This window comes from Mastigoproctus giganteus, chromosome 1, assembly GCF_048544385.1.
Source record: "Mastigoproctus giganteus isolate SK-2022 chromosome 1, ASM4854438v1, whole genome shotgun sequence".
NCBI classification, from domain to species: Eukaryota; Metazoa; Arthropoda; class Arachnida; order Uropygi; family Thelyphonidae; genus Mastigoproctus; species Mastigoproctus giganteus.
Genome location: NC_143575.1, coordinates 240,072,128 through 240,144,216, shown reverse-complemented (window position 1 = coordinate 240,144,216; position 72,089 = coordinate 240,072,128). Strand labels below are relative to the sequence as shown.

General features: G+C 39.3%; 2 protein-coding genes across 2 annotated transcripts in view; both read left to right on the top strand.

Annotated features, from left to right (window-relative positions):
• Positions 1-7,844, top strand: part of LOC150091690 (very long chain fatty acid elongase 7-like) — a 15,199-nt gene extending 7,355 nt beyond the window's left edge. Inside the window, exons 5-8 of the mRNA XM_090376417.1 lie at positions 1,249-1,305; positions 2,495-2,600; positions 5,880-6,016; positions 7,390-7,844. Of these exons, the coding sequence (XP_090232543.1) occupies positions 1,249-1,305; positions 2,495-2,600; positions 5,880-6,016; positions 7,390-7,674 (585 nt within the window). The 3' untranslated portion in view covers positions 7,675-7,844. The remainder of the gene's footprint in view (positions 1-1,248; positions 1,306-2,494; positions 2,601-5,879; positions 6,017-7,389) is intronic.
• A 30,489-nt stretch (positions 7,845-38,333) lies between these two features.
• Positions 38,334-60,025, top strand: LOC150091689 (very long chain fatty acid elongase 7-like). Its single transcript, XM_090385213.1, has 8 exons — positions 38,334-38,409; positions 42,802-42,857; positions 49,485-49,675; positions 50,154-50,234; positions 53,563-53,619; positions 53,783-53,888; positions 59,264-59,400; positions 59,711-60,025. Coding segments are annotated over exons 1-8 (924 nt in total). The 5' UTR covers positions 38,334-38,407; the 3' UTR covers positions 60,005-60,025.
• The last annotated feature ends 12,064 nt before the right edge of the window (positions 60,026-72,089 follow it).

The window sequence follows — 72,089 nt, the reverse complement described above, 5'->3', positions numbered from 1 at the left end:
TACTGCATCTGAGAATTAATAATTCCAGAACAATGCACCATTTGTGTAGTGGAGAATGAAAAATATCCAAGGTCAAGATAGAGAGAATCAAAAAGCTTAAGGGATAATTATTCTGGCATGAAGTTTATTGAGTCTGACATGAATTCTGAGATGACGTTCTCTCATGCCGAAATGAATTTCGACATGAAATTATCTCAGTAATGCAGAGAACGTAATGTCAAACTCTGGGAGAGTTCATTGGATTCTGTTAATGGTATGCAGAAATTTTTCGAGCAGAGGCAAAGAGGTGATTATCTCGTTGTATAAGGCAAATGTTAGGAAGCATCTTGAGTACTGTGTAGGGGTCTGGAAGCCTCGTTTTTGGAAACATATAGATATGTTGGAAACGTGTGTAGAGAAGAGTAGGAACTTAGTTAGCGGCATGAAAGGATAATCTTACCAAGAAACCCGCGTGGGTATCACATTGATGTAATTACCGTTCTCCCCACACCGGCTGGAAAAAGATCAGAGCTCGAATCCAATTAATGACGTGAGGAAGTTTCATGGGCCGTTTCACAACATGGCCGAGTTAGCCGGTCTTAGGGGAGGGTTGTATTTCGCCCAACAAACACAGAATGTAGTCGAATTCTTGTTTGCAGACATAAAATATATGGTCTGTTTCGTTGCCTAAAGCGCAGCAACAGCAATTAACCATTCTTAGCAAGAAAGACTTGTGTTCTGTAAATGGCAACATCAGGAACTAGGCACCTGTGCGGTAACCTTATTGAAGTTTTTCTATGAGGAATGAAAAATGGATTGAGTAACCTCAACGTTGATGACATCCTTACTCTTTCTAGGGCAACGGACACAAGGAACATAAATTTCAATCGGAAAATGATAGCTGCAAGACAGATGCTGGGAAATTTGATTTCAGTCAGATAGTGTTTGATTGTTGGTACAGCCTTCCATGCGATGCTTTGGAACTGGTAGATTAAATAAGGATTGAACAGAGGAGCTGATTATTTTTTAGGGCTTAGTCTCTATAAACTTGCTTTCTAGCATCATTCTGCCACTGCTATTACTAATACTAAATCCGATTAAGCTGGGTTGCTTTAAGGAACTATTAGATTGTTAGATAAGAGAGTACTTTTGAGAGTATAATGTGTTTCTTAAATATATCGGAAGCCCCACTATCTGCTGAGTAATATGAATTTTCTTCCTTTTTTATATGAATAATTATTGCATTTATTGCATGTTTGTTTCTCTTAGGGAAATATCATTGCCTGGACCTTTATGTTTTCGAAGCTATTGGAATTTAGCGATACAGTAAGTATTCCTTATTTAATATTACACAATTGTTTTGAAATCGTATATTTTTAGAGCAAGCGTTCTCAACCCGGTTCGCTCAAATTATTGAGTTCGTAGTCTACCGTACAAAAGATTACTTCATATCAACTGATTGATGCTCATTGGGTGCATATCGCTGAATTCAGCTGAATCTTGTGAAGCCAATAATGAAATTAGTTAAAGTCCAGAGGTGAAATTTAATACAATACAGTGTATTCTCGATATCTGCTGATTGCTGATTTGAAATTCTGATTAGTAAGTTAACAAAGTTGATTTTATTCTCTTTTTTTTATCTCAATTTCCACTTGCGATCAAATGGAAATGGGGAGTCGTTTATCACCAAGAATGACTGCAGTTTCCCCATGGGCAACGGTTTCGAAGGAAAACAAACAAAAAAAAAAAAAACCTTGGGTTACTAAGGTTTTATTCCGAGAGTGGTTTTTGCAATTTTTTTTTTTTTCCTGCAATAAATATTTATCTCAACAAGAACTGATAAAGCCACCATGGATCACTGAAAATTCTCCACGTCATTTAGTTAACATGATAAGTTGAACTAGTGATGGAGTAGTGAAGCTGGACTCCATCGCCACCATTTCATCAATAATTCATCTCACAGCCCATGGACAACAAAGCGATTGCTAGTTTCAAGTGATACTACCATATTTTCGGCTACCATAATCTTCTGTAATGAAATTAGTTTGTACTCTATGAATGCTACTGAGCTAGATACCGATTTGACCATGATGTTGAAGAACTGTTAGTGGCACATGCTGAAGAGCTATTTAATAAAGAAATGGAAAACAGAGGACCAAGAACTTCGACACTACACTGATGGATCTCTCCAAGAAGCGGGAGGCAAGAGGATGTCCGGAGTGTAGAGATAGCTTCTTTGTAGTAACAAAGATTGGTTTCGACAGGGTTTCCTTGCTGTTTAGAACAATGAACCAGGAGGCAGTCAACTCTAAGTTCCATTTTAAAGAAGGATGACACTTCCAAGAATCCACAGCCCTCGGTAAGGGTGATTCACCTTTGGTATTTTATCTAACTACTGTTATTTTGTATTGCCGTGTCTTTCTTCACTTCTTCCATTATTTAGCTTATTAGAAACTGCTTTAAGTAATGGCAATATATTTTTAATTTTTTCTAATTTTCTCTTCACGTTTTCCAGGTATTCTTTGTTTTGAGGAAGAAATTTTCTCACGTGAGCCGTTTACACGTTATTCATCACAGTGGGACTTTTGCAGCCTCTTGGGTGATTATTAAGTACGCACCAGGTAAGGATTTCGTATTAAATTTACACTTTTCTTCCAACTGTTATTAAAAATTGGAAAACAAGTGGAGAACAAATTTTTTCTACACCTTTCTGGAATATTCTCGAATATTCCAGAAAGATGCAGAATGTAATAGAACGCTGTAGAAGATTCCTAAATGTGGTAGAACGTTGAAGATGATTCCAGACTACTATAGAAATTGGAGGTAATTTTTCAATATTACAGAAGATTTTACATGATTCTAGATTGTTTTGCAATAATAAAAATTGAAGGGAAAGAGTTGTAACATATTAAATCGAAAACCCGTCATTCAGAAAGAGCGTTTTTTTGTGTTTTGTCATAAACATCCCAAGAAATAAAGTGAGAAATAAAGGATACTGGTAGTTTAAAAGAAAAACCATAATCAGAACGATCGCGAGCAACAACCAAAGCAAACGATAAGACCATAACACTGATTTCTAATGGCAATCGACGACTTCTGCACCCCGAATCCGAGCTGAAGTCAATAGGAACAGAGAAACTCCCGTGTCTACATCCACTGCATAACTTCGTCTTAAACAAATAGGACTTCATGGTTGTGTAGCGGTCCGAAAACCTTTATTGAAACCGGAAAATCGAAAAAAAACAGTTAGCTTGGAGGCTAAGAGCCATCAACATTGGATAATTGAAGTGTAGTAAAATCTCGATAGATAAATCCAAATTTGAAACTTTTGGATCCAAGCGTACAGTTTATGTAAGACGATTAACTGAATTAAAAATGTCAACAATTCTAGTGCCCACAGTTGAGCACAGTAGCGGTTCCATCGTGATCTGGGGCTGCTTCTGTGTTTCTGGAGTGGGTGACATCGTTAGAATGGAAGGAATTTTAAGAACAAAAGCTATTATAAAAACATTCTTGAACATAATGCAATATCCTCTGGACTTCGATTACGTGGAAGAAATTTTATGTTACAACAAGACGATGACCCGAAGCAGAGCTGTACCCCGACTTTCTAGTAACTAAAATTAGATGTGGAGGTATCACAAATTATGGTCTGGCTATCCTAATCATCTGACTTAAACTCAATGGCGCTTTTATAGGATCACCTAAACCGTGAAGTCCATGGAGTCTGCCCATCTTCACAAAAGTTACGGAAATTTTGAACATCGCTTGGAATAATGTTAATCAAGACACTATTATAAAATTAATCGCCATGAATGTCATTATCTCTCTCTAAACAGGGAGATGGTTAGACCGCATTTGAAAAACTGTATAAACAAACCGCAAAACTTCTGGAGGGTGTTCGAAGCCAAGCAATCAGATTACTGATGATTACAAATTGGTGCCCATATGAAGAATTGCTTAGTTGGGTGGGGAATTGACTGCAAGGTTTAACAATTATACATCTATGGAACGCTAACTGAGTTGTTTTAATTGTTGAAGTTGAAGGAGTTAAGTAACAAGGATAAGAAAGATCTAATCTCCATTGTAGATAAGAAATGAACACAGAGCACAACTGTATAGAATTTTAGGGATTAACAGAAGACTAGATCTTATGAAGCTCACTTTTTGGGCAGCGAATTGTCGAAGACTGGAATACGTTGCTTCCAATGTGGTAGAGGTCTCTGGGCAAGTTCAAAGCAGAATTGGATTGTTGCTTTGTGGGATGGGAATAATATTAACATATCTGTTTTATTTTATTACACTGGCCAACATTATTTTTACCGTCACTAAATATATCAGCTGTTTGCAGTTAATTTTATGCGCACATTTAGAAATGAATTCTTAAAATTGTGCACAGAAAAGCGCAGCTACATTGACGGTTTCCATTTTTGTACCATGACTTTGCTTGGAATGATTGCGGGAATCATAAGATAATTGAATTAATCGCCGGTCTACAGGAAGGATTCGCGAAATGCTGGTTGAACAAAATAAAGGCTCTTCTTTCACATTTTCATATAAATCTTGGATTAATGAAGACTTTTTTTAAGGCTCTGAATAAAGTAGTGTGTGTGTTCTGCTACCTAAGGGAAAAGTTCCCAATTTACTGACGCAAAACTGAAAGAAGGAATTCACGGGAATTGAAACAAAGAAACTCCTCTTTGAGGATGACGTATGCGAACAAAGCTACAGGATGCTGAACTAGCAGCTTGGTGATCAGCTGTGCATGGATTCCTTGGAAGAAGAAAATATGATGTTTAGGAATCACTCAGGCGTCAGCTTTACTACAACGCTATAAAGATGCGCACTGCCGAATGAAGTTTGGTATTTTTTGAATAATCAATTTTCTTTAGAATGTGCAAGTTTTGCTCTGGAAGTTCGAATTTATTTTTATTATTATTTTATTTTATTTGTGTTTTTTTTGGCTGGTACAGAAATGAACTGCGTCGTTGTATCATTTAGCCTTGCTAACATGAGAAAAGAATTTCCTTTTCCATTATCAGCGACAATCGTTAATTTTCACTAAAAAAACAGCAGAAAATCCAGTTTTACAGCTGCATATTATCGCAAAAAGGAAGTAAAATAACCATGGGTTTTTCTAATATGATCGATAACTTATTTACCACATGCCGTTAAAATTTAGGAAAATTTATCCACATCAAACATGACGTACTATGCAGATAAACATTTTCATTAACAAACAAGTCAAATGATATATCTATCAGATATCTTGTTCATAAGTCGTTAATTTGTTTACGATTTTAATGGACAATGATTATAACGATTGTTCAAAATTTCAAATATTGATGTCTTTAAAATACAACGCAAATTGTTTTTGAAAAGCACTCAGGAGGTTGATAGCAGCTCTTTAAAAACTTTGCTATACCTTTAAGTGTTGCTTGAGAATCACAAGTTTAATCTCCATGATATATGGTTGGTCGATAATTGACTAATTAGTTATTGTTGTTGCAGAATTTTAGGCGCATCAGCAACTTAGACCATATTTATCGGTATATAATATGATTATGAACTGTATTGTGTTCTGTGGTTGATTTGACGTTTGCTGAACAAAAGAAACAAATTTCAAGGAGAATAAACCATGCATTCTCGCTTGAAACCGACTAACATGGCCACGTTGTGAAAAAGAAAACCCGTAAAATTCCTAGCATCATTATCAGGATTTGAACTGAGGTCTTTTCCAACCGTTGAGGGGATGATACTGATAACACCAACTTTGCTCCCCTCGAAGGAGAATTTAATTAGAAAATTTTACTTAAATATACAATTTTCAATTTTTAAATTTCCCAAATGTATAATTTTTTTTCTGAATGCTAATATTTAACCGAAGTATTTTTCTATAGGTGGCAGTGGAGCTATAACTGTATTTCTGAATAGTTTGGTTCATGCATTAATGTACTTCTACTACTTTCTGTCCGCATTTGGCCCACACGTAAAAAAGTACTTATGGTGGAAAAAATATGTTACCCAGTTCCAAATGGTAAGTAGAACAGTTCGTTAAAAACTTAAGTGATTTCTCCAAAATTTATTATATAAGTACACCTTAATTTTATTATGAAAATCCCAAACACGAAAGGCATTACAAATTATAGTACTTATTACCGGTTGAAGAATGAAATCATTGAATGCTTGTTGACGTTAATTTCTGTAGATTGCAGTTTTCAGGAAATATACGCGAAGAAAGATTGTTCCAGGAAAGAAAAGTTGAAAGGATAATTAAGGAAGAAGAATAAAAGTTGGATTTGGATGTTGTTTGATTAGTTGCGGCTCATGTTCAGACTGGTTTGGAAGATAATATGCCGGTTTAGAAGAACAGTGAACAGGGAAATATCTATAGATAAGACATGAGGCAGAAACAGTGGGTCTGTGAGACAGAGTGGAGAGACTTTATAAGAGATAAGTCATTAATTAACCTGAGTTCTCTGTTTTTAATGGCGTCTAGAAGCCTGAGAGAGGTTTAGGGACACCCCCCCCCCCAGATGTGGCAGCAATATTCCATAGTAGGGCGGATTGCAAATTTCTACAGACTGTTTAGAAGAAAAGTAAGTCGAGAGATAAAGCTAAAACCCAGTTTTTTTAAATGCGGAGGAACCAATATTTGTGATGTACTTATGCCAAGCGAGACCAGAAGTCAGGGTAAACCCTAATAGAAATATATGATCTTGTCTTGAAACCGGCTGTCATTGAAGATAATCATAGGATTAGTAGACACATTTTGCGAGATATAATACAGGATTGAGTTTCATATGGATTGAAATTAACTAAGTAATCTTTGTCCTGTTGGAAAACTACTTGGAGATCAGATTTAAGGAATTGGTCATGGATATTCCAGAAGTTGAAGCTGTTTGTGTAGGGCTAGGTTTCACAAACTGAAGGCCAAATGCAGTGTGCTGTCATCAGCAAAACTGTGGATAGGATTCTGACTCAGTGGAAGAAGATCGTTAATATACAAGAGAAAAGGAGTGGGAGAAAGAAATGTAATTGGAGAATATCAGCATTAATAGAGAAATTGAAAGCCAGAAACCATTAAACATCACCCGCAGAGAGCAGTCAGACAGAAAACTGGATACCAAATTGCAAAAAGTAGTCAGCATTCATTAGAATACCTTTTATCCTAACGCGATCAAAAGACTTAGGAGTGTTAAGATTATTAGTGTAGAAACTGAATCTGGAGACAACGATGAATATAATGATTTTCTGTTTCTGAGTGCATGCGTACGATGGATTTCAGTTTTGCTTGGAGATAACAATTATTGATTTAATTTTCATCATTACATATGTATCTATTTTTAAACACAACGAATTCTGTTAGCAAGGTACAGCAATTAACAAATTATTTTTCATATTTTTCAGGCTCAACTGTTATTCTTGACTGTCTACTTTCTTCAGATTCTCTTGATCCAGAAGTGTGACTATCCACGAATATTCTCTGTGATGCAAAGCTTCTTATGCGGACTGTATTTTTTTATGTTCGTGAACTTTTATTTTCACACCTACGTTAAATCTCCTAAAGGAAGCTCACCTGAACTGACGTCAGAGACTGAAGATCTTCAGAAAGAGAAACAAATCAAGGTTACCTCCAGTAATTATCAAAACGGTTCTTCAGTATCTAAAAGAACTAGTACTCGATGCAATTAACTGTAAAACATCTTAATAAGAAGTTTTAGTTGAAATATTTATCACCTTGATCTGAAGTACCCTTTGTTTACTGTTATCACAGGATACACTTATCTAAAATTAGTAAATAATGGTCTGTTTGTGTACAGCCCAGAAAAACAAGCTATTTTTTACGTTATTCAAATAAATATGTATGTTCTGTGTATTGATTTATCGAGTTTCCTATAATCACGATATGTAAGAACACAGTGCATAATTTGTTTTCTGTAAAATAAATGTATATAATTTGTTTTCTGCAAAATACCTGGTGTATTTCTTTCACCAGGCTAATACACAATTGATTTATGATTAAATCACTTGTGTATTAGCCAAGATCAGAAGGGTTTAATAAGATCCCAATGATACATAAATAATAACAAACGAGTCTTATTTGCATCAGGAATCATATATAAAACACATACACACATGCAGAGTCCTACAATTTAGAACAAGGGACAGAATGAATGATTTCCTTACGGTTTTGGGGGTCTCATCATCACCATCAGCCATTTTCAATCCACTGCTGGATGAAGGCATCTCCAGTAACTTTCCAGTAACTTCTGTTTTGTACAATGGCCATCCATCTACTACCCACAAACTCGTGAATTTCATCAGTCCATCTCCGCTGTTGTCATCCAGGTTTTTTTAGCTCCTCTTGGATACCATTCTGTTATTTTCTTAGTCCATCCATCATCATGTCTTAGAGCTATGTGTCCTGCTATAGTTCATTTCAGTTCTTTGGTTTTGATAAGAATTTCCTTTATTTACCTAATCCATGTGTTTCTCTTCTTATCTAACAGTCTCACTCCTGATTTACTTCGTTCCATTCATCGCTTTGCAGTTTTCAACTTCTCTTCCATTCTTCTGGTGAGTGCCCAAGTTTCACTTCCATAAGTCATGGTGGATGGTACACATTGGTTCATTATTTTACGTTTCAGACAAATTGGGATATTGCTCCTCAATATGTGACTACATTTCCCAAATGATATCCATCCGAAATTTATTCTTCGCTTGAATTCCAGCCATTTATCTTTATTAAGTGTATGAATCCACCTTTTATTACTACTCCTTTAATAATTATATCCCTTTCTGTGGCATACTTGTTCATCCTTACTTTCGTTTTAGCCAGATTAATATTTAGACCGAAATCCTTACTAACTCTGCATAACTGATTAAGATTTTCCTCTAATTCTTTGGGATCGTAGCTTATGACCACAGTGAAAAAGTCTTGTCAGTTTCAGTGTCATGTCTCTTCCTCCCAATTTTAACAACTCTATATTGACTTAGTCTTCCTCCGGGGCTTTCTGATTTTTCAATTTCTTCAACGCATGTTCTATCTCATCAGAAAGGATATCCGGTTATATCCTATGCGTTGTTAATTTGCGATCCATCTTTCCCAATGCTGGCGTCATTCCCTCTCTCACTATATAATTCCTTATAGCAGTCTTCTGCTATTTGAATTATGCCTTCTCTGCTATTTATAAGTACATCATCAGTATTCCTCAGTTTCAGTATCATTTTTCTTTTTGTATTACTGCTCATGACTGCTGATTTAAGTTCTTTCTTTTCTCTCAATGATCGTGCTACTTTTCTTGTGTTAAATAATCTTATATCCTCTGTGAATCTCATTGTAATGGCTTTGAATAACAAAGTATACTCAATTTTGTCCTTGTCAGTGCTGTTCATTTGTCGTCTTCGGTTCATCATGACAAGTGTTTCTTGTCTAATTTTTCTTCTCTGGATTTCTTTTTACCTATGGGTGTCTCGAGCTTTATGACTTTCAGAAAGTTGTTGTATTCCTCGCCGATATCTTGGTACTGGAAGGTCTGCAGAAGCTCAAACTTGTTATGTTCCAGTACATACTACTTTTTCTCCTCTTCTGTTATCTCAAAGACCTTATTTACTCGGGTAAGTTTTTTCCTTTCCTTTCTTTTCTTACATCTATATAAAGTGTGCATCTTACCATTCTGTGATCACTTCCAACATTTACCTCGTTCATCATGGTAACATCATTTACAATATATATCTTCTGCTAGTGAGGATGAACTCGATTTCATTAGTTGTTAATCCATTTGGACTCTTCCATGTCCACTTTCTGTTCACCCTTTTCTTGAAAAAAAGTGTTCATTACTGACATTCCTCGAGATTCTGCAAATTCCACAAGTCTTTCTCCTCTTTCATTTCTTTCACCAATTACAAAATTTCCTACAGTTCCCTTTCTTTGTTTTTTTTTTCTCTTTCCAACCTTAGCGTTGGAAAGTCCCCCATATCTGTCAAGTTATCATTTGTCGACACCTTGTCTAAGTTAATGATACATGCTAACGTATCCTCGATTACTACCCCTATGATTATATTTCTTTATTAATTCCTTTATACTATTTCTCTCTTTTTATTACCCCTGTACCACCCTTACGTTATTTCATAATCATTAACATTCATAACAAATTATCTCAACCTTAGTAACTAACTTGCCTATTTCAAATTGAATTTTCTTTAGAAAGAACTATCAGTCAATTTCTTACAGAGTTTAGATTATGAGTCCATGCGTTGGGGGTTCAATAAAACAGAAACAGAATACGTTCCGATATTGCCACTACTTTCAATTCTCTTGCGACCAGGCTTCCTTCGTGGCGAACAGACTTTCTTTCTCTTCTTGGCTCGCATATCTGCACAACTGGCCATTTCTCAACGGGCCGATCCCTATACACGAGTGTAGTCTCTTAAAAGACAAACCTCCGGAGGTACAACTTGCGATTACGTTGCCAGGGACGCCGATCACTCTATCACTGCCTTCTGATGCCGGACTTGGCTTTCTTTCTTGCATGTTTTTATTTGCTTTTTCTTCTTCACCTTGCTACCACGAGATGTGAACTCCGACCACCAAAAAATCTACTTCCACTTCAACCCACATCCTCACGACATTTCTTAGACCACAGAGAAGTCAAATACAGGGTGGACACTTGCTCCATTTCTCCCCCAGAAATTTTCTTTTTCCCTCAAATTTGGAACGCCTCTCCCAAGGACTCGTAACTAATCCCCATACACTGTTTAATTTTTCATTCTTTACTATTTGCTAAAACATCTCACCACAGCCGTCTCCCTAGCGCACAAAGCAACCCTTCTCTAGAAATTTCTTATTTTTTTCACACGACAGTATGACCTTTTCATGTTTGCCGGTCACCTCCAAAACACTCATTTTCGTATTCACACCTTCTCTGCTAAATATATCGAACGTACCCAAATATCACTCACCCTGACGCCATTTTCTTTTTATGCGAACTCTGGAAGTCCACTCATTTCCTGTTTACTTCCTAACGGTGGCTTAGATTAGCATTAGCATTCGCAGAGGCATTTGATGCAAGAAAGCAAGCTTATGCAGCATCAGCCAAAAAAAAAAAAAAAAAAAAACCCACTTCCACTTCAACCCTCTGTTCGTTCAAAATACCTGTCCAGCTGAGCCTTAAACTTATTTAGGCTATCAACCTCCACCACAAGGGATGGAAGTCTGTTCCACCAACCAACCACCCACTGGCTAAAGGCAAATTTCTGCACATCTGTCCTACATCTGTCTTTCCTCAATTTGAATTTATGCCCTCTCAGGTGATTTTTCTGAGCTAGAGGAAGAATCCCATCAGCATTGAGCATGCTTAAACCATTCAAGGCTTTATACACCTCTATCAGATCACCTCGCTGGTGCCTAGTCTCCAGACACTGTAATTTGCAAAACTTAAGCCTTTCTTCGTAAGAGCACCCCTTTGTTCCATTCACTAATCTTGTTGCCCTTCTCTGTACTCGTTCCAGCAGCTCTACATCCTTCTTGAAATGAGGCCTCCAGACCTGTATACAGTACTCTAGGTGTGGCCTGACCATCGCCTTATACAATGGAATAATCACCTCCTTATCCCTGCTGGAAAAATTCCTGTATATCATTGACAATACTCCATGAGCTACTCTTGCAGCCCGTCTGCACTGCTCAGAAAACTTCATATCTGCCTGCACAATCACCCCCAAGTCCCTTTCATTCTCTACCACTGTCAGTGTAGTACCACAGAGTTGATACGTTGCCCTGGGGTTGCTGTTTCCCATGTGTAGTACTTTACATTTGTCAATGTTAAACTTCATTTGCCACCTCTCAGCCCATCTGCTCAACCTTTCCAGATCCTGTTGCAGCAGTGTAGTGTCAGTAGTGTCCTTGACAACCCTGCCAACCTTTGTATCATCTGCAAACTTGGACATTAAGCTTGATATACCATCATCAATATCATTTATAAATACAGAAAACAATAATGGACCCAACACTGAGCCCTGAGGGACTCCACTAATAACATTAGTCCACGATGAGCAGTGTCCATTGATTACCACTCTCTGTCTTCTCCCACTCAACCACCCCTTTATCCATAGCAGCAATTTGCCTCCAATGTCACACTGCTCCAATTTGTGTAGCAGTCTTCCATGTGCAACAGTATCAAAAGCCTTTCTAAGATCCAAGTATATAATATCAAAGTTATTCCCTGCATCCAGTTCTTTTGTGACTGCATCATAGTATCCAATCAAGTTGGTCAGGCAAGACTTCCCCTTAACAAAACCATGCTGTGTCTGAGCTATAACTGAAGTCTTGTCTAAATGATCCTGCAGTGCGTCTTTAACCAGTGCCTCCATTAATTTTCCTAGAACAGTAGTTAAGCTCACAGGTCTATAATTACTTGTGTCAGCCTTTGATCCTCCTTTGTGAATTGGGGTCACATTTGCACATTTCTAGTCTATGGGTACCTCCCCTGAGTCCAAGGAAGCTCTCATAATTATGGCTAAGGGTTTGCTTACTTCCTTTGCTGCCTCCTTTAATATAACTGGATAGATCCCATCCACCCCGGGTGCCTTTCTTGTGTTTATCTTCAACAGTATCTCCTCCACTTTACTCCCAGTTATTTCAAAATTCTGTAGCTTACTGCTAGAGTTGAATACACCTCTGGCATTCCCCTTGCTGAATAACTCCTCATGTGTGAATGTCGATGCAAAATATTCATTTAGTTTGTTAGCTACCTGAGCAGGATCATCAACAGTTGACCCATCAATATCAAGTGGATCAATCTGATTCATCCCCTTCCTTCTAGAGTTTACATAAGTAAAGAACTCTTTGCTGATTTTCTTTGCATCCCTTGCCAAGGATTTCTCGTAATCTGCCTTCGCCTGCCTAACCTCCTTTGTAACTTGGTTGCATATCAACTTGTATCTATTATAGGCTTCTGTGTCATGTGTTAATTTGTAAGTATTCCATGCATTTTTCTTCTCTGCCATATGCCTCATTAGTTCATCTGACATCCATTTTGGCCTAAACCTTGAACAATATTTCTTAGTTGGTATGTAAAGCCTAGTAGCTTCCAAGATATGTTCTTTGAATGCTTCCCATTTTGAATTTGCTGTTGGTAACATCATCAGTTGGTCCCACTGTATAGAATTTAAATACTGTCTCAGTCCATCGTAGTCGCCTTTACGGAAGCAATAACCCTTCCCTTTACCCCTAATGGTAGTTACCTCTTTGAGTAAATCCCACTTCAGCACACTGTGATCACTGCCACCTAGTGGTTCATTTATCTGCAGATTCTTAATGCATGAAGAATCACTGCTGATAATCAAATCAAGAGTATTACTCCCTCTAGTTGCCTCCCGAACATGCTGATGTAGAAAATAATCATCCAATAAATCCACAAAAGCCCTGCTAGTGTGTGAGTAACCAGCCCCCAAATTCCAGTCAATATCTGGGAAATTAAAATCTCCCATTATAAGACTCTCTGATTTACTGGCCCACTCTATTTCCCTGTACAGTTCCTTATTATACTCATCAGAGTCATTAAGCCTATAGCACACTCCTACTCTCAATTTTGATCTCCCAATGCTTATGTCACACCAAACTGACTCAACACTGCACTGTCCAGCGATGTCGACTGGCTTCACTTCCTTGGTTTTTATGTGTTTCTTAACTAATAGCATAACCCCTCCCCCCTTCCTATCCTGTCTATCCTTTCTGTAGACGTTGTACTCCCCAAATTGCAGTTCTGCATCCCTTATATCTGTGTGACACCACGTCTCTGAAATCCCAACAATATCTGCCTTCGATGTTTTGAGCAATACCTCAAATTCATCAAATTTATTTACTAAACTCCTAGCATTGGTGTACACGCAAGTATACCTGCACCTGTTTCTATTCTTAGCTACCCTAACACAACCCATGTGTTTATTTGTACCGCAATGGCTCCCAGCAGTCTCTGAAATACCATGCATCTTGTTTTTCAGGCTTCTGCTCATTCTAATAGAAGCAGTGCAAGAATCTCTTTCACCTCTGCCAGTGGCTACTGTCAATCTATTGGTCTTTGTCTCCCCCCAAGCTAGCAGTTTTCCGACCCACCTAACACTGCCTCGATAGCATCAGCAAATATTCTTGCACCCTTTCTATTTAAGTGTATCCCATCCCTGTAGAAGCAATCTCTCCTGTTAACAAGTACAGTCCAGGCTGAAAAAAATTCTACCCCTTCAGCCTTGCACAATCTTTCCAGGGCCGAATTGATCGACAGACGCTTCGTAATCCAGTTTCATAGTCCTATTGTTCTTGCCCTCACAACCCTTTCACGCCTGTTTGCAAATGGCATCACTTTTGTAGTGCTGACCTCTGTCCCTGTTTGCTCTCTTATATTACTCGAAATTGCTTGTTTCCATTTAGCCGCTATTTAACATATTCGTCTATAACTTTCCCATTCCCAAATCCAGTGTTTCTTCAAACTTTAACCTTATTTACATTAAAACTAAATATTCAATCTTAATACTTACGCACGAATGCTAATTCTCCCTCTCCATTGTCCTTCCCGGATTTGTTTTAGCTAAATAGATATTTTTGTTATATTTGTAAGATCTACTCTTTCAACACTCTTGTTGATGTACTTTTGAATTCCAAAATTTTATTATTTTTTGTATCTTTATGGGCCAGAAAGCCAACTCATTCTTTGCATTTTTCACTGTCTCCATTAGCGTACAGCAGATTTCCACTTGATAAAATCGATAAGTGATTCTTTTCTTCTTATTATTTTTTCAGCCAAGCCGATGATATTCCAATTCACATTTTCTAATTCCTTTTCCAGCTCCAATATCCTCTCTTCACCGATGAGCGATCTTACATTGTAACAGGTCAAGTTCATTCCCGTGCCCGACAGACTGGTTGTACCCAGAGATTCTTAGCACCCTCTGCTTGCACTCTGATCCTCTCGCAGCCCTAAGAGGGGAAGTGAAAGCCTTGGGGACTGTGACTGAGGGCCATTTGTTTCGTGGTGTTGTCATGTGCCGGTGGGTTTGGCCTTTTCCTCCTCATGCTGACCAGGAGTCTTGAAGGGAACCACTCTACACGTTCGTTGCTACCAAAGTGACGTAACAGGGCTTACCATCGAGGCGTGCATGATTGGATTTTAGGGAGGCAGGCCAAGCGGATTGGACTTCTCCTAAATCTTCCGAAACAGAAAGATATTGGATCCGTCAGTGCTTTAGACTGTCTGCCCGGGTGGCACAGTGGTATAGTCACCGTCAACCCCACACCGAGGGGAAAAGGCCCCGGTTCGAATCCCGTCGATGACGCGAGGAACTTTAATGAGCTTTTTTTACTCAGAGGGTGAGTTAGTCGTTCTCAGGCGTAGATAGCAAGGTCCCCCCCCCAGAAACTAGGGGTTTTCGTCCAGCAAAACAGACAAATCGACCATAGAACCCACGCAATTAACAGACATAAGACATACAGCATGGCAGATGAATTTAATTATTCGGGTGGTCTAAATTAATTAGACTGTTGGTCTACACAGCTCAAAATATTCAATTGGAGAGAAGAATTTGAAGAAGATGCTTTTGCCTAGTATTCTTGAAGGAATGTTTCAGCCAACCCTGTCCTGCATAGAAGAGCCTGCCAAGAATGTTAGAAGAGGTTGGAAACTGCCTGTAAAGATTTAATGTGAAGAAACTTCTTGAGTGGAACCCAATTAAGGTTTCTCTCATTGTAAAGAGGGAGATGATTTTCTCGTGGCCAGTTTTTAAGTTAGACCATGTCGCAGCGGAGGTTCTGCAAAAGAGGACTCTTATTGTGGGAGGGTACAGGGACTGACCATATTTCATCAGCATATACCATACAAGAAAGAAATAGCTTTTTATATAGGGAAGAATCGTAACGGAGTTGGAGACATGAAGGAACTATTAATTTCAAAAGCCACATCTTATTTCTTATTCTCACATCGAGATGTTCTTCTCTGCTATCCCTTCCCACAGATTCACAATCCTTCCTAAATTGGGACTTCTAGGCCTGTTGGTATGTGCCGCTGATTCTCCCGAATTTGACTGGAGAGTTCCAAGATTTTAAAATATAATAATTTATATTAAATTATAATGTTTTTCATGTCTATCTTTTCTTATGTTTAAATAAAACGAATATATTTGAAGAATAAAAATAGCAATTTCTTTGTTCTTTGCTTACGAATGAACTCGAATTCCTTTTCCTTATATTGCTTAAACCCAGACATAATTGTGGAGATCTTCAAAAGCCTGAAGGTATTTTACAACTAATTTTTCCAGAGGAACGGCATGTTGGTTAACCCTTAAGCGTGGGTTACAATATAGGTTAGCCCTTAACGCTGGGATTTGCATATAGGTTAGCCCTTGAACGTTCTTTTGCAAAAACTGACACGTATTGTGTTACTCTCCCATCATGGTACACAAATTTCAATTGTAAACCAGCATGCAGGCTTAGAAGTTGCCTCTTACCCAGAACGTCACTTACCTAGACATTTTTGCTCCACTGGAGAATTACATGGATATCGGCATTTAAAGACTTGATGGTGGATATTCCAGAATTTGAAGCTGTTTGTGCAGGTCAAAGTTTCTCAAACTGGAAGGTGGATGCAATTTGCTATCATCAGAAAAACTATGGAGAGGATTTCCGGTCAATGGAAGAAGGTCATTAATATACAAGAGGAAAAGAGTGGGAGAAAGAAGTGAACCTTGGAGATGTCCAAATAAATTTACAGAAGAATGGCTCCCTCTGAAACTTTTCACAAATTATATCATTAATGGTCAATCAACGCTGAACTTAAATTTGTTCATCTGTCCAACTCAGACAGTTAGTTTTTCGGGGTTCTAGAAGATTCAAAGCATCTGCATTATTACTGCCCGAATTGTGGGGCTCTGAGACAACAACTGAATTCTGTCACACAAATATTTGATACAGCTCAGTAGCAGAATTTCATTGAGTATACCAGTATTTTCAAGATTACCCCAAAGCGTTATTTACTCAACCGAAGTCGCTCTTCAACGATTGAGGCAAATTCAGTGGTAATAACTAATTACGAAAAGCTGTTGAGGGGTTCTCCCAGTGTGCATAATCACATAGCTTGGCTGTAGGTGATTCTCCTTTAAGATATTGGATATTGCAACTAATAGTTACAGAAAGTTTATTGTGTATTCGGAAATATCAACACTTGGGCACTGCAAACCTTGTCTGCCGTTTATTTCATTTCTTTTGACATTTTAGCTGTAAATGAGCTGCTATCTAATGTTCTTCAATTAAAGGTTGTTCCTTGCCTTTGTCACTCTCCTTCCTTTCCCTCTGTTTATTTTATTCTCTATTTCATTTATTTTTATATTTGTAGAAGAATAAGAGAAATTTACCTCAATATGATACGTACAACACTTCCATATGCTACTCTCCAGAAATTAAAACGAATATAAAACGAAAAATGATTACAGCGAAAGAAATGAATTGAAAATAATAAAAAAAAGAATTGAAAAATAAATTCAACACAAAAAAAAATAATAAATTAAAAAATAAAAAGAAGTTTAACGCAAATTTTGAAAAAAAAGATTTTTCTTCTCGAAGCTGACACAGCTTTTCGACCGAATGTCGTGATCAGAGGAATGGGAATTACTGAGTATGTGTGAGCATGGTGATTAAATAGAGATTATTTCTCTTCGTGCATGCGCGTTAAAGACCACGAGATTAGATATGGACGGCGAACGTTAATAGAAATCTTATGTAATTTCATTTCGACGGTTTCTGCAATTAATAATCTCGTATAATTACTTTGAACACAGTATTTTGGCCTCGCGAATAAAAATGTATGTTTTTCATTAATGGCATTAAGGGCTAATTCTGAAGCTCCTGAACGAGAAGCATGAACTGAGGACGCGTTCTGTTTAACTCTAAAATTCAGCTGCAATCGTGTCGATCCTTGATAAGATGACTAGCAATCACTGAAACATAGTACAACATTATAACAGCTATCACCTGTTCACCAACAATAGGACTATTATCTTTGATCAATTTCTCAATGCCTATAAATATTCAACAACGGAAGCTGCTTTTAACTCAGAAATACAGATATTAACCAGCAGATTCTTAAACAGGGGTTACCCCTTTGCAACAATAAACCGAATTAGGGTAGAAGGTAAGGATATGATACAAAACACTACACCAACCAACAATACTAACATCAAAAAATACTTTATTTCTGTCCCATACTTTGAACAGTAGCACAAACAACGGAATCTGCATTTTGTAATGCTAATCTGAACAATCCCTCAGTCCTTTCCTCTTTTGAAACACGCATAACTGACCTGGTAAACAACATTTTTTGCGGTGATTGCGACTCGTCTTATCAAGGAAACCTAAAGATTTTAGCGATTATCGAATCAGCCAGACAAAAAAAAAAATAATAGAAGAAATCTTCATGTTAATGCAGAAAACCTGTATCCATGCGGACTGAAAAACTTGTTCCAAGACATAGATATAAGTAACGGACGGCCATATGACTACACCAGGTGAATAGCAAATATCTTCAGCAGGGAGAACATGTTAAGAAATGGACAGAACAAGGTGAAATGGAAAAATTTTTACCGCCTGTAAAACCAAAAATAGCCATTATTCCTAGATTTAGCCTCCAGCCACCCATAGGATTAAGTATATGCAATTGTAATGCGATAACTACACACTTAGTAACGACACAAAACTGTTACTGCAGCACGATCAGATACAAAAGGTTCATTAATACAGACCACGGACATATTATTACTAGAAATTATAGAAGATGAGTAACTGAGAAACCTTACAAAACATGGCTTTTAATTTAAGCCTAAATAAAAGAATAATTTTAAGAAAGTTTAGAAAAGAGATATACTGTGATCTGATGAAATTTAGTTACAAATTATCCCTGAAATATGACACACCAATCGAAGATTTTGTCGGCTGGATATACGAAAGCAGAGATATATATAAACATCTCTATAATTGGGGTCTCTATGAACTCCAAATTCTCAGTACTGGCACTAAACCTTTCCTACACCACTACGAAAAAGAATACAGTAAAAAGAACAGCAACCAAATAAAGACGTACAGGTAAATAGACGACATGATTTATTTTAACGCAACCTAGAAGAGATCAAACATGATATCTGTCCCAACGATTGGACATTAACATAATTATAAATGTATACAATAATGTTAAATAGAATTTTAATTTGGAGTATAATCGGTACTTACATGGACGGGAAATTGCGCTCCCGGATAATCCGAGCACCAGCTTTATATTCTTCAATCATATGCTGTTCTCAATCAATCTTTATATTCTTCACTCATACGCTTCAATCTGAGCTCAGGGCAGGAGTGTGGCTTTGAGTCACAATGGCATTTTTTTTTTTTTTTGTTTTCTTAATAATTTTTCTATTTTTTTTCCTTCTTTTCTTCTGGTATCGCTATAACTGGCGATTGGCTTCTTTTCTATGGATGCGGCATCTTTGGATTAGTATTTTTGGACTCTTCAGTACGTTCGCAGTTGCGGCCAGCCTCCTCGTGGCATGGACGGGTGCTAGGAAGCTGCTTTCCTTGCTATTTCCTGGCAGCAAAGTGGGCAGGAACAATGCACACACACATTGCACAAACCCAAGACTACTTTTTGGGTAGCACAGTTGGCAAAATTGTCGTCCTTTTCACACCGGGTGGAATAGACCTGGGTTCGAGTCTCGTAAAATGACACGAGCAGTTTTTATGGACCTTTTTCACAACGTTGCTGAGTTAGTCGGTCTCAGGCGAGTGTAGCATGGTTTTTTCTCCCGGAAATTCGGGATTTTCGCACAATAAACAGAAAATCGACTAGGGAACACACGCAATACACAGACAGTATACACGGAGCAATATGACCTTAGTCGCTGATGCTCTTAAAATCCTATTACAACAACAACTAGCCTTATTTCTAGTCATTTTACAGAGTTCGAAGGCAAGGTCCTCCGCGTTGTCCTTTTTAGAGGGTTATCTTACATGATTAAAGTGCTAATTTTCTTCATCATGTCCATCCGTCCGTCCACATCCAATAAATCGACTGTTAATGGATGGATTTTCATAAAATGTTTCAACAGAAATTTTAGAGAAATTTCTCGAGCCATCCCAAATTTCATTAACATCAGACCAACAGAAATCCGGCAATTATGACTTCATTGTCCGTCCGTTCGTCTGTCCTCATGTAATAACTCGAATTGCATTGCATGGATTTTCGTGAAACGTTAGATTCAGATCATTTGAAGAGACTTGTCGAGCTATTCAAAATTTCATTAAAATCAGCTAAATAACAATGCGGAAATTATTATTTATTTTTTCATACATATCACGTAGGCAATCCATATACCATAGATTGCAGCTGAAGCACTGGATATTATGTTAAAGGTAAGGTGGGTAACCTTGAATGACTGGGTAACGTGGCAGATGTGCATTTTCTTTTGATAAATTATTAATTTTAGCTAAAGAGTCTGAACCCCACATCAGATCGCCGCAGTAACTTGTTTGTTATCCATTTTTTTTATTTCTTTTGTCAGGTTACCACAGCACAAAAAAAGAAAAAAGAAAACATTATATCCTTAGAAACAATTATATCCTGAAAAAAGCAGGTTTATAAAGAATAAGCAATAATTTTCGTTATCATACGCTTAATTCCCAGAAACTTTCTCTGCCCTAGAGTTTTATCTGAGATTTCCTGTATAAATATGTAAAAGTGATAGGAAAAAAAAAAAAAAAGGACGAAAATCAGAGTGGAAAGCATCTTTGTTTATCAAGGAAACCGACCCACATCAGTGCAAAACACGACCCCAGCTGCCAATGACGCAAGAAGTAATGTCTTGGCACGTAGTCAGAACGATATCCTGAATGAATACTAATATCCTCCTGAGGAAATGTTCCTCCATACCTGCTTTAACTGCTGCCCCTCCCCTCTTCGTCTTTCAAACACGTGTGATAGGCAAGAAATCGTGGGATATAGCAAAATATTGCAGAACACTGTCTGATAACATTCGAAGTATGGGCCAATCATTTCCTTTGGGAAAAATCGTTCTAATTGTTAAAGAAATCATAAAAGAGAAGTCTATGTACAGTTTCCACACAACGTCCACCTTTGACATTACCTTGAACAAAAATCGTTGAGAAACCTATGTCATAAGCAATGACGCCTCACATCAGATCGCCGCAGTTCGGTTTTTGCACCATCATTGATTTCAAACAGAAATGTTCTTTCCCCAGGGCCTTCCCCAAGGCCCTGGGGAAAGAACCTGTTCCCCAAGCAAAACCTTAACCATAACTAAAGAAAATCTGTCAATATTCTCCATTCTAGATGAACATTTTTTATTAACTCTTTTGAAATGGTTCTCATGAGTGGTTATTGCAGAATCCTCGGTGGAAGCATACGAGAAACTACGTGGTGTGCGGACTGTGTATGGGCGCCATAATGATATAGTTCCTATCGAGATGATCCTGTATTGAATCCTTAACTATTTAATCCTTAAAAACTCGGGTTGCGACCTTATTACTTCATTTCCATTTTTTTTTTTTTTTTGGCTTGCTCTTTGGGACAGCTACCTCTCCAGTACTCGGGATGGCAAGTCATCGTCGTTTAAATGATTCTTTGTGGTGGCGGGACATTCGGCGACTTGAAGCCAGGCAGTCGCGGGCGGAAGGGGCACGTTGGCTTAAGGTGTCACAGAGCGTCATCTCGGCACTATGGAAGCAGTTTTTAGAAACCAATATGGCTTGCATTACGTCCGGACACGTTATTTCGCCCTCCTGAATTTGTGTGGAAATTTTGTGTGTGGAAAGCTTAATTAGTTTAAAAAAGTGTTCCACCTGAAAGAGCTTATCTAGAGGATTCCCTAAGTGAGATTAGTTTTATTTTCTACTGGGAATTTAGTAAATTAACAAAGTTTCTATCTGTGTCCTTTGTTGCCACTCTACAATGGTCACCGTGTGGGTGGCAGCACGACCATCGAGAAGCATTGATATAAAGCAGAAGCCACGTTGGTAGTTTACACTTGACCGGGGAGATGCCCAAACTTTGTTGAAAACTGAGGTGAAAGACCGCTCTAACAAACTGTGGCACAAACCGCCGAATCGTGTGCTATTTGAAAGAGGAACAATGACTGTTGTGCCCCCCTTTACCATAGACTTAAAATGGTGACGTGCAATCTTCTTCCCTGTACGCCTACCAAATTTTTCAATGTTACCACGTTTTCGCCGCCTTCATATGCCCCCTAAGGAAGTGATCGCGCTCGTCTAGGGAAATTCTAATAACAGGCTGTTCCCTCCCCCGAAACGACTGGGGGACCAGCCCAAAATTTAAACGGCTCAGTGGCAGCCACCAAATTGGCCTCCGAACTTGTGACTGGCATCTTCTGCCAGCAAATCTTAAGCCCTAGCAATAGCCATAAATGGGTTCCTGCAAATCCGGACGCTTCTCGCTTATCTGGACGGCATCGACATGGAAGGGAAACTAGAAAAAGGCAAAGACTCTCAGCAATCCAACCAGTATGGGGACACTCGACCGGGTGCCTCCCCAGACCAAGCGGAAAAACATCAAAAGGACGGTTCCCAAATCGGAACGGGAAACGTGATCCCAGACAGAGAAGAAAAAGCATCTGGACACAGCATGTCAACAGAAGGAAATGAGTGAAGACAAGCAGCAGGACCCACCGCTGGATTCTACCCTGTCAGAAGGCAAGGTTTATTAGAAGTCCCTTTTACAAAAGACTGCCCTTGAAAATCTGTTCAAGGAAAACGCAAGTACGGTATCCACTAGCTTTAGGGCCCAAATAGTCACAATCTTCCACAAAATGGAAACAATATTAGTGGACACGCAGTTGAATGCGAAAGAGCCATCACGCGTCTAGAAGCATACAAAGAATGTGGGGCAAACCAAATGCCACAGCGCGCTTCCACATATGCCCAAGCGCTGAGGACAAATACGCAGAAGCCACCAGCAGCGATAACCAAGCGCAAAACGCTATTACCAACTCCAAACTTGGTCATCCTCCGCCCAACATCCACAGAAAACCACGTCACAAGCGAGGCCTTTAAAATACCGTAATAACAAAACTGGCAGAAGATCTAAAAATAACAAGAATAAAATCTGCTCGCAAAATAAGAAACACTGAGGTCATAATAGAAACCCTGACCAAAGAAGATGCCCAGAAGATAATAAGAAACCCGAAAATACAGACTCTAGGCCTGTAAGCAGCGCCCCCTAGAAAATAAGGGCCTAGTTCATCATATATGATACGGACAAAGAACTAACACCAGCAACACTCCGGGAAGAACTCTACTTAAGAAACCTGCAACAGGATCATCCAGAAGCCGATCCAACGACGGTATAACACCACGGTACCAGACAAAATCCAAGTCAGAGACTGCCACAAATTGGGTGGTGGAACTGTAAGGACCCGTCCTTACATTAATTAATAAAAATTGTTAAATATTATGAGAATTTAACTGTAATACGAATAGTGGTTTTCTGATAAAAACAACATGGGTTAAGAAGCTCTGGAATTCAAAAATACCTTCCAGTCACTCCCTGTTTAGTTGTAGTTTGTTTGTATGGAAATTCTTTGACGAGTCAGTAAAAGTAAATAACCGTGACAAATCCCCATTAAGACAGAGGCAGATGCACCATAGTAAGGGCCAAGAGCACTTAAGTTGGCTCTCTTAGAAATTTCACGGTGGAACGCTAGTAGAGGTGGGCGACGTCACCAGGTGTGCGCGCGTGAAGTCACGGGAAGAGCTGTGACGTTTCTCAGTTAACCTGAACTTCCGCCTCTCGTTCTAGATGGTTCTCGTATATTCTAGGCCACGGAAGTTGGGAAGAAGACCCGCCCACGGAAGATGAGAGGAGACAAATGAGAGCACAGGTAAAGGGATGCGCAGATCTCCTATTGGCCAGGAAGAAAGTGGAGGGAATTTTGAGAGGGAGATTAGGAAGAAGTTTTCGTGGCATTCAGGGAGAAGCTTTCGTGGCATTCGGAAGAAGTTTCGTGGGATTCGGAAGAAGTTTTCGGAGGAGTCGGAAGAAGTTCTCGAAGCGGTCTGGAGAATGATTTGAATGAGTTGGAGAACGATACAAAGCAGAGCAGTAGTCTAATTTGGGTGATAGCTGCAGCCCTGAGGTAGATGGAAGCAATGATAGAAATTCTGCGTATCCCGACAGCCCGTAGGAATGTTCACCTGTAAGCATGGAAGCCGTAGCAAGGAAGAATCACATCCTGAAAATTATGTAGGCAAAGCCAGTCGAATGAGTGGTCGAACCATTGACCTACTAGACAACTCCTCTATCCACGGAAGAAGAAATGCTGACCGGTAAAGAATATACGACCCTGATTGATTCCAGCCGTGCAGTATCCGGTAGGGAGACACCATAAATCACCGAGATCCCCAAATGAGCGCCCCCGCATTCCAGTACCTGAATGACCGATATGAAAGGAAGCCGAGCAGAGAGGAAAGTTCCAGGCCAAACATGTAAGTGCTATAGAGTTTACCGAAATAGGTGTACCTAATTTATTAAGGAGAGGACTTTAGGAGAAATAAGTATATATATAGTTAAGGAGGGAGATTTAAGCAATGAATATATGTATAAAGGTGTAATGTATTTAAAACAGACGTAGCCTAAATTTGAAATGAAGCCCCTCATATAAATGCTTGATGGAAGGAGAGGGTTTAATAGATAACTGAGAATTGTTTAAAGTTGGGAAAGGTTTTTATATTATATATGAAGTTAAAGGTTGGAATTTTGATTTATAATGAGTTGATTTGTGGAGAGTATTTCTGATTTGAGTAGGGGCTAATTAAAAGTGATATATATAAAGGTATAGAGGATTAACGGTCCTGAAGGGTAATGTTAAATTGAATTGATTAATATTTCCTGTTAACCTGATTGCAGTAAAGGTGTCTAATTGAATAAATGAAATTTTCTTACAAATTGAGACACGAACTTTGAAGGTTTTTGTGAGCCAGTTCATTGGCTGGTAGTTGTTGGTGTATTATACAGACTGTTCATAAGAAGAGTGGGAAGAATCTATGTAAAGCGTATGACACGACCTATTGAAGTCCCTGTAAAGAACATGAAGAGACACCATGACATAATGAATAATAATGTGTATTAGAGTAGAATATCTGATGATGAAACAATTGAGTTTGAACAAGATATTTACACATATAAAGGTTAATGAATTAACAAGTCACCAGCCAAATATAGTTTGACCAAACACTATTGCTAATTTCTGTATGATATGTTAATAAACATTGTTTTATTTTACATTCATGTGTTGGAGTCTGTCATTCCGAAACTCAGCCAATCCTGTGGAGAAATACTTAAAGTAATTAAGGTCCCCTACGAGTCAGGTAATCTTCTGAGAACAAACAAGTCAGATGCTAAGTGGGAGGATTGGACTACGGGGATGTACATATATAAAGAGGGGATATATAAGTAAAAAAAAAAATTAAAATATTAATGCAAAAGGAAGATACAAGATACAAAAAAAAATAACCCCATAAGTAATAAACGTTACCCCGCCCCCCACAATTGGCGAGCGAAAGCCAGGATAATTCTGCACAATGGAAGGCTGAGTTCAGAACGACAGGAAAATATATATACACGTATATATACATGCAATCCAGTTGCTGAAACTGATAGAAAAAATTTAGCTGGCGAGCCAGAAAGCGTAAGTTAGAATTATATATGTATTACTGAGTTGATTATTGTTGAATGAATTTAGATTGAACAAGTAAATAATGGTGGATTTTAGAGGCAAGTATTGATTTAGTGTTGAACTGGAAATTATTATTTATGTACAATTGAATTAATTAGTGAGACCGAACAGGGAAACTTCAAGGATAGATAGGTAAAACTTAAGGAGTTTTATAATTATTGGGTGTTGAACTTTTACTAATTGATTATTGACCAATCAGGTAAATGTTAATGATAGATTGAATTGGATTATCTAATATAGTTAAAGAATTGTAGAAAGATTAATCGGCAGACATATTGATTAGTTAAAGTTGATAGCTAGAGATTAATAGATATAAAATAAAAAAATGCCAAGAAAGGGTAGGAAACGCGGCGAGGACTGCGAAAATTTTGGGAGAAGCGAAATCGAAGGGTTAGCTAAACATTTAAATAGCATCGAAAGAAAGATGGAGTGGATGATGGAAAGGCTCTCCTTAAGCAATGATGCTAGAGAAAATCAGCAACAAACGGAAGTGAAACAAAGATTGGGCACAGTTTCACGAACATACGAGGGGGGAGACAAGGACGGCGGTCGAAAATGGTGTTATAAGTGCCAGAACTCAGACCATTGGACCCGCTACTGCAAAGTGAAACAGGGTGCTAAAGAAAGCTGGAAAAGGGAAGAGTATTGGGAACGAAACAGGTACCCACACGTAAAAAACCCCAGAAACATGGACAAGCACAGGGAGGAAAGGCATTGCGCAAAACAAGGGGGGTATTGGAATGAACGAGAGCGCATTAACAATGCCGTAGTCAAGAGACATGGATCTTTTAGACATGCCCACTACGGAAGCCCATCATTACACTTAAACACCGCCAAAGAAAAAACCATATCTTTAGGTGCGGTAAGTGCTAATGGCAGTAGAAACGACCTATTATATGTGAGAGGCAGCTTAGGAGGGGTACCAGGTAAGTTTCTGGTGGACACAGGAGCCTCGAGGTCTATTTTAATGTGGGACTACCTCATTAAATACTGCAAAAGGCCGAGTAAGGGAGATATAAGATGTTGCCGCGATTTTCTTGTGGAGGGGGTAGGTGCTGATGAAATTCACACCGATTATATTGTCAGAGACAAGGTAAGAATACAGGGGTGTGATAACTTGGTGGCCCATTCATATTTTGTGGCAAACAGAATAAACAGTCGTCGACACGACGCAATACTAGGCACGGACCTACTAAGGAAATTAAGAGCCAAAATAGATGTGAGAAATGGCCGCATTACCTTCGGCAGTAATACCCAGGCGAGTCCAAAGGTAGACAGGAGGCGAAAGGCAGGCGGCAGAGCCCAGTATGAGCCAGAGAAAGGGGAAACTCCAAAGGAAGCTAGTGGGAAAGAATTAGAAGGGTGTAAGGCAAGCACAGATAATAAAGTTCTGGTTACACAAAACAAATGGGAATTAAATAAGAACACCAAAACAAATAGGAATAATGAGGGAAAGTGCCAAGAGAAGGGGAGGGTGTTACACGTAGGAATTTTGGAAACGAGAGAAAGGGTCGGTTTACATTCGGGAGAGAAAACACATGAAGGGGGAGAGAATGGCTGTGATGAGAAGGATCGCAAATCAAATGGAGCAACAGAAATTAAAGGAATCGAAGGATTGGGAAGTTACAGAGCTGAAGTTTACAGTGAGGAGAAGGCACACAAACTGAAGGAAATAAACAGGATGCAGCAAATGTATCTAGGAGCAGTATTCGACGAAAATATGGGATGGGAGTAGTTAATGAAGCTTAATATAAGTTTAAGTAATGTCTGGTATATAAGTGTAATTAGAAAATATAGAAAGGCAATTAGAGGAGATTGGCTGTCGATTAAGTGGATCTGGGATAAAGGAATATCCGTCTGAGGACAGAAAGAAAGAAAAAAATTTACATATGGAATATAAATTTTTTTGGGGGAAGAGGAATGCTATGTAAGGACCCGTCCTTACATTAATTAATAAAAATTGTTAAATATTATGAGAATTTAACTGTAATACGAATAGTGGTTTTCTGATAAAAACAACATGGGTTAAGAAGCTCTGGAATTCAAAAATACCTTCCAGTCACTCCCTGTTTAGTTGTAGTTTGTTTGTATGGAAATTCTTTGACGAGTCAGTAAAAGTAAATAACCGTGACAAATCCCCATTAAGACAGAGGCAGATGCACCATAGTAAGGGCCAAGAGCACTTAAGTTGGCTCTCTTAGAAATTTCACGGTGGAACGCTAGTAGAGGTGGGCGACGTCACCAGGTGTGCGCGCGTGAAGTCACGGGAAGAGCTGTGACGTTTCTCAGTTAACCTGAACTTCCGCCTCTCGTTCTAGATGGTTCTCGTATATTCTAGGCCACGGAAGTTGGGAAGAAGACCCGCCCACGGAAGATGAGAGGAGACAAATGAGAGCACAGGTAAAGGGATGCGCAGATCTCCTATTGGCCAGGAAGAAAGTGGAGGGAATTTTGAGAGGGAGATTAGGAAGAAGTTTTCGTGGCATTCAGGGAGAAGCTTTCGTGGCATTCGGAAGAAGTTTCGTGGGATTCGGAAGAAGTTTTCGGAGGAGTCGGAAGAAGTTCTCGAAGCGGTCTGGAGAATGATTTGAATGAGTTGGAGAACGATACAAAGCAGAGCAGTAGTCTAATTTGGGTGATAGCTGCAGCCCTGAGGTAGATGGAAGCAATGATAGAAATTCTGCGTATCCCGACAGCCCGTAGGAATGTTCACCTGTAAGCATGGAAGCCGTAGCAAGGAAGAATCACATCCTGAAAATTATGTAGGCAAAGCCAGTCGAATGAGTGGTCGAACCATTGACCTACTAGACAACTCCTCTATCCACGGAAGAAGAAATGCTGACCGGTAAAGAATATACGACCCTGATTGATTCCAGCCGTGCAGTATCCGGTAGGGAGACACCATAAATCACCGAGATCCCCAAATGAGCGCCCCCGCATTCCAGTACCTGAATGACCGATATGAAAGGAAGCCGAGCAGAGAGGAAAGTTCCAGGCCAAACATGTAAGTGCTATAGAGTTTACCGAAATAGGTGTACCTAATTTATTAAGGAGAGGACTTTAGGAGAAATAAGTATATATATAGTTAAGGAGGGAGATTTAAGCAATGAATATATGTATAAAGGTGTAATGTATTTAAAACAGACGTAGCCTAAATTTGAAATGAAGCCCCTCATATAAATGCTTGATGGAAGGAGAGGGTTTAATAGATAACTGAGAATTGTTTAAAGTTGGGAAAGGTTTTTATATTATATATGAAGTTAAAGGTTGGAATTTTGATTTATAATGAGTTGATTTGTGGAGAGTATTTCTGATTTGAGTAGGGGCTAATTAAAAGTGATATATATAAAGGTATAGAGGATTAACGGTCCTGAAGGGTAATGTTAAATTGAATTGATTAATATTTCCTGTTAACCTGATTGCAGTAAAGGTGTCTAATTGAATAAATGAAATTTTCTTACAAATTGAGACACGAACTTTGAAGGTTTTTGTGAGCCAGTTCATTGGCTGGTAGTTGTTGGTGTATTATACAGACTGTTCATAAGAAGAGTGGGAAGAATCTATGTAAAGCGTATGACACGACCTATTGAAGTCCCTGTAAAGAACATGAAGAGACACCATGACATAATGAATAATAATGTGTATTAGAGTAGAATATCTGATGATGAAACAATTGAGTTTGAACAAGATATTTACACATATAAAGGTTAATGAATTAACAAGTCACCAGCCAAATATAGTTTGACCAAACACTATTGCTAATTTCTGTATGATATGTTAATAAACATTGTTTTATTTTACATTCATGTGTTGGAGTCTGTCATTCCGAAACTCAGCCAATCCTGTGGAGAAATACTTAAAGTAATTAAGGTCCCCTACGAGTCAGGTAATCTTCTGAGAACAAACAAGTCAGATGCTAAGTGGGAGGATTGGACTACGGGGATGTACATATATAAAGAGGGGATATATAAGTAAAAAAAAAAATTAAAATATTAATGCAAAAGGAAGATACAAGATACAAAAAAAAATAACCCCATAAGTAATAAACGTTACCCCGCCCCCCACAGAACTCTCTCGCTGCCAGCATGGAAGACCATAAACCGACAAAGCAGGGTTTTTATAAACTGGAGCAGTCATCGTTACAATGAGCACGTGATCGTCCCCAAGTGCTTTAGGTGTGGCCGATTCGGACACACCACAGATATCTGCGCCCAAACCATTCCCGCATTTGGCCAATGCGCAGAAAAGGGCCAAGAATTCAAGGAATGACCTAAAAAAGCAGAACCGCCAACATGCGCAAACTGTAAGTCGCAACAAATACAGATCCTCTCAAGTCCTCAACACCTTGGAATGCTACCAAAAATACATGTACGTATATATGGCCCTAATTGCCTTACAAATAAAAGATGTTGGTTTCGGTAACACAATACTTTTCAGTCTTTTTATACTTATGAATGATACCTATACATATCTATATATTCTTAAACCTCCAATACTAGTGGTGACAAAATACTCACTCTCTCTAAAATTCTCTTTTTGAGATTCAGAATTACAAACTTTCGTCTTATCAATGCCTTTAACTCATAGAGGGCTTACACATTCTCTATTACTTCTCTTTGATATTAGTTCACTCCCTTGCCCTTATTCTATTAGTTATATTTAGCATATTACTTCACCCGATACAAATTCCAGGTGTGAATGGATCCCTCAGTCTTTCTCATATTTTAATCTTTCTATAATCAACAAAAACAGGACTTATATTCGCTGTCTTTGCTATCTCTTCTTTCCATTACCTCGATAAGGTTCTCTCCTTCAGGACTCCTATGACCCCTTGTCTTCTTTGTGGTTGCTGCGTAATACTGGTTTGGCCTTTTCCTTCCTCGAATTACCTCTCCTTGCATAAGAAAAATCGCTCGAGCTTTTCATTGCGTCATTCTATTTCTTATTTCGTCGCTTCCTCTCTGTTGCCTTCCTTACTCAGCTTCTCACTACTGCATTTATCGTTCACACTCCTTTCCCAAAATTAACCCCACTTTAGATAACTTCATTTTTAACCTTCCTGCACTTCCCCTCTGACCTCCGAACTTCTCCAGGACCACACTCTTTCTCTCCGCAAAAAAACTCACCTCCTCTTGCCTTAATTTCGCCCCTTTTCATCGTTCCTTTCAACTTTACTCTCTGGCCAATCACCTCCCTCCTACTACAGCATCCTCCTTCTGATTCGGTTGCTGGCTCTCTATTTTTCTGTACCCCTTTCTCATTGGACAATTTACGTTCGTCGATGAGGACAGTATAATGTTCTCTAGTTTTTACGGAGTAGAACATTCCTTAGCAGCGATTCCTCTCCACTTACTTCCTTTAGTCATGCCTATTGAACCGGCCATCCTTGAAATTCATACAGGTGCACTCAAACAACGGTTTTTATTCTACTCACTTCTAAAACCTTGTCTGCTTCTTTAACATCCATAACTGCTCATCCAATTCTGCTGTGGTCCCATTCTTCACGGATACTTTCTGTACCACTTTCATTCAGTTCATTTTCCCCCAAGAACAGCGATCCTTCTCGCCGTGTATGCCGTCTAGCCCCCCTGCATTTAGTCGTCTATTGTTTTCTCCCTCCCTCTTACGGTACTAAGGAATACTGGACTATGACAGCACGTCTTAAACACTATAACAACAACCGTGTCCATTTCGTCCAGCTAAATGCCCAAAGATCCAAGGCAGTCGTGGCGCAGCTAACCAAAAAAAGCTGATGAAGAGAACATAGACATCCTGCTTATACAGGAACCCTACAGCCACAGTAAAGAGATCAGTTGATACCGAGGTGTAAGGTGTAAGGTGTATTTAGGGTCAAACGGCACCAGGGGCTTCCCACATCTCCGCGTAGTTTTCATTGTGGGTGTACCAGTTCACTGGAAATGCCAGACATCTGGTCGTTTAGCCCCTGGACCCCTACTGAGGTCCAACGGTGCCCCACCTTTGCCCCGTGGAGGCAGACCAGGAACCCAGTAGGCTTAAGTTACTCTGGCAGGTCCTGCCACTTAATTTCCTGAGATTTCAGTGGCTAGTACCTAAAAAAAAAAAAAAAATTTATTGTATTTATATTGCATGCATACAAGCACATATATACACACATGAACATATGTACACACAACGTGCATACACATGCCAACGTCCATCGTGGGGTTGACATCGCTTGAGTTGGGTCAGAACGTGGGTGAAGATATTTTGGATGTGTTTAAATTTAGGTGTGTGGGCTTCGCTAGCGTGAAGATAGAGAGGGTGAAGATAGAAGACAGCCCCAAGTTTCAGTGTGGCATGCCCATGCCCCACCAGAGTATAGATGAGGGGGGCGACAAGAGAATCGTCTCCCGGGGGAGTAGGGTTTAAAGGTGAAGGGGGCTAGGGTGCCCTCTTCAGGCTGCCGTAAGGCTTTGGGAGCTAGGCTGCAGTTTGTTGTTTGTTGTCTCTATTCTTGTCCACTTGATTCAGATTGGGACACTCATGAGGCAGTCCCTGTCCTTTTTTTTTTTTTTTCGTTGATTCTCTTTTCTTCTTCTTTTCTTTATTCTTTTCTTTTCCGTTCATTTTCTTTTCTTCCACAGTTTTCTTTTCCAGGAGTTGTCTCTGTCTCATGCGATTATATTACTGTACTACAGTCTCGGTGTATGCAATTAACACCCTTCTCCTTGTGAAGAGGTCCTGTGCATACTGGGAGAGCGCGCGGTACTCCTCTTCCGTGTCAAAAATGAAGTGATGTTCAAATCCTTTGGGGAGGTAATGGATTTTCGTGATGAGGGTGCATCTGAGGTCTTCGTATTGCGGGCAGTCGTAAAGCAGGTGGTCCCAGCTTTCGACCTCCCCGCACGTGCAATTTGGGTCATCGACGAGGCCGAAGCCGAACAGTTTCTGGTTGAAGGGTCCATGTCCTGTGAGTAACGAGGTCAGGTGCAAGCCTGGGAAGAACCAGCCCGGTTGCCTTGGGTATATTTTGTTCAGTTCTGGATAGAACTTACGAGTGTTCTCGCCCTTTGTCGTCTCTGTCCATCTTTGCTGCCACTCCTGAAAGAGGTAGGTCTGTAGCCGTGCTATTTCCTGTTTTTGACTGCTTGCTGGGTTGATTGTGAAGTCCTGATGATTTGCGGCCACTCCCTTTGAGTGCAGGTAGAGCAACCCTGCTTTCACAGCTTCTAAATCTAGGGGTAGCGCTCCAGCAAGCACCTGCAGTGCAGGTGTGCTTACCGTGCGGCAAACTCGTATGGTTGTCAATAGGATGGTCCTATGTGTCATATCCAGGATTTTCTTGTTGGTTACCAGTGATGTTTTGGTGTACAATTTTGCAACTGCGTAGATTATTGCTGGGATGAGGGTTGACTTATAATATAGCATTAGGGTTCGTTTTTTCAGTCCCCAATCCTTCCTCGTAATCCTAACCACTAGGACTGAGTATCTTCTTATTTTCATTCTTATGTGTTTCAGGTGAGGTATGAAGGATAGGTTATTATCTAAGATAACTCCTAAGTACTTCATTTGCTTGGTGAGTTTGATGGTCAGGCCATTTATTTTTATTTGGGGCGGACGCTGTACCTGAAGAGTTCCTTTGAGCAAGATGGATATGGTTTTCGTCGGTGCAATTTTTAGCTGGTTTTTTGTGGCCCAGTATTGTAATTTCTGCATTGCCTGATTACCGATGTTTTCCAGTTGGACTCTGGAATCTGCCTCAATAGTAACAATGAGATCTTCCGCAAAGGCCTGGGCCTCAGCCAGCCCCAAGTCCTGGCACAGGAAATCGTCCAAGACCATGTTCCAAATGAGAGGACCCAAGACAGACCCCTGTGGACATCCCCTATGTATGTTTCTTGTGATTTTTTGATAATTTGTATTTATTTCCACTCTTCTGCCTGAAAGGTAGTCTTCCATTGCTTTGTATAAGTTGATGGGTACTGCAGCTTCTCTCAGTCTGTTCAGGACGCTCGGCTAGCAAAGTGAGTCGAACGCCCCGGCAAAATCGACTGAAATGACCAATAGATATTTTTTCCCGCACTCTTGTGCTTTCCTAAGCAGATCTCCAAGGGCATCCACCTTAGAGGATCCTGGCTTAAAGCCAAACTGATTTTTAGCTGCCAGGCCTGCCCTTTCGTAGTGGTTCTGGATCCGCATGTGGAGCAACCTCTCGTATGATTTACTGACTACTGAGAGCAGCGCGATGGGTCTGTATGATGATGGACATTCTGGGTTCTTAGTAGGGTTTTTCAGAATTAGCTTGGTGTTTGCAGTTTTCCACACCGCAGGGAATTTCCCTGTTTCCAAACATCTGTTGTAGAGGGTGAGTAGGATTTGCAGGGCAATTTCTATTATTTTTTTTCAGTATCTTCGGTTCGATCATATCAAGTCCCGGGCATTTGCGGTTTTTGATCCTGGTAGCAGCCGCGCCGAGTTCCTCATGGGTGAAGGGGGGGCTCGAGCGCAGGGGTGATATATTTTTCATTTTCTTCGCAGATCTTATGTTGTTCTTGCAGAGTTAGGGTCGCGGGTTCCTTGAAAATTGTGTCGAGTATATTACCCATTGATTGCTCCCAAGTGGTTGTGTAGTCCCCATGCGAGGTCCTGGTGGTGCTGATCACCTCCCCCTGTGCAGTTTGTTTGTAGTCATCTTGTAAACTACACCCCAGGGGTCAGTTCTTCCTGTTGTAGATACTAGATGCTCCCAGGAACGCTTCTTGCTTTTCTGTATCGTGTCCGTATAGTGATTTCTGGCTTCTCGATAGCGCTGTCTTAAAGCCTCCACTTCATGTGCGGGCCAAGTCCTACGGGCTCTCTGGAAATCTTTCCTAGCTTTTTGCATCTGGCGTCGAAGCATGGCTATTTCTGGGGTCCACCAAGGAACAGCACCAGGTTTTGGGTTTTTTCTTTTGATTGTTCGATCGCTAATGGTTTGCATTAGGTCTGTGGTCCCCCTCAGCAGGTCATCCGGGTCATTCTGTGGGTTTATACTGGCTGGGTTGCTTTCTATGGCTGTGATGAGCAGGTTTTTGAATGACATCCAGTCTGCTTTTGGCAACTGCATATCTGTTTTTCTGTTGGTTTGTTAGTGTTACTGTTGTCAGTTGTCTGATTATTTTAAAGGTGATTGCACGGTGGTCTGAGGTAGTCCATGCCTCCTCCACCTTTCAGTCAGTCACAAATCCCGCCAAGTTCCTAGTGGCTAGGGATACATCAATCGTAGCCTCCCAGAGGGTGTTTCAAAAGGTTGGCAAGTGGTGAGGTTGATTTAGCACTGTCAGCTGTGATCCTGCCAAGTAATCCTCAAGGAGTTGACCATTTTGGGTTCCACGCCTGCCAGGGGTAGTACTGTGCCATGTCGGGGATCGACAGTTCACATCAGCTCCTATGATGATTTTTTGGTTTGGTAGTGTCCTGCAGGCATTGAAGATAGTCGATTGCAAAATCTATCTGTTGTCCTGGTCTACAATAGAGTGCCAACAACGTACAGGTTCCCTAAAGCTATATTTAGCTGGGCACAGGCGGCCCACTCCGTGCAGAACTGCGTGATTTTAGTCACTGTGATATTGCTGTTCCTTACCAGGACAGCAGCCCATGGGGTGTCTCAACTATGTGTATCACTTTGTAGGTGAGTGGGTAACCTACAACCCGTTTCCCATGCGAGTATGGCTCCTGTAATATGATGACATCCGCGTTTTCCTCTTCAGCTTTAACCCGAATCTGGTCGGCCACTGCTCTAGCCCTCTGCGCATTTATTTGAATTATTTTAGTATATTTGTGTTGTAAGCTATCATTTTCGTCCCTATAGTTAATCTTACTTTGGTATAAACTCTTGGCTCGTTGGTATGTGGGACACATGGGGTCTCTCAGTGAATGCTTGTACTCTAACTTTATGTTTTTACAGTTTACGCAGGTAGGTCCCACATCTTTGTGGAGGCAGGCATTATATTCATGGCCCTTTTCTGAGCAGTGGTCGCATGTTGGGGTGGTTTGTGCACACGTATGCGTGGTGTGACCGAACTTGCAGCAGCGGTAGCACTTCGGAACGACCACACGTTCGCGATATCGGTAGCATCCCCATTCTATAAACACCCTTGTTTGGTTCTTCAGGGTTTGCCAGGCTTCCGGGGTTAGTTCTACTACCCAGTTTTTGTTTATTCCATCCCTCGCTTTAATGGAGGATTTGGGCATTGCTATCTCTTGTGGATTTTTGTTAGGGATTTTACCCTGTAGATTTCTATGGTAGAGTTCGTACGCTAATTGGTTCGGTGTGATGTCTTTATCTACGTCGTATATGATTATGGCTGGCCCTTTTCTTTTGGGTGGTTCAGCTGTTAGACCCAAAGTGGCTATTTTGGGGTTTTGTATTATTCCTAGCATCTCTTTCTTCGTCTCGGTTTCTATTACCAGTCCTATGCTCCTCATCTTCCGTATTCCTCTGATTTGGGTTTGTTTGAGGTCTTCCTTCATGGTGTTTATTAGTTTTGCTTTAATTTCTTCACTTGTTCTTATTTCCTCGGCATTTTTGGGCCTTAGTATTACCAGGTTTGGCGTTGGGAGGAGTGTCTTTTTCTTTGGCTGTTCATTTCTTGGCATCTGTGTCACAGTTGGTGGATTACTCAGTACACTTGTATAGGTAGGGATGCGCTGTTGCATTTGTTGTGTGACCCTACATTCCTGGTAGGCCTCCAGTTTGGCTGCATTTCTTTCTGCCTCACTGCGAACCTTGTGGAAGACCGTCTCCAGCTTGGTCCATATTCCTACAATATCAGCCCTAAGGGCGGCTGAGATTCTACTTGCGGAATCTTTCAGTTTGTTTTCAAGCTCCACCCGGAGGGCCAAAACCTGGTCCAGTACCGTTCCATCCGGCAATCTGGGGTCTATGGTAGGCTGGGGCTGCTTACTTAATTCTTCGCTGTTCTCTGGTTGGGGGTCCTCATTGTTTTGCTGGTCTTTCGATTCGCTTTGCGATCTTGTCTCCATTCCCGCACTCAGAGCGACATATTTCTTGTATTTCTTTTTTGAAGTTTGTTGTGGCTGTGCTCCATCGTCGTGATCATTCTTCTCTATAATTTGCAATTCATCATTTTGCTCTAGGATAGGTTGTTGCCTTCTTCGTTGGTGTTCATCTTCTGGCTGAAGTTCAGTCAATTTCTGACTATGGGTAATCATTTTGTCTCAGGTACGGTTTATCGAGACTACTCCGGATTATCGAGGTAGGACCCACACACTCAAGAACCGGCTAGGAATGTTTACAAATTTGCCGATTGTAAGTCCGTGGCACAATTTCGAGCCTAGCAGTGGTCAATCTAAACTTTTGATTCCCCACCAATGATTGAGAGGGAGGTTACACCTAAGTATAGTGGGAAAGTGGAAGCTGTGAAAAGCGGGTGGTCGTTGCAAGGCAATTACTGCCAGAGGCGTAGAGTGCGCCCAAGTAGCGCTGGCGTAACTGTAGTGGTAGTGAACTTCTTCCGTTCGATGACTAGAAGAGAAAGTATGCAGCAGTGGGTGGGAGTGGGGGAGAAACAATCACTAACCCTGTCGCCACTTGACCTTGTCAGGAGCTTAAGTGACGTGTTGTCTTAAGCAGAATATCACTGGGTTCGGCTGCGTTGAATGAACATTAAGCCCGCTGTTGGTTGAGCTCTCTTTCAGCCCGATGAAAACACTGTTGGGGCACCCTCCCCAGTCAAGTGCACCCCCACCAACGTGGCCTCCGCTGTATAATCGGTGCCTCTCTATGGCTGTGCTGCCAACCATATGGTGACCATTGCAGTCTGGCAAACAAAGGACACAGATAAAAACGCTGGTAATTTGCTAAATTCCCAAAAGTTTGCAAAATTGTCTCACCTAGGGAATCCTCAGATGAATGTCTTTCGACGGGAACACTTTTCTTGGCGAACTAAACACTTAAAACTCATGTTTTAACACAAAAATCAGGAGCTCGTAAAAACGTGTCTACTCGTAACGGCCGCCGCTGGGGTGTTCGATCAGTGGATACAGGGGGTATTACAAAATCGTCGTTCAAATAGATGGGGAAACCCCTTGGGCAGCGGTTCTAATAAGAAACTCTGATTAGCTGACGTCCAGAATCGCAGCTGAGACTGAATCTACTCTCATCAGTACAGAGTACCTTAAGTAAAGATTTTGTGGTTGCAACCTTTAGAAATAGTGCTGGTCCTTAAGTTTTGCACACCAGTGTAGTGGTATTCTCAAGGACTATTGATTTAAAATTTTCCTTTTACTTGTTCGTCGGATTAAATTTTTGGGGAAATTTATCAAGTTGATTTTGTTTTTAGGAATTTCTATTTCTCCATTTCAGTATAAAGTGGTTGTTGACTAAATCATACGCATATTTTTCCTTATATCTAATTATTTTACTACAGTTTTCCACAAACTGGAAATGAGTGACCTTGTTAAAACCTCTGTGATTATCATCATTAATCTCTAACTGCCGTCTCTTTCTTTGATCAGATAAGCCTATTTTTCTTTCAAACACCGGTATAGTGGCAATTTTAAACAGCTCATTCCAGTTTGTACGTTTACGTGGATCACACCTCCTTTAAATAAACGAAAACTGATATTGAAGGGTCTCTTGGAAGTGGTTCAGCTGATACCAGAAATCATGTAAGTAATGTGATCCATTCTGGAATTTATATTTCAATGTTTCTTGATTACTTTAATTAAATTTTCTTAAATTTAAACTTAAGCGTTTTCAAATTGTCAATGCTGCTCACGAAATAATGATAACAGGTAGCAATGCTTAATCATTGAAGCAAAACTGTGACGAGGTAAATCCTTCAAACAGTTGGACACATCCTTTGCAGGTGCCAAGATGAGGTTTTTCTTGCTCGCTTTTAAAATGTTTCCACATGAATGCCGAACACAGCATGAGTAATTCTAAAATGAATTTCCCTTTTTAAACAAGAATTCCTTTTGGGTATTGTTTTACCGTCTATGAGAGAAATTTGAAGAACACAGCACCGTCTTCGGCGCTCCAAGGAGTGGCACACCACGATTGATAAGAATAGGAGAACACATGAACGCTGTGGAGCAAGCAATGGTACAAAGTCCTAAAATCAACTTGGAGAGCATCTCTTGAATTGGGCATTGAACGCCATTCTTTGATACGCATTTTGAAGGAATGAAAGTTTAAATGTTACATCTCACGCCCAATTCACGGATTACTCTAAGACAATTATGACTGAAGACTGCAGATTCGCGAGATAGCGTTGAATCAACTGAAAGATGAATCCCCAAATACCCATAAAAATTGCATGGAATGATGAAGCAACATTCAAGCTATCGGGGAATGTTAACTGGAATAATTGAATGTACGGAAATATAGAAAATCCCATCTCACAATTCAAGAACAGTTGAATCAATGGGGAGTGTATGTATGGGAAGATATGTCTTCTTTCGGTGTAGTTGGTCCATACTTCTTCAAAGCCACCATTACTGAAATGTCCAATCTAGAAATGTTACAGAATTATCTTTCATCCCATTTACAGGCACGCGACAATTTCAACGAACTAAACTTTCGACATGATGGGGCACCAATCCATTACGCGGTTAACGATTTTAATTACTTGAATGGAGTTTTAGGAGGTTGTGCCATCGGTGAAACAGCAGTAGTGGAATAGTCACCTACGTCGCTGACCTTACAGCGATGGACTTCTTCTTTTGGGGAGCGGTCAAAGACAAAGTGTATGCACGCAAATCCAGAACAATTCAAAAGCTTCAAAGTCACATTCTTTTAAAGCATTTGACAATGATCACCACTAGCTCTCAGCTACCCAACTCAACCTCAGAGCTCACTCATGTGCATCAGGCAACACTGGGGCAATCTCCACAGCAAAATGCGCTGGTTCCACAGGAGTTAGTTATTGTCGATGACTCTATTGTCAGTGAAACGGGTAATATATTGTGTAAAAAGTATAGGTCAAATAGGACCAGGGTATGTCTGCCAGGGGCAAAAGTTGATGATGTTGTAGAACAGATATCATCTATTAAGGGTACAAAGAGTGATATTGTTGGACACATTGGGAATAATGACATTAAGAGTAGGAGATGTGCAGATTTACTTAATTAGTACAGGTCAATGCTGGAATTTACTTAAAGATATAATTACCATCTCTGGGTTAAAGGGAAGGTTTTTTCTTCCGTAAAAGTGACTACAGGGGTCACAGACAGTTTTTAAATTCTATACTGTGGGACCAACTAATGATGTCACCAACAACAAATGCTAAGTGGGAAGCATTCAAGGAACTAATCGTGGAAGCTACTAGGCTTTTCATACCAACTGAGAAATATTGTTCAAGGTTTAAGCCTAAACGGATGTCACATCAGATGAACTAATGAGACTCGTGGCAGAGAAGAAAAATGCATGGGAAGCATATAAATTATCAGGCGACACAGAAGCCTATAATACATGTAAGCTTGTCTGTAATCAGGTCACAAAGGAGGTTAGGCAGGCGAAGGCAGATTACGACAAATCTTTGGCAAAGGATGCTAAAAAAACAGCAAGGACTTCTTTACTTATATAAACTCTAAAAGGAAGGGGATGAATCTGATTGGTCCACTTGATATCGATGGTTCGACTGTTGATGATTCTGCTCAGATTATCAGCTACGTGAGCAGGTTCGACTGTTGATGATCCTGCTCACGTAGCTGATAATCTGAATGAGTATTTTGCATCTACATTCACACATTAGGAGTTATTAAGGTTTGAAAATGGCAGAAGTTTATCAAATTGTAGCAGGGTGCTTGATGATTTTGTAATAAATGAGAGCAAAGTGAAGGAAAAATTGTTAAAGTCAAACATAAGAAAAGCACCTGGGGTGGTTGTGATCTATCCAGCTATACTAAAGGAAGCAGCAAAGGAAGTAAGCAAACCCTTAGCCATAATTATGAGACCATCTTTGGACTCAGGGGAGGTTCCCACGGACTGGAGATGTGCAAATGTATCCCCAATTCACAAAGGGGTGTCGAAGGGTGACACGAGTAATTACAGACCAGTTAGTTTAACTTCTGTTCCGGGTAAAATAATGGAGTCACTGGTTAAAGATGCATTGCAGGATCATCTAGACAAGACTGCAGCAATAATTCAGACACAGCATGGGTTTGTTAAGGAAAAATCTTGTCTGACAAATTTGATAGGATATTATGATGTGGTTACAAAGGAACTGGATGGAAAAAATAATTTTGATATCATATATTTGGATTTCAGGAAAGCTTTTGACACTGTTGCGCATAGAGGACTACTGTACAAATTGGAGCAGAATGATATTAAGGGTACGTTGCTACAATGGATTAAAGCGTGGTTGAGTGGAAGAAGACACAGTGTGGTAATTAATGGACGGTTCTCTTCGTGGACTAATATTATTAGTGGAGTCTCCCAAGGTTCGGTGTTGGGTCCTCTGTTGTTTTGTATATTTATCAATGATATTGATGAAGATATATCAGGCTTAGTGTCGAAGTTTGCAGATGATTCAAAGGTTGGCAGGGTTGTAAATGACAGTAATGGCAGTGTGCTGCCGCAACAGGATCTAGAAAATTTGGGCAGATTGGCTGAGAAGTGGCAACTGAAGTTACACATTGAAACTTGCAGTCAGATATTAAATTTAATGAGCAATGTAGACAGGCTGCCAGAGCAGGTCATGGTGCATTGTCAATGATATATAGAAGAATTTTGCTAATAGGGAAAAGGAGGTGTTTATCCCTTTGTATAAGGCAATGGTCAGGCCATGCCTTGAGTACTGCGTACAGGTTTGGAAGCTTCATTTTAGGAAGGATGTAGAGTTGCTGGAGCGTGTACAGAGAAGGGCAACAAGTTTGGGGCAGGGAAAGAAAAGCTGGGACTAGTCACCTGTGAGGTGTATAACTAACGCCTTGAATGGGTTGAGTACTCTGAATTCTGATCGGATTCTTCCGCTTGCTTAGATTACGAATCTGATGGGACATAAATTCGATTTGAGGAAAGACAGTTGTAGAATAGATGCACGGAAATTTCCTTTAGCCAGCAGTTGTTAATTGTTGGAACAAACTTCACTCTGTTGTTGTGGAATGTGGATGTTGATAGCTTTAATAAATTCAAGGAGTAGTTGGAGGACAAACGTTTAGAGAGAATGGATCTGTGAAATTGTTTTTTTTTTTTTTTTTTTGCTGATGCTACATTAGCTCATAAGCTTGCTTTCTTGCACTACATGCCTCCATTACTACTACTACTACCTTCGTGATAAGGTAATTTGAAGGATCCATGTAGGTTGCAATACCGTATCAATGTGGGAATCAAGGAATTTTGTTGGGCATTTTTTTTTATAACATGGCTGAGTTAGTCCGTCTTAAGAGAGGATTGCATAGATATTTTCTTCAGAAATCTCCGATTTTTCTTCCAGAAAGTAGCAAGGACCAAATAACAGATGCAATTATAGAGGGTACGAGGCCTTAGTTGCTTTTCCGCTTAACACAAACACAGATAAATTCCGTAAATGAGATGCCTTCGAGCTGTCACGATTTTGCTGGTTGCTGAGTCGCAACAGTGAAGTCGGCGTTGGAATTTTCATCTTGATTGAGTCGCTCAAGGTCGGCTATAAAACACGGTCCTACATTTGTTTTTCACGTTCATCTGATGATAAAACTAAGCCTAGCCAGTTGTTTACCTTGTGTATTCGTTTTTTAAATGGATTCCCAGTTGTAAACGTTGTTTAGAATTTTAATTCTGAGGAGGAGACCCTGCAGCTTTAATGTCACACGAGATAAATCAAACTTTTTTGATGGCTGCATTGGCGGAATGTAAATAACAGCGTATCTGAGAGAATTCTGCTACATTTCATGTTAAGGTCGCGTTCATTCAAAAGGGGAAGATGAGTTTTGATGGTGTCGGTCACAATCCTTTCTGATGAATTGCAGAGCAGTCTGATTTAATTTCCTATTGTAACTCTTATTGAAAAGTTAAAACCCTATAATAATTAATAATCAGTTATAAAGTAGCGAGGTTAACTCCCTTTTTATTTTCAGGGTCAATATGGAGAAATCTCTCAATTCCTCTTTCGATTTCATATTTGGAGAACCAAGTAAGTTTGAAATTATAGTTTAAAATGACATTCAATTATTTTGAAACACAAATTACAATAAAGAAAAACACCCCTGGAAAATCCCAAAGCTTTGATTTCATTTGATTTTAAATGCGCACGCTATAACGCAATCATTTAACAGATGACTTAGTGATAAAGAAAATCAGGTTTTCGAAGTGTGCGTTCAATAAGGAAAAATGCAAAATCTGAAAAACCACAAGGGGGTTGTTTCCTGAAGGACATTGGAATCTAAATGCGAAAAAAATAACTAAATTATTCAACAGCTAACTTAGAGAAGAAAGGTAGCTGAAAAAAAAACTCCTAAAAGGACTTTTTTTAAAATATCCGCAGAAACCAACTAAAACGATTTGGGGCATAATAAAATGCATTGTCAGAAGACGCTCGGGGAGTTCCCCAGAAAAGAATTTCCCCTAGTACCAGATTGTCAGCCTCTACCACCTACGTGGGTGGTAGAAGCTGACAGTCTGGGGAAATTCAAAGTTCAGCTGGATAATTATCTGGTCGAGGTCCGTTGCCTTCCTTCTCTTCTTGTCAGATTTTCCTGTAGAAGGCTCTGTGGTGATCATAAATTATCCGGTTGCCTATTTTCCTCTGGGCACTCCCCCTCTAGCGGCAAAGTCTTTCTTGCTGAGTGCAAGGAAGTTTTGCTTGAGGGCATTCAGTTATTCTTCGATCCTTTGATTATAGGTCTCGTGTTTGCTGTGAATGTTGTCTTTCTTGAGGACGGTCTTCAATTTTGTCATCAGCTTCTTCTCACTTCTGTTACCCCATTGGTACTAGGTCATTTAGGCTTTTTTCACTCAGCTCTTCTATCTTCTTCTTCAGCTGTTCTTTCCAAGTGGGTGGTTACTTCTCTTTCCATTTTGTTTTTGTTGGTGTCTGGTTTTTCTTCCTTTCTTGCTGAAAAGAAACCAGTGGCTGATACAGCAGCACAGTAAATAATTGTCCGGATGGCATTTAATTATTATTATTATAGTTATCTCTTTCTTCTCCTAATCGGTTTTTTTTTTAAATGCAAAGATGAGAAGGACAAACCAGATCGGACCCTTATGTAATGGACTTGGGACAGTATTAGATACCCCAGATGGAGATGGAGATAAACTCAAGTTACTTTTCATTGATATTTACAGAATAAAAACCCTTCACGTCAATGAGAAATTCTGGAAGTGTAGTTGAAAAAATGTAATTAATGATGTCGAAATTCATTAAATCACATTAATTAAATTTTTATTTAAGGAAAAAACTTTCGAGCCAACAGGCCATTAAGGCTCCTTGGGTTGATAGCATTTACCCTATAATCTTAAAGGAAGCGGCAAGTGGGTACATTGAACCATTGACGCTAATTATGAGAGCATCACTCGACTCGGGAGTGATTCCGTTAGATTGGAAACGTGCCAATGTGTCTCTAATACATAAGGGCGGTTCTAAGAGTGCAGTGGGAAATTACCGGCCAGTTAGTCTAACTTCAGTAGCAGAGAAAATCATGGACACTGTCACCAAGGGTAGAATTCAGGATCACTTAGATAGAAATGGAATTCTGAAGGATACTCAGCATGGTTTTGTAAAGGGAAAAAATCATGTTTAACAAATCTGGTTTGCTATTTTGACTCAGGAATTGGACTTAGGGAATAATTTCGAAGTTGTTTATTTGGATTTCAGCAAAGCATTTGACCAAGTCTCACGTGAGCGGTTACTTTATAAGCTGGAACAGGTTGGAATCACAGAAAAAATCCTTAGATGGATAGCTGGATGGCTTCAGGGCACGAGGCAGAGATTTGTGATAAATGGCTGTTCCTCAGATTGGGTTGATGTGAGAAGTGTGGTTCCTCAAGGATCAGTATTAGGAGCACTGTTGTTTTTGATTTTCATAAATGACATCGATGAAGGGATAGAGGGCGCGATGTCTAAATTTGCAGATGATGTAAAGATTGGTAGAGTAGTTAATGATTGCCGCCAAGCAGAGCCAAGCAGTCTATCTATGTCATGACCTAGATAGACTTCAGAGATGGTCAGAAAAATGGCAGCTATGCTTTAATCCAGCAAAGTGTAACGTATTGCACCTGGGGAACAGTAACCCCCAAAATAACCTATGCTCTTGGCGGAGTTGAACTAAAGCCGGTAGTGGAGGAAACTGACTTGGGTATTACGATACGGTCAGATATGAAGGGCTCTGATCATTGGAGACTGGTTTCAAGGAGAGCCCATGGTGTCCTATCGATGATTTATCGAACAATTGCTAGTAGAGATAAGGACTTCATAATCCCATTATATAAGGCTATTGTTTGACCACACTTGGAATACTGTGTTTTCGAGCTCCTTGAAAGAGTGCAAAGACGGGTAACTCGCCTGGTGAGATCGCCAAAAGGGCGTCCATATGAGTAAAGACTTCGAGGACGTGAATTCTAGACCTTGGAAACGAGGCACCTTAAAGGAGATTTGATTGAGGTGTTTAAGGCTCTGAGAGGCATAAGCAAAATGGATAAGAACGAAATTTTCATGGTTATAAATGATAGGGGCCATAATTTCTAGTTACGGGGAGAGTTGTTTAGACTGGATTACATGAAGTTTTATTTTAGCCAGCGAGTTATTTTTTATTTTTATTTATTTTTGGTAGTTGTTGGCGCATCAGCTTCTGTGGCCATAATGCACCTCCCAAGGTTTTTGCAGTACTTTGATCCAAGCCCGAGGCGGGATTCGAACTCGCGACTTTTATCAAAGTACTTTTTTTTTTTTTTTTTTTTTTGAATCAATCAAAAAAAAGTACTTTGATCCAAGCCCGAGGCGGGATTCGAACTCGCGACTTTTAGGTTGCCAGGCAGGCACTTTACCCACCCGGCTAGCCCGATCAACCAGCGAGTTATAAAGTAATGGAATAAGTTACCTGAATGGGTGGTAGAGGCTGACAGTCTGGGGTAATTCAAAGTTCAGCTGGATAATGGAGGAGGGAAATGCATAAGTTGTCCATTTCCTTTTCTCTTATTAATTATTATTATTTCTTAAATTTCTTCTTATAATTTAATTTTCTGTATTTTTTGTTATTTTAGTTTATTATTTTTATTATTATTATTATTATTAATTTTTGGTTGGTGCAGCATAAGCCATAGGCTTCTTTGAACCACGTGGCCATTACTAATACTGTACTAATACTAATACTAATAGTGCTTTGGATGGTTGGTTATGTACGGTTGATATTATTATTATTACTGTCTTGCAATCCTACATGTGTTCAGGATCGCTTTCTGAAGTTCCATGTAAATGTTCTCTCCTCTGGGAGATCTAATGCTGCTAGGTTCTTTGGAGGCTGTTTTTCACCATGCCGGTGGTTGACACGTGGTAATCGAGATTACTTGTTCCACATACTATAGTTATTTAACTTCCACTTTTAGGTCTGTGTAGTTTCTGACCTTTTCCTTGTAGATTTTCTGGAGGTTGTTGGTGTTGGATCCCGCTATGTTGATTAGGTAGGTAGTCCTTTCCTTCTTGTCGATGAAGGTTATTTCTGTGATGTTGTGCGGGATGTCTTGTCCATTATAATGGAGCGGTTCCTGTGTAGTTTGTGAATACGGATCTCTAGTATGACGTAGGTTCATACTTGCAATATGGTACACATTCTTTGGTCAACTAATATTTTTGGTATTTTGTGATGTATTATGTTGGCGTCCTGGTCGCATCTATGACTGTACTCCCTCTGGGTGATATCCCTGTATCCCGTGCTGGATTGTTTCTGGAGCCAGGTGGCATCGTTGACATGTGTCGTCTGTCACTACTGGGTCCTTGGCAATGCATTTCCTATAATTGATTACGTTGTCCTGGCTGGGGAACCATAAATCCTTCAATCTCGAATTAGTGCTTCCCGCTTATTATTATTATTATTATTATTAATAGTAGTAGTAGTAGGAGGAGGAGGAGGAGGAGTTGTAGTAGTATTAGCCTGAGGAAGCAAGTAGCTTTCTCTGCATCGGACAAAAGAAAAAAGAATAATCAATGATTGACTGGCTAAAAAAAACGTCCTACAATCTAACCTAATCCTCTTCCCCTGTAATTTTAATTTATGGCCCACTAGTTCTGAAATTCTTTATAACAGTCAAAATTCCACCTTCATACATTTTTACAACTCCTCTTAGAGCCTTAAACCTCAATCGGGTCTCCTCTTATGTACTTGGTTTCCAAGCTCTGTATCCCACATAATCCAATTCTTTCATTATGTCAGATTAGTTCTCGTAACCGGAAATTCACATTCACCCATTTTATTGACAACACTCTTGATATTACTGTAGACTCAGTTAAGACTTTTAATTCTCCTTCAACCAGAGCTGAACTTGACTGGGTCCCGAAATAAGGGTAAAATTCTGGGTCCCGAACAGAGGGTTCATCACTTGGCAGGTCACGAGATACTTGAGTCCCTGACGAGCTCCCAGTTACATTTATTTCTAGGAGAAACACCCGGTTTCTTCAGTGGCTCAATTCTTCTAGTAATGCACCAAATTGAAATTTGAGATCGGGTGCAAAGAAAACAATCGACATTTGAGCTTTGTTTCTCTACTAGACTGGCCTTAGAATACATGTCACAGGCTATATAAGCAAAAACTCATGATTAACACTGGAAATGCCCGCTGGTATTTTCTCCCGAGTCAGTCATGATCTGCTAGAACGATGTATTGAAAGTGAATCTTATGACAACCATTATTAGGCGAAATATGAACTTAAGAAAATGTACAATATATTACAGAATTTAAATTAACCAAGTATTACAGAAATTAAACCTGTGTTGCCTAAACTTTATCCACTAGAGAAGATAAAATTAAGCTGCTCAGTTATCGGAAAGAATTCAAATTGCCAAAATTATTTCAGAAAAGTTAAGAATTAAATTTATAAAAGTGTCAAAATTAATTTCATAAAATTACTGAAATAAAATTTATAAAATTTAAAATTACGAATATTAAACAAAAATTTTATTTAAAAATTACAGTAGAATGAATAACAGCAGAAGTAATATATCAATATAGCAATGAAGTATCAGTATAATATCAAAAGAAACAACTCCACAGAATTCATGGAATCGACCTAATAACAAACAGCAGCAACCAAGAAGAGTTCTCAGTAAGCTAACTGATAAGTGGCAATGCAAATGGTAAGAGACCTTGAGAGGACTACCAGAAGAAAATTCTTTCCAAAAATCGCTACAACCACAAGGTACAGTCATAGTTTGTTCTATGATCACCCCTTCCTTCCTGACTAGCCACAGATATTTCACCCCGAATGTCTTAAGCATGGAATCATTAATTATTATTAGTGATCTTCAATCAAACTGACCTGTGTGTGTGTGTATACGTCATGATTGAGTACTGACATATGTATAATGCTTTTCAACCCAACAATGGACCATAGGATTACAACAACTCATAAGATATCAACTGGAGATTATTCATCAAATGCGTTAAATGTGTGTATTCTGTGTACTTACTGATATTATATTTTACACTTAATTCTCTTCAAATTAAGTATATATTCTAGATATAAAATCATTCTGCTAAACAGCTTAATAAAATTGAATTTAATTACAGTGACTAATTTATGGATATCCTCCCCAAATTTCTGTTATCAAATCTTATAAAATTCTCCAAGGGAAACAAAAAAGCATACAACAGCATGGAAAAAGAGCAAAGAAATATATTTTCTATTATAGATAACCCAAACCCACAAATAAAATATCTACATTGTCTGTTCAAAACATTACGACCATCTACCCGATACTAGGTGTCCCATCCTCTTGCCCGCGGCCACAGAATGAGGCATGAACTCTATAAGGTCTCTGAACGTTGCAGGAGTCATATTGTGCCATGTCGCTTTGGATTGCGTCTGTAGATCTGCCATATCCTTGGTGGAGGATCCAAATGCTGGATCTCTTTTGATCTACGTAATTCCAAAGATGTTTTATAGGATTTATATCGGGGGAATTCGTAGCCACCGTAGCAGATGGAAGTCGCTTTCCTGTTTGGCGAATCCATTTTCGAACATTATGGGAAAGGAGGCAGGGTGCATTATCCTAATGGAACATACCTGTGCCATTTGGGAAAACAGTCACCATGAAGGGATGCATCTCGTCAGCCACAATGGATAGGTAGCTTTTAGCATTCAGACTGCGGTCTAGGGGCATGAGTTCTCAAAGAGATTCCCTGGCTGACTTCCCTCATACCAAAACACATCGGCTACTCGTCTGTTTCTGTTGGAACACTCTGTAAACACCTTGACAACAGCACCAATTCGCAGTTTCCGTAATACTTCCACCCTTGAACCTGTACCCGATAATTACCCCTTTATCGAAGCCCGTCATATCATGCCTTGTCCGTCCATGTCGCTCAAGTGCTTCATGTGTCTCAAACCTGCAGTATCATATTTTACAGTTCCCACCGCGGGAAGTAACAGTGATTGCAAACACACCCAGTTTGGTCATAACATTTTGACTGGACAGTGCATACTTTTATGAAAAAGAGAAAGATTTAATTAATGCCTACATATTCGACGAACCTTTTAATGAAAACATTGTGCAATGTATATGCCCTGATAGATATCATCATAATAATCTCGTCTTTATTCTTTCAATAGATACGACAATCCATGAATATCCTTTGTTGAGGAGTCCCTATACGATAATCATCATTGCCAGTTGCTATGTGTTGTTTTCGAAAATAGTGGGTCCGGCCTTAATGAAGAGAAGAGAAGCCTTCGATATTTTCGTTCCGATGGTTGTGTACAACATCTTCATGATAATACTAAGTACAGGAATGTGCCTTGATGTAAGTGCTGGTTTTTCAATTTATTCCTTTATACATGAAACGTCTTGGGAGTTTTAATAAGCGGTACCTATACGTATTATATTCAGTTGTTCCCGCTAAAGAAATTGCACTTAATTTGTATACATCAACAAATTTTATCTCTATTAAAACGAAGCTCTAAACTTAATGAACAATGGTGTGACACTCTGTTTTGTCTCTGAATCGACATGTGGACAGTGTCAACAAGTCAAAGCCAATTTCACTTAATGGGATGCATCCGATTTGTCAAATAGAAATTTGACCGTTCTTCGAGAAGCCTCAAAATAATTGTACCATTAGACAAATCTCGTAATAACAACAATTCTTAGTACTCACATATCACTCTTGTTTCTGTCCCTATCGTTATTTCCTACGTTTGTTTCTTACAGTTGCTCTCATTTAGTTACTAATTAAATTAAAACTGACGATGCTAATGCTACGCCTTGATCTATTTTTACAGGCTTTTCGTTCAGTCTTAACCATGAAGAATATATTGACCTGTGAATCAGCAAGGACTACACATCCATTGGGAACTAGGAGGGTGAGTAAATCGCTTATTATAATAACAAAAATAAAATGGAACTTCAAAAAATTCTTTCTGTAAATGAGTTCAAGTAGTAAACAGAAATGCCGTTGAATTTTAATAATAATACTCCTTTGCCTATTCCAGAAGTTAAATAATACAGTGTTAACGGTATTTTTCTTCTTACGAAATCAACCAGACATTCAATTTTTGCTGTTTCTATACATATTTCCAGAAGTACCTTTCTTCCGGATTAGAATCTGTGTTTAGACAGTCCGAACAGGACCTTAACTGGTGTCAAAATCCATTTATATCCAATGTCCATTCCAGATATTGACTGGAACTTGCTCACTTATGCATTAAGAATATCCAGATAAAGGAGCCGCTTTGTGGCAGTGATCCTAACATATTGATAGGGGAACACTTATAGATATTACTAGCGTGGGATAAGATGAAGGGATTCTGGTCTTTTAAAGGCGAATAGAGTCTTAGACAGTTGATAAATTGATTTCAGTGGGACCAACTGATGATGTTACCAACTGTAAATTCTAAATGGGAGACATTCAAGCGAGTAATGCTGGAAGATGGCAAACTTTTAATACCAACTAAGAGACACTGCTCAAGATTTAGACCTAAACGAATGGCAAATGAACTGATGCGACTTGTGGGAGTAGGAAAATACGTGAGTTGATTATTCGCAGTGGTCATGAAATCCAACAGTAAGTGCAAACTAGATCTATCTCAATCAAACTAGACTCAATCAGGTCACTAAAGGGGTTGAGCAATCTAAGGAAGATTATGAGAAGTACTTGGATAAGACCAAAATGCTTTGCTATTTTATTCTTATTTCAACACCAGAAGGAACAATCAGTGGCCCATTATTGACAATCCTCTTCAGGTTGCTGACAAACTTAATAAATATTTCTGCATCTACATTGACGCATGAAGCATGAATAATTTCGAATCTAAAAGTACAAGGCACATGGTGAAGATGGAATCTGCCAATTATATTAAAAGAAGTAGCAAAAGAGTTAAGTAAACCCTTAGCAATAATTATAATAGCAGTCGTGGATTGAAGGGAGAATCTATACCCTAGAGGAGTGAATGTGCCTCTTATTCACAAAGTGGGGGAGGGCAATCAAAGGGCTACATGAAAAACCTTTGGCCTGTACGATTAACTTCTGTTTCCCGGAAAACAATGGAGTCTGCAGTTAAATGAATACTGTAGATTATCTTAACAGGTATGGAATTACATATAAATCAGATTGAACCGAGGCAATATGGCTTAGTCACTGATCCTCCTAAAACTCTCCTACGACAACAACAACAACAGAGTTCAGTGATGGGCCCCTTACCATTTATAGTATTTATTAACGATATTGATGAAGGCATAACAAGCGTATTATCTAAGTTTGCAGATGATACAAAAGTTGGCGGGATGGTTAACAACAGTGATCAAGGTAAGCTACTGCAAGAAATCTAGAAAATGAGACACATGGGCTGAGAGTTGGCAGTTGAGGTTTAACATTCACAAATTCGAGGTACTTCAGATGAATAGCAGTAAACTCAGATTAATGTACCAATTGTGTGGTCCCAAATTCGGGGTTGTGCAAAATGAAAAAGACCTGGGGGTAATTGTGCAGTCGGATATGAAGTTCTCCAAGCAGTGCAGACATGGTGCTAGGATAGGTCATGTAGTTTTGCCAATGATATACAGGAACTTTGCTAGCAGGGATGAAGAGGTGGTGATTATCCCATTGTACAAGGTTATGGTTAGGCTGCATCTTGAGTACTGCATACAGGTCTGGAGGCCTCATTTTAGGAAGGATGCATAAAAAAGCAACCAATTTAGTCGCAACACAAAGGGGTACTCTTACCGCCGAAGTCTTAGAAACTGCAAATTGCCCCTCTTGGAAACAAAACCCTTGAGAGGAGACCTGATAGAAGTGTTTAAGGTTGTATATGGACTGAATAAAGTTGATGATGATGATGGTAACCTAACTCTTTCTAAGACAATACACACAAGGAGACATAAAACTCAAATTGGAAAAGAATGGCTGTAGAAACCAAATTGGAAAAGAATGGATGTGGGAAAATTTGCTTTCAGCCAGAGAGTAATTGATTGTTGGAACAAATTATCATCTGACATTGTGGAAGTGAGTAGTTTCAATAAATGTAAGGAAGAATTAGATATTATTAGGGAAAATGGATAGATAAGATGAATACTGTTTATTCATTTTTTTTGGCTGTTACTGTGTAAACTTCCTTTCTTGCATCATGATGCTGATAAGGTAAACTGAGCAAGTTAGATTACTGAGTAGTAAAGCCTTCCAAAACTAACTTATAGGCTAAGTCCCGACGAGTTGTACAGTGGTTGAAATCACTGTCCACCCCAGAGTTTGAATCCTGTCAATGATATGAGGAATTTTTATGGGTGAAATCTTTTCACTTTGTGGCTGAACTAGTCAGTCTCAAGCGTGGACAGGTTACCTCTTTGGTTTAGGCTGCATATTTTTAGATAATTGTTCAAAATTCGACTGAAAATATGTGACGCCAATTCTGTTTCTTTTAAAATATTTATTTGATTTCATGCTTGAAATATTTTGCTTGAAAACATACGCTGATCCGAACAAAGTTGCCATTTTCATGGCATTTTCTTTTATTAGCGGAAAATCATCAGATGGGAGAGCCTTGCAGAATTCAAGTAGTTCATTTTCGCAGTGCATAAACTTATTTTGGAACCATCTTTTGGCTTGAAGATCAATGATTTAAAGTTGCAAGCTGGGATTGTAGTTTTCAGCCATAGAAGTAGATGGTCTCAAACAAGCTTATGTCTTTTTCATGGGATCATCAACAACTCGACATTCAAACTCATCAAAACTAATTGCAGTAACGAGAGGTTACGATTCTTCGGAAATATGTGTTTCTCTTTTAGCAGGGTTCAGAGTGAACTAAATTGTCTTTCTCAATTTGGGATTTAAATAATAACAACTTATTCTGAAATGATTTTATGTCACCATACAAATTAGAGGTAAATTTCTTCCCTTTCCCTTGTAGTTTTAAACTAAGAGCATTTAAATAACTAGAAATATCTGTAAGAATTCAAGATCAAATCAGAAGATCAAATCTGTAAGATCAAATCAGAAGAGTTCCAATACTTTTGGTAGACTAGAACATTGTTCTTCATATCTCAGATTTAAGGTAATAGTGCAGCTTTTTGACATCAAAGTGCTTGTGAAATTGCGGTGTAATTCTTAAACATATTTTGGAAAATAATTACTGTATTATGATTTAACTTAAATAATTTTATTCCAGTTTAATAGAAAATCTATTAAATTTTTCTTAGGGAAATATCCTCGCTTGGACATTTATGATTTCAAAGCTACTGGAGTTTTTCGATACAGTACGTATGTTGCATTTGCTCTTACTAATGTCTTACGAAATAATATATAATATTCATCGCAAGAAAAATATTACTTTGGATAAACAGACGCTAGACATCTGCTACTATCAAATACAGTTTCCAGAATCTAAACATATTTAGGATATTTACTTTTCTTTTTCAGTTATTCTTTGTTTTGAGGAAGAAATTCTCTCACGTCAGCCGTTTACATGTCATTCATCATTCTGGGAGTTTTACAGCAGCTTGGTTGATTATTAAATATGCTCCAGGTAAGGCTATTGTGTATTTGCATTCACAAAGTATTGGTGTTTATATTTTTAGGATTATTTAAGACTATTAGGGAAAATTTATGCAAGGACACAGCCCGTCCGACAAAATAAAACCGGCACATCTTTCCCTCCCCACTAATAAGTATAATTCTTCCTTAAGTTGATTACAACTACCCACTTTCACAACGTCAGATGAAAGTTTGTTCCAACGATCAATTAATCTCCAGTTGAAAGAATATTTTCGAACATTTATCCTGTAACCATCCTCTTTCAATTTATGTCCACCTGTGTGTCTTTATCATCTGAGGTAGAATAAAGGTGCCATCAGAAATTAGCTTCTCAATCTATTTAAAGCCATGAACACTTCGATAACGTCCATCAAGGGTGGCCAACGAGTCGATCGCGGATTTAATTTCGGTCGATGACGACGAATTTTAAATATAGAGTCATCGCTAGATTTGTGCACCTTGTGCAATGAAAGGAAAAAAGTTGATCGCATCACAAATTAAGTTGGCCACTCCTGAGTCGTCCATCATTGGTGTGTAGTTTCCAGACGCTGCAGAACTAAAGTTTCATTAAACTCTAATTTGCCACTACAATAATGTTTAATTACTTTGATTAATGTCACATCAACGGAACTTCTCAGCCAAGTAGGAATGATATCAGACTACCAGCAACGGTGATCCACGCCAAAGACCCATGATGAATTAAAATTAAATTCCAAAAAATGCTGCAGCGTATCCTGATTGAAAACCATTGATTTAATCTGATTAATAACCAGTATAGCATTAGCATTAGCATTAGCATTAGCATTAGCATTAGTAGAGGCATTTGATGCAAGAAAGCAAGCTTATGCAGCATCAGCCAAAAAAAAAAAAAAAACCACTTCCACTTCACCCCTCTGTTCGTTCAAAATACCTGTCCAGCTGAGCCTTAAACTTATTTAGGCTATCAACCTCCACCACAAGGGATGGCGGTCTGTTCCACCAACCAACCACCCGCTGGCTAAAGGCAAATTTCCGCACGTCTATCCTACATCTGTCTTTCCTCAATTTGAATTTATGCCCTCTCAGGTGATTTCTCTGAGCTAGAGGAAGAATCCCATCAGCATTGAGCATGCTCAAACCATTCAAGGCTTTATACACCTCTATCAGATCACCTCGCTGGTGCCTAGTCTCCAGACACTGTAATTTGCAAAACTTAAGCCTTTCTTCATAAAAGAGCAACCCTTTGTTCCATTCACTAATCTTGTTGCCCTTCTCTGTACTCGTTCCAGCAGCTCTACATCCTTCTTGAAATGAGGTCTCCAGACCTGTATACAGTACTCTAGGTGTGGCCTGACCATCGCCTTATACAATGGAATAATCACCTCCTTATCCCTGCTGGAAAAATTCCTGTATATCATTGACAATACTCCATGAGCTACTCTTGCAGCCCGTCTGCACTGCTCAGAGAACTTCATATCTGCCTGCACAATCACCCCCAAGTCCCTTTCATTCTCTACCACTGTCAGTGTAGTACCACAGAGTTGATATGTTGCTCTGGGGTTGCTGTTTCCCATGTGTAGTACTTTACATTTATCAATGTTAAACTTCATTTGCCACCTCTCAGCCCATCTGCTCAACCTTTCCAGATCCTGTTGCAGCAGCATAGTGTCAGTAGTGTCCTTGACAACCCTGCCAACCTTTGTATCGTCTGCAAACTTGGACATTAAGCCAGATATACCATCATCAATAGCATTTATAAATACAGAAAACAATAATGGACCCAACACTGAGCCCTGAGGGACTCCACTAATAACATCAGTCCACGATGAGCAGTGTCCATTGATTACCACTCTCTGTCTTCTCCCCCTCAACCACCCCTTTATCCATAGCAGCAATTTGCCTCCAATGTCACACTGCTCCAATTTGTGTAGCAGTCTTCCATGTGCAACAGTATCAAAAGCCTTTCTAAGATCCAAGTATATAATATCAAAGTTATTCCCTGCATCCAGTTCTTTTGTGACTGCATCATAGTATCCAATCAAGTTGGTCAGGCAAGACTTCCCCTTAACAAAACCATGCTGTGTCTGAGCTATAACTGAAGTCTTGTCTAAATGAACCTGCAGTGCTTCTTTAACCAGTGCCTCCATTAATTTTCCTGGAACAGAAGTTAAGCTCACAGGTCTATAATTACTTGTGTCAGCCTTTGATCCTCCTTTGTGAATTGGGGTCACATTTGCACATTTCCAGTCTATGGGTACCTCCCCTGAGTCCAAGGAAGCTCTCATAATTATGGCTAAAGGTTTGCTTACTTCCTTTGCTGCCTCCTTTAATATAACTGGACAGATCCCATCCACCCCGGGTGCCTTTCTTGTGTTTATCTTCAACAGTTTCTCCTCCACTTTACTCCCAGTTATTTCAAGATTCTGTAGCTTACTGCTAGAGTTGAATACACCTCTGGCATTCCCCTCGCTGAATAACTCCTCATGTGTGAATGTCGATGCAAAATATTCATTTAGTTTGTTAGCTACCTGAGCAGGATCATCAACACTTGACCCATCAATATCAAGTGGACCAATCTGATTCATCCCCTTCCTTCTAGAGTTTACATAAGTAAAGAACTCTTTGCTGTTTTTCTTTACATCCCTTGCCAAGGATTTCTCGTAATCTGCCTTCACCTGCCTAACCTCCTTTGTAACTTGGTTGCATATCAACTTGTATCTATCATAGGCTTCTGTGTCATGTGTTAATTTGTATGTGTCCCATGCGTTTTTCTTCTCTGCCATATGCCTCATTAGTTCATCTGACATCCATTTTGGCCTAAACCTTGAACAATATTTCTTAGTTGGTATGTAAAGCTTAGTAGCTTCTAAGATAAGTTCTTTGAATGCTTCCCATTTTGAATTTGCTGTTGGTAACATCATCAGTTGGTCCCACTGTATAGAATTTAAATACTGTCTCAGTCCATCGTAGTCGCCTTTACGGAAACAATAACCCTTCCCTTTACCCCTAATGTTAGTTACCTCTTTGAGTAAATCCCACTTCAGCACACTGTGATCACTGCCACCTAGTGGTTCATTTATCTGCAGATTCTTAATGCATGAAGAATCACTGCTGATAATCAAATCAAGAGTATTACTCCCTCTAGTTGCCTCCCGAACATGCTGATGTAGAAAACAATCATCCAATAAATCCACAAAAGTTCTGCTAGTGTGTGAGTAACCAGCCCCCAAATTCCAGTCAATATCTGGGAAATTGAAATCTCCCATTATAAGACACTCTGATTTACTGGCCCACTCTATTTCCCTGTACAGTTCCTTATTATACTCATCAGAGTCATTAGGCCTATAGCACACTCCTACTCTCAATTTTGATCTCCCAATGTTTATGTCACACCAAACTGACTCCACACTGCACTGTCCAGCGATGTCGACTGGCTTCACTTCCTTGGTTTTTATGTGTTTCTTAACTAATAACATAACCCCTCCCCCCTTCTTATCCTGTCTATCGTTTCTGTAGACGTTGTACTCCCCAAATTGCAGTTCTGCATCTCTTATATCTGTGTGACACCACGTCTCTGATATCCCAACAATATCTGCCTTTGATGTTTTGAGCAATACCTCAAATTCATCAAATTTATTTACTAAACTCCTAGCATTGGTGTACACGAAAGTATACCTGCACCTGTTTCTATTCTTAGCTACCCTAACACAACCCATGTGTTTACTTGTACCGCAATGGCTCCCAGCAGTCTCTGAAATACCATGCATCTTGTTTTTCAGGTTTCTGCTCATTCTAATAGAAGCAGTGCAAGAATCTCTTTCACCTCTGCCAGTGGCTACTGTCAATCTATTGGTCTTTGTCTCCCCCCCAAGCTAGCAGTTTTCCGACCCACCTAACACTGCCTCGATAACATCAGCAAATATTCTTGCACCCTTTCTATTTAAGTGTATCCCATCCCTGTAGAAGCAATCTCTCCTGTTAACAAGTACAGTCCAGGCTGAAAAAAATTCTACCCCTTGAGCCTTGCACAATCTTTCCAGGGCCGAATTGACCGACAAGGCTCTCATCATATACTCCCTCCTATCGTGTCTGGGCAGAATTGCAGACACTTTCAAATTCAACCCTAATTCTCGGCTTTTGTTCAACCTGTACTTGTTAAGTAATTCTGCCGGTCTCCTACTCTTAATATTATTAGTGCCAACGTGTACAACTATATCACCTTTTGTGCCCTTAAAAGATGATATTCGCTCTACAACGTCATCAACCTTTGCCCCTGGCAGACATACCCTTGTCCTGTTCCACCTATCCTTTTTACAAAGCATGTTCCCCGTTTCCCTGACAATAGAGTCACCAACAACTACTAGTTCCTTCGGGACCAGCGCATTCTGCCTTAGGGGTTGTCTCTGTGTCACGCGATGCCCAAGTGCAAGCTCTGGTGTTGATGTGGGCAGCTGAGAGCTTGATGGGCCCCTCAATTTAGTTTCTTCGAGGGCATCCACCCTGTCCTTCAAGCTCTCATATAGGCCCACAAGAACGCCGAGTTGTTGCCTGATATCGATACACTCCTTGCATCGCGCACACACAAAGACATCCCCCTTGGCAGTATCATGTCCCGTACCCGATTGCTCTGCAAACATCAAGCAAACAGTGCATTTTATAAGGCTGTGAGTCAGAGGACAACTGCCCCCCTCAGTTCTGCTCTGAGCCACAGCACTTCCATTAGCTTGAGCCTTTTGCTTTGCTGCTCTGGTCTGAGTCATGATTCTATTAATTTATTAATTAATTATGTTATGTTATTAATTATATTACGTTTGTAATCTAAGTCGTTATATGTATTTATTTAAACATACAATTTAACTGCTAACGAAGTTCAACTAACGCTATCTAGTACGGTATATAACCTACGGTATATCTAGTACGGTATCACAATGGCGGGAAAGTTACTAACGGTAGTTACGAACACGTGGAAACCCTTACCGATACTTTTTCAAGGCCGAGTAAAGAATAAATACACCAAATTAATCAAAAAATCACAAAATAATGTTATACTACTAAATTTAAATCAAAAGTTTTAGAAAAACAATAATTTCAAATCAATAAATAAGAAAAATCCACTTAGCGGCTTTGAACACGACCGTCACTAGTGGCCTCGTCATACAAAGCATCTCCTGTTGCTAATGGCACATACATTCGCGATGGAAAAATTATTAACCTAATCTCATTCAGAAAAATAGAAGAACTTGCGAATTCTTTTTGGAGGGGAATGAAGAATAAATTTTTAGTACTATAAGAAACATATACAAAAAATTTAATTATAAAGTTTTAGCAAAATATATAAATACAAGATTTTCAGAATCGCAATGTTTAATTCACGTATTTTCCACACAGGTGGTAGTGGATTCATAACTGTGTTTCTCAACAGTTCCGTTCATGTGTTGATGTACAGCTACTACCTGTTATCTACATTTGGCCCATCCATGAAAAAGCATTTATGGTGGAAAAAACATGTCACCCAGATGCAAATGGTAAGTGGGACAGTTCATTAAGACCTTAATTTAATTTTGTTCAATGGAAGACAAGAGGTACAACAACGTCATGAGGGTAAAGCTTGGTCTTTGCCATTTTTCATAAAAGTTGCAACGCCAGTTGCAAAACCATCTAAAGAATCCATCAGAATTACCTAAAAAATTCTTTCAAGACAGAACAATACCTTAGGTTTTCCATATCAATTTTTTCCTTGTAACACGATTTTGTCATCAAGTTTAATGAAACATCAGTTAAAAAGTTTCCGGAGATGAGTAAAAATATTAAGAGGTTATTTTTCATATATTTCAGGCTCAGCTGTTATTCCTGACTCTGTACTTTCTTCAGATTATCTTCTTACAGAAGTGCGATTATCCCCGTATTTTCTCCGTTATGCAAAGCTTCTTATGTGGACTGTATTTCTTTATGTTTGCGGAATTTTATGTTCAAACCTACATTAAACCTCGCGAGAAACATTCTTCTGCAGAAAAGTCAGCAACCACAGAATCTCTGTGTCTTCAGGAAAATGAACAAAGTCCTGCAACCTCCTGCAATGGCAAAAAGGATTCTACAGTATCTAAACGAACAGCTTATCGGTCGCATTAGAAATCAAAGAAATAACTATGTATATTATATAAAAAATACTATTTTTTTGCAATTAAAGATGATAGTCACTTATATTGCTTATTTTGAAATTTCCCTGCATAATGTAGGACTTGTATTGTGTATAAAATAGTACTTTGTATGTATTTATATTCTTTTCTTAAAATAAAATTAAGATATTTGAAAATGAAACATATTATTCCTCTTTTTTGGTCCATCGACAACTTTGGTGATTGTTCTCTAGTTCCCACAGTATGTCAGTTTATGGTTTATTGTGTATTACGTCTGTAGAAATGTTGTTCACAGTCTGATTGGCATATTTGTGAGGGGTGAAAAATCTTAGCGCCTCCTCCTGTAAGTGCAGACCCCATTGAAAAGACCTGTAAAAATTTCTCTACTAATGAAGCAGGAAGTCGTGTAGTTGGGTTTCAAAGGTAAACTTTTAACTCTTCTTTCAAATACTTATCTTTTTTACTAATTCTACTTTTACCTTCCATTATGTTAAGGTACCAAAGGGGAAAGAGACATTTCCTCTCTTTTCTGCTCTGTATTCAAAAAATCTCCCTCTAAAATAAATTCCTCCAAAGAATACAATGGATTTCTCCATCACGATAAAAGTATTGCTCAGTTGAACAATATGTTTACAGTTTCAAGGAGTTTCCATAATGGTCTTATTACAATCCATTGCTGATTCTTGTGTTTACTTCATTTCGACGTAAACGCATACCTTCCAAACGTCATGGGACACAATTCTCAATATTTCAGTATGACAAAGATTGGATACACTCCCATATGTCGCATGATGTTTGGTAAGACAGTGTGCCTTCAGTTGATGGAGATACTAGGTTTGGTAAAAACGTATAAGTCCCTTCAAGATGGTATGGTTGTATGGATGCATTTCTTTCAGGTTAATTCGGGTTAATTTCTTCCGGTTAATTCACCAGCCCTCATCAGTTTGTTTCATAAATAGGTATTATTTTAAAGAATGTACACAGGGGTCATAAATTTCGAAATGATATCTCATGGGCGAATAAACACTAGCCAATACGATTTTTACCTCCAAGAACTTAAATGCTGTTTTTAACCAATTTTTATGCGTAGATTTCGAAAATCACCGTGATACATGAAGTTTCACATCACAGCACAGTTATTAACAGATGTAAGATAATTCAGTTAATTTTAGCAATCAATTCTGGCCTCGGTTTTCTTGCGATAAACATAAACAGACTTCTACCTATGGTTCTTAGGTTCAAATTCCGATTCAACGATTTACAATTTTTAAAAAAATTTCTAAGTTACCCTATGAGAGAGAAAGAGATAGAAGTAGAAGGGAATCAGCAAGGAAGAGAAGAATGATGATATCCAGCTTAGCACCCTGGGTTTGCCAAGCTCATACTCACCAGATATGAGCTCCTGGGGTATAAAATGGATCACCTTAAGTTATAATAAAGAATGATTAATTGCTTAATATCTTTATAATCATTAACAAAGAGGTTGCTTAGCAAATGTTTAGCAATACACGACTGTTTTGTTTTCTTTGAGCTGTATGATATCACATAACATGCGTCAGTTCACCAATCCTGGCCTTCATTTCTCTAATTCTGACTATAAATAGGTTCTTAAGGAATTTAATACTCTTTTTCGTGTGTTCCATTACTAACTATCCTCTTGTGAATAGCTGATCCATTATCGATCACATTTCCATTCAGGCTCTCTAGTTTTGTGTTTTTCTCAACTAAATCACCTTTCAGATTTCCAGCGCATAAGAGGGAGAACGTCTTGATTTCGTTGATATTCTTATTAGTTCGTCGTAGGTAAGCCTGGATGTAGAAGTTAATAAATAAAGTAAAGAACAATAAACAAGGGAGAGCATATATCAAACTGTAGAGTGTTCGATATCCACAGTTCTTTTGGTATAACACTATCTGGAGGTAATAAGCACTAATCAAACACAGCTAGACCTAAATTTAAAAAAGAAAGAGACTAATATGAGCTACATCGAGAGTGCCTCCTAAATCATCAATATGTTCTGCTTGCAGGTATGCACAATAGTGGATAAAAACTTATAATGGCCAGAAGAACAACGATACACAACACTACACTTACAAAATCCATACACCTTTAAATCTCTAGCCTTTTAAGGGAACTGTTACACCCACAATGAAAGCAACGCGGAGATGGGGAAAACCCCTGGCGCGGCTAGACACGAATACACTTTACATTTTTTTCTCTATTTGATGACGAAGCAGAGAATTCAAACGGCTGAAAAATACCAGATTTTCGGACATGTATTGGGCCATTTTTGATCTTATTTCTAAAAGTTATTTATGGTGAACAAATGTTTTTGCTTTTTGTTTCAGATATCCTGGAAATATCTTTGAACTCAAACTATATTAAACTGTTGGAGTGTAAGGGATAAACTGTTTAAGCAGAGAAAACATTCCCCAGCGAAAAAGAAAGACTTGAACATGTTTTGCATCGTTAATTGGAGCTCGCTTAAAACAAACATTTTTCTTATTGCAAGGATTTCTAAATGGTTTGTTAAAAAAATCACACTACTTATCCATGAACATTAGAAGAAGGAAAAAGAAACAGTTATAAAAATACTATTTCCAAATGTCATGGTAATTCAAGTAAGAACAGCAATCTGATCAATGTACTGCCCTGCAGGAAAAAAAAAGTTGTCTTACCAATAGAGTATACTCAGTGGTCACTTTATTAGATACACTTAACTAAAGCGAGTAATTCTTCCTATAATTCTCAAAACAGCCTAGATTCTTCGTGAATAGACACGAAGACGTGTCGAAAGCATGCCATGGGGATGTTGATGCTGCTCAACTGCTTCCCACAGTTGTTCCAAATTGTATGGCTGAGGTCTCTGTTCTGAATCCAGTTCAGGAAATACGGAGGTTCTCAAAGGAATCGATATCTGGTGACAGGCGAGACCACTACAGTCGGCTGAATTACAACCCTGGCATTGTGTCATTGTTTATTATCCTGTTGGAAGAACTCATTTGCAGATAAACACATTCCGAATGGGTTCTTTCAACAGGATAGTATCAAGGGACACAATGCGCATCACAGAAATACTGCCAACACCATTACACGTCACCATCAACTGACATTGTTGACACTTGACAGGATGGATCCATGTACGCTTATAGTCTTTGCCGTATTCTAGTCCTTCAATCAGAGTCAAACCGCAGGAAGGTGCTAAATACGCGAGAAATCAGTGGGCCTTGTACGCAAGGAATATACCATGTCTACCAACTTTATACTCAGTAATCACTGCATAATATTCATAGTTCAGCGTAGTGTTCCGTAAATCTGTGTAGGCGTTCATAATTCAGTAATCACTGAATTATGAACACCTTCTAACCGCTGACAGCCACTATTCGCCTAGAGATTGACTCCACTAGATGTCCCAAGATCTAGTGGAGTCAATAAGGACCTGCAGCGAAGCTGCTCCCAAGGCTTTCCAAAGTGTTGGAATAGATGACAATTGCTTAATCATACTCCTCACTTCCCATTCCAAAACACTCCATAGGTGTTCAATTGGATTGAGCTCAATTGAAGTGTGAGCCAAATCAAGATGGGTGATAGCTTCATTGTGTTCCTAGAACCATGTGTGCACAGTACGAGCCCAATGACACACTGCGAATTATCGTCTTGGAAGATCTCATTTCTGACCGGGAAAAAATTCAACGTGGTAGGGTTCACATAGTCTCCTAAGAGCTCCCAGTAGATATCACCAGTGAAACGTTGGTCCATACGTACCAAGGGTTCTAGTTCAGAAACACAAAACATACCCCATATTACGTAATCACCGCCACCTCCCTAGATTGTGGACACAATGCACAATAGATCCATGGACTCGTGTTGCTTGTGGTAAACGCGAAGGTGTCCATCGGCGTATTGCACCAGACATTTGGACTCATACGACCGGCACACTCGTTTCCAGTTTTCTAGTGTTCAACCACCGTGCTGTTGACGCCAGAGCATTCGCCGTCGACGACCATCACCCTGATGATCGTCGAGGAGAGTTGTCTCTTGGGTCGTCTGCTCTGGAACCCCACGTCTGAGTGTTTATTGGTATTTATTGTATATTTACTCGATGGAAGTCACTGTTCAGTCAGTGCTCTCTCACAACTGAGTACAACTTAATGATGATAACTGGTTAGAAAAAAAACATGGTGAGCTGGTCTCCAGGCGTGGTATAGTCGGTATAGTCACATAACGTTGCTTTAAGTGCATTTCCTTCAAAAAAAGGGGAAAAAAGTGATCTTTTCAGGTATAAATGAGCTGCTATCTTTATAATGTTAGGCAGTTATAAGTGCACTGCCTTTTGCACTTTAATTTCCTTATCCCTTTTTATATTCCTTAATCTATTAAGTTTCTATCTTTAATTTTTCTGTTATTATTATTACTTTAGTTTTCACACATATTTATTTTCTTATTCTTTTTTTAAACTGGTCTCTTTTAGGGAGGAATCAGCGCGGCCCTGATTCAGAAAGCATTTTATTTTATTTTATTAATAATTTTTCTCTTATTTTCTTTTTTGTTCATGGTCTCCTATTTCTATTAATATTATTTTAAAACTATTATTTTTCTTTTGTTTATTCTAATATATCTTAATATCCCTCTTTTTATTTTTCTCTATTTGTAATTGTGGTACTGCATTCACATGCAAATGGCTTCTGGCTTCCAGTGGATGCGGATCTTCAGATTAGTCCTCTTGTACTAGTCAGTACGTGGCAGTTGTGGCCCGCATCTTCGTGGAATGGACGGGTATTAGGCAGGAACTTTCATCTTAATTGCTACTTCCTTGAAGCAAAGTGGGCAGAAGCAACTTAACAAGAGAACGACACAGACACACTACACAAATCTAACACCACGCTCAATTCTGGCTATTTTACAGGGTTACAAGCTTTCATGAGCCGCCATACATCAGACACAGTCCACATACGTCCGGATATGCGGCGCATCATCATTTGGGATATTATTCTTGCATTTCCCGACATTGCATTGCATTGCGATTGCAACTATCGCATAGTGACCTCCTGTTGAGCCCGCACAAGCTTCATCTTTCGCTTACCACGAACATTCACCTTTGAGTAATTCTTTACAGTTCTGTCGGGGGAAAGTGGCTTGACCCATTCGATACTATTTTTTGTACACCTTAACCACCTACAAGGAATACCCTACAATAGTTTATACCTAATCTGTGCTCTGGAGCACCGATGGAAGGTGTCCATATGGAGAAAACCACAGAGAAAACACTAAATCTATTCCGTTGTACACCGACAATAAAGCTCTAGAGCAGTGGTTCTCAACCTTATTACCCCGTACACCCTTTTCACCGTATGTTACAATGTCATTCCGCCTTTCCAAGATTGATGTCATTCCCCCTTCCATAATTGTCTGACTCAAAAGGTGCATTCCAAAAAAGATAAAAAAGTGAAATATTTATCTTTATTTTTAATACAATGGTCCTCGATTTGTATACCTCAATCCGTTGGAATATTGATCTTTCTACAAACTACAATTCTACAATCTGTGGAATTGTAGTTTGTAGAAAGATCAATATTCCAATGGGTTGAGTTTGTCAATCTGTGGTCTCAATTTCCCTCCCGGAAACCCTAAAATTCCCCTCTGGGAGGTAATTCCTTCCCTGGTTGAGAACCCCTGCTCTAGAGGAAATGTAATTGCGTAGGGAGTAGTTTCGTGACATATGTGAACGTCTAATACACCCAGAAATGTTTCATATTCACCCCTATTTTAACCACGATAGTTTCAAGATGGTAATGCAACCATCCACTGATCTAAATTTTTGCGAGAGTGTGGTTTAAGGAACACGTGGAAAATTTAAACCAGCTAAGCTGGTCAACAGAATCCCAACACAAGAAATTCATTAATATATTGAAAAATTATGAATTTCAAAATAATGTTGAAAAAACCATGAATAAGAGAAACTTCCTGTTCCTATGAACAGAACTAGAAGGTGTCGCCCACCACCCGTTTTAAGTAACCATTATAGAGATCATTTTTACGAAAATCAGGTAATTTTACATGAAAATGAAATTATCGCAAACATTACAAGACTGTGATAATTATATAAAAACAAGAAAATATTGTTATCATTATGATAAACCGAGAAATTATTGAGAAGGTTTCATTGAAATTCTTCTTTTTTTATGGGGTTGCCGTTTTAAATGAGATCCCATGAAAATGCGAATAACCTCCATTAAAAAATTGTACTAAAGATATAAAATTTATCAGTAAGACTGATGTCGCTATCTCTGGCCAACAAGAAACCAATGAATGAGCATGCTCCCAAGCAGTAAATGGACTTGGCATATTGTCATTAGCATTAGTAGAGGCATATGATGCAAGAAAGCAAGCTTATGCAGCATCAGCCAAAAAAAAAAAAAAAAAAAAAACCCTTATTTCACCCCTCCGTTCGGTCGAAATACCTGTCCAGCTGAGCCTTAAATTTATTTAGGCTATCAACTTCCACTACAAGGGATGGAAGTCTGTTCCACCAACCAACCACCCGCTGGCTAAAGGCCACCTTCTGCACATCTATCCTACATCTCTCTTTCCTCAATTTGAATTTATGCCTTCTCACGGGATTATTCTGAGCAAGAGGAAGAATGCCATCAGCATTGAGCATGCTCAAACTATTTAAGGCTTTATACACCTCTATCAGATCACCTCGACGGTGCCTAGTCTCCAGACACTGTAATTTGCAAAACTTAAGCCTTTCTTCGTAAGAGCACCCCTTTGTTCCATTCACTAATCTTGTTGCCCTTCTCTGTACTCGTTCCAGCAGCTCTACATCCTCCTTGAAATGAGGCTTCCAGACCTGTATACAGTATTCAAGGTGTGGCCTGACCATTGCCTTATATAAGGGGATAATCACTTTCTTATCGCAGTTAGAAAAATTCCTGTATATCATTGACAAGCTACCATGAGCTACTCTTGCACCCTGTCTGCACTGCTCAGAGAACTTCATATCTGCCTGCACAATTACCCCCAGGCCCTTTATGTTCTCTAACATTGTCAGTGTAATACCACACAGTTGATACGTTGCTCTGGGTTGCTGTTTCCCATGTGTAGTACTTTGCATTTGTCAATGTTAAACTTCATTTGCCACCTCTCAGCCTGAAGAGGCTGAGAGGTGGCAAATGAAGCTGCTCAACCTTTCGAGATCCTGTTGCAACAGCATAGCGTCAGTAGTGTCCTTGACAACCCTGCCAACCTTTGTATCATCTGCAAACTTGGACATTAAGCCTGATATACCATCATCAATATCATTTATATACACAGAAAACAACAATGGACCCAACACTGAAGCCTGAGGGACTCCACTAATAACATTAGTCCACGATGAGCAGTGTCCACTGATTACCACTCTCTGTCTTTTCCCCCCCTCAACCACCCCTTTATACAACCAGTGCCTCCATTAATTTTCCTGGAACAGAAGTTAAACTCACAGGTCTATAATAACTTTTGTCGCCCTTTGATCCGCCGTTGTGAATTGGGGTCACATTTGCACATCTCCAGTCTGTGGGTACCTCCCCTGAGTCCAAAGAAGCTCTCATAATTATGGCTAAGGGTTTGCTTACTTCCTCTGCTGCCTCCTTTAATATAACTGGATAGATCCCATCCATCCCGGGTGCCTTTCTTGTGTTTATCTTCAACAATTTCTCATCCACTTTACTCTCAGTTATTACAAGATTCTGTAGCTTACTGCTAGAGTTGAATACACCTCTGGCTTTCCCCTCGCTAAATAACTCCTCATGTGTGAATTTCGATGCAAAATATTCATTTAGTTTGTTAGCTACCTGAGCAGGATCATCAACAGTTGACCCATCGATATCAAGTGGACCAATCTGATTCATCCCCTTCCTTCTAGAGTTTACATAAGTGAAGAACTATTTTCTGTTTTTCTATGCGTCCTTTGCCAAGGATTTATCGTAATCTGCCTTCGCCTGCCTAACCTCCTTTGTGGTTTGGTTACAGACCAGCTTATATCTATCATAGGCTTCTGTGTCACATGTTAATTTATATGTATACCAAACATTTTTCTTCTCTGCCATATGTCTCATTAGTTCATCTGACATCCATTTTGGCCTAAACCTTGAACAATATTTCTTAGTTGGTATGTAAAGCCTAGTAGCTTCCAAGATAAGTTCTTTGAATGCTTCCCATTTTGGATTTGCTGTTGGTAACATCATCAGTTGGTCCCACAGTATAGAATTCAAATACTGTCTCAGTCCCTCGTAGTCGCCTTTACGGAAGCAAAAAGCCTTCCCTTTACACCTAATAGTAGTTACCTCTTTGAGTAAATCCCACTTCAGCACACTGTGATCACTGTCACCTAGTGGTTCCTTTATCTGCAGATTCTTAATTAGATAGTATCAAGCTGTAATACTCAATATATTCTACGTTGATAATAATATTAGTAAAATAATAAGAGGAGTTTACCTCAATATAGTATGTAGAACACTTCCGTATGATACCCTCCAGAAATTAAAACGGAAAAAACGAAAAAATCGACAACTTACCGGTACATTAGAGTAAAATATAAATAATTAAATAATCAATTTAACACAATTCAAATCAATTTAAAACAATTAAAAATCAAATTAACGCAATTAAAAGAATCTAACGAAAATATTCAAAACGATTTTCCTTCCTGAAGCTGCCAACGCTTTTCGACCGTATATCGTGATCACAGGAATGAAAATTACCGAATCGGGTTAAACCTGATACTTAAATAGAGATTATCACACTCCTCCAAACTGCATACAACGGTTTAACCAGCCAGGTGCGCATCCAGAACGATTTATCTGAGGAATTTACCATCCAAACTGGAGTCCGCCAAGGGGATGTAGCGTCCCCGTTGCTTTTCAACATCGTGGTCGACGCCATTATGAGGCAAGCATTCAGAAACAGACAGGGCATACAATATGACAAGGATCACTATGTGACTGACCTGATGTTTGCTGATGATAGTGCTATCCTTGCCAGTAACGACGCTGAAGCCACGGACATCCTCTACGACATTGCCCGCATTGCCCGGCCATACGGTTTGAAGATCAATGCTGGTAAGACAAAGGCCCTGACAACAAATGGATCGCAAGCCACCATCTATCTCGAAGGCGTCCAGATCGAGCAAGTGCAGGACTTTAAATACCTTGGGTCGCTGGTCCAGGAGAAGAAAGTTGCATCCACCATGGAAATCCACAGCAGAATTGGACAGGCGGCCACTGCGTTCGCCTCGCTCAAATGGTGTCTGTGGAAGAGGACCAACATTTCCACAAAGACTAAAATCCGACTCTTCCGGACTTTGATCCTGCCCATTCTTCTTTACGGATCGGAAACATGGATTTGTCTCAAGTTAGATTTGAACAAACTTGAGGTATTCCAAATGCGATGCCTGCGGCAGATCTTGGGCATCTCTCTTCGCGACCGCATCACTAATGATACCATCCGCGCCAGATGCCAACAGCAACCAACGATTGCCGACCAAATCCAGAAGCGAAGGCTTAGATGGTTTGGCCACGTATGTAGAATGGGCACGAACAGAATACCATCCAGACTCCTTTGGAGACAACGACCCACCCAATGGAGCATCCAACGGACCGCGCCTAGGAAAACGTGGGCCAAGCAAGTGGAAAATGACTTGAAGAGCCGACGTCTCGACCCTAACCAGGCCAGGACTGACGCCATTGATCGTAAGGTATGGAAGAACATCACAGAGCAAGTCCGAAACCCTGCGGCACCTACAGCAGTATACTGGTTGCGTGGCCAACCGCCTCCCCCAGCTGCCAGCTAAGGACCAAAGAAGAAATAGATTTATTTTTTGTCTTAGCGCATGCGCGTAAAGGTCCACACATCGGAGATCAAATATGGCCGCCGAACATTAACAGAATTCTCGTGTAATTTAATTTCAACGGTTTCTGCAATTAATAGTCGCGTATAATTACGTTGAAAGTTAAGTATTTTGGCCTCGTTAAATAAAAAAGTATGTTTTTCGTTAATGGCATGAAAGGCTAATTCTGACGCTGCTGAACGAGAAGCACGAACTGAGGCTTCGTGTTGATTTACACGAATATTAAGAGAAAATCGCGTCGAACCTTGATAAGACGAGTCGCAATCACCGCAAGAAATGTTGTATACTAGATCATTAATTTGTGTTGCGAACGAGGAAAGGACTGAGCGATTGTTCAGTATAGTGTGTAACTTTCGTATTGGCCTAGCTATAATTTTAAATTCGGTATCTTTAAAGAATCTGTTAAGTTGTTTGTGCCACTATTCAACATGTGGGACAGAAATAAAGTAATTTTTGATATTACTATTGTTGATTGGTGTGGTATTTTGTATCCTATCCTTAGCTTGTACCCTAATTCGGTTTATTGTGGTAATGGAATAACCCCTGTTCAAGAATCTGCTAGTTGATATTTGTATTTCTGAGTCCAAAGCAGATTCCGTCGTTGAATATTTGTAGGCATTAAGAAATTGATTAAAGATAATCGATCTTTTGTAGGTGAACGGGTGATAGCTATTATAATGTAGAAGCATACCGGTGTTTGTAGGTTTTAGATAGATGCTAAATTATATTTTATTCGAGTCCCGGGTAAGTGTGATATTTAGAAAGTTTAATGACTTTGTATCCGTATCCTCCCTTTCCAATGTAAATTTGAGTCTAGAATGAATATTATTAAACGAATGTAAAATGTCTTGGATAGTACTACTATCGGTTCACTGATAACTAGAACATCGTCTAAATACCTCCCATAATATGTGATACGGGGTCGAAAAGGTGTCAAATGTATATGCTCAATCGTTGAGAGATAGATCTCTGATATTAAGCCACTCAGGCAGATTCTTAATGCATGAAGAATCACTACTGATAATTGTGGATATTAAGATCGTTTATTTTGCTATTAACCAAACCACTATACATTAAGGTAACGTTTCGAGAACTTTGCCGGAACCCATCCTCAGGCCGTGCATAGCCTGTTGAAATCCTTATGCTTGCTGACTGTTTCAATTCCAATTGCACGTTTTGTTTTTCGATTAGTACATCAATTTTCAATTTTTAGCGAGTGTTGGAGTCTTTCAGCAATTCTTGGAATTTATCAATGCAGTCCTTCGTGTCCATGGTAACTGTGGTGTTTCCTTTATCTTCTTTTGATATGAAGATTTTTTTTGTCTTTCTTTAGATCTGTTAATGCTCTTCTCTTGCAGGTTGTTAAAATCTTGAATTTCTTGTAGATCTTCTTTTAGTCTGTGTTCTGATGTTACTGTATGGAAGTGACGTTATGGGAATCCCTGATTTGGACATCCCAGACGTTCCTCGGGCTGTTTTGGTGCTGAGCCAAGAAGTTAAGTGTGGGGACTTGATTCGGGTACGTTTGAAACTTTTAAACCTTTATGTACTGTATTTTCTTCCTCTGCAGTAAGAGAACGTCGTGATGGCACAGAACGTACTATCGGAATTGAGACATTCGGCAAAGCAGAAGGCTGGAACCAGCTTATGTATGGTATTAGGATGGGTTCCGGAAAAAATTCCCGAAACGTTACTTTAATGTATGGTGATTTAGTTAATAGCAAAATAAACGATCTTAATAATCACGTGGTATAAGAGTTGTCATTATAGAAATCTAGATTCCAAAGATCACTTCTACTGAAGCAGGGATATCAGCTAATAGTGGCCGACTGATCAGTGAGGGCGCGCAGCACTACTTGCATTTCAGTTAAATTGATAACTGTTCGAGCCCACGTTACCGCTAAATACTGTTAATAACAATACTCGTGACAGAGCCAATGTGGTCACTGTGCCCATACAATGTTCCGACGAGACTTTTCTTCAAAAACTCTGACCATCACTGAAAAAATTCACGCTAAAGATTTAGTCTCACAAAACGCACTAATTTTAAAATGAAGATGTTTTTCTGCAGCAGATCAGGCTGGTGAAAAACCGTGGTAGCCACATTGAATCAAAGTCTAGGTGGTTCTGGATGCAATAAGAATACCCACATTCTCGAGTGGCAAGACAGTGCAAAGCCCAATCATC

Excerpts from the sequence above, each read along its gene's own strand:
- LOC150091689 (XM_090385213.1), top strand. Across the intron at positions 42,858-49,484 it reads TTTCATATTTGGAGAACCAA|ATACGACAATCCATGAATAT; the intron begins GTAAGTTTGAAA and ends TTCTTTCAATAG. Across the intron at positions 59,401-59,710 it reads ATGTCACCCAGATGCAAATG|GCTCAGCTGTTATTCCTGAC; the intron begins GTAAGTGGGACA and ends CATATATTTCAG.